The following is a 72,089-nucleotide window of genomic DNA, read 5'->3' as shown; positions in this document are numbered from 1 at the left end:
AGAATATATGCTGGACTGGATGAAGCACATGCTGGAATCAAGATTGGCAGGAGAAACATCAATAACCTCAGATATGCAGATGACATCACACTTATGTCAGAAAGCGAAGAAGAACTAAAGAGCCTCTTGTTGAACATGAAAGAGAGTGCAAAAGTTGGCTTAAAACTCAACATTCAGAAAACTAAGATCATGGCATCTGGTCCCATCACTTCATGGGAAATAAATGGGGAAACAATGGAAACAGTGACAGACTTTATTTTTGGGGGCTCCAAAATCACTGCAGATGGTGACTGCGGTCATGAAATTAAAAGACTCTTATTCCTTGGAAGAAAAGTTATGACCAACTTAGACAGCATATTAAAATGCAGAGACATTACTTGGCCAACAAAGGTCCATCTAGTCTAAGCTATGGTTTTTCCAGTAGTCATGTATGGATGTGAGAGTTGGGCCATAAAGAAAGCTGAGCACTGAAGAATTGATGCTTTTGAACTGTGGTGTTCAAAAGAAGACTCTTGAGAGTCCCTTGGACAGCAAGGAGATCAAACCAGTCCATCCTAAAAGAAATCAGTCCTGAATATTCATTGGAAGGACTGTTGCTAAAGCTGAAACTCTAATACTTTGGCCACCTGATGTGAAGAACTGATTCATTGGAAAAGACTCTGATGCTGGGAAAGATTGAAGGCAGGAGGAGAAGGGGAGGACAGAAGATTAGATGGTTGGATAGTATCACCGACTTAATGGACATGAGTTTGAACAAGCTCCAGGAGCTGGTGATGGACAGGGAGGCCCAGCATGCTGAAGTCCATGGGGTCACAAAGAGTCAGATATGACTGAGTGACTGAACTGAACTGACCACAGAATATGAGCCTTCCTACACACCTGAGGAAGACTGCTGATGACACTGCAAAAGTTGTTCCTTGGTGGAGGTCAGAAGGTCTTGTTATCATTGTCTGAGAAAGCTAGAAGCCACAGTGGGACAGAAATTGGGGCAATGTAGTAAAAACCACTCTTTAGACTTTACTAGAAACCACCATCCTGATTGGTCAGAAATGAAAGTGAGAACAGTTGCCCAAAAGGAATTTGAAACTGCTAGAAAGAGAATTATGAATGCTACTCTCACACTGGCTTTAGAAACGAGACCAAAATGTCTATGGGGCTTTTATCTCTATCCAGACTGCTACAATTATGATTATAGGATAAATCCACAGACCTACACAGGTAAATGCCCGAGTGATCAAATTTTCCGCAATGACCAACTTCAGTGGCTATGGGGAAAAAGCAGAGTCTTTATATTTCAGTATGTCAAGTTCACATGCTTTGAAATTTGTTCATTGTTGAGTTAGAGAAGCTATGAGAATTGCTGAAATGGCTAGATATGGCTATATTTCACCAGTTGTTATTTTTTTTCAGACCATTTTATTTGCATAGTATTGAAACTTTGTCACATGTAAGAAAAAATGCATTCACATGTTTTAGAAAATAAAATTTAGTAGAGTATAAATTTAGGAAAAACTGTTTTAGAATGCTTATTAAAGCTACCCCTTCAAATGTCAAGCCAATTCTGGAACAGTGTCAATGACAAATAGTTCTTTACCTAGTGTTTTTAGATGATGATTCCTACCAGCTTAACATTTAGAAGGATTTCCTGCAGAACAATTGTTGAGCATAAGCTAAATTATGTAACAGATAGATTAGCTTGAACCAGGGAAAAATTTCATTTAAAAAAAGCTCTTAATACCAAAGAGTAGCAGCAATTTTTCAAATAAAAAACACAAAAAATAGAGCTTAGGTAAATTATTAACCAACTATATAATCATATATTACATTTTAATTTTTTAATGCATTAGGTTACTTGAAAAATAACATATCCTGCTGATTTTATTGTTGAGAATCTACAGTGTGATCTAGTAGTGAGTATCAATGCCCTAAAAATTGTTTATATAAATGTAAGCCTTTGACTGTGTGGATCACAGCAAATTGTGGAAAATTCTTAGAGAGATGGAATACCAGACCACCTGACTTGACTCTTGAGAAACCTGTATGCAGGTCAAGAAGCAACAGTTAGAACTGGACATGGAACAACAGACTGGTTCCAAATAGGAAAAGCAGAACATCAAGGCTGTATATTGTCACCTTGCTTATTTAATTTATATGCAGAGTACATCATGAGAAACACCTGGGCTGGAGGAAGCACAAGCTGGAATCAAGATCGCCAGGAGAAATATCAATAACCTCAGATATGCAGATGACACCACCCTTATGGCAGAAAGTCAAAAGGAACTAAAGAGCCTCATGATGAAAGTGAAAGAGGAGAGTGAAAAAGTTGGCTTAAAGCTCAACATTCAGAAAACTAAGATCATGGCATCTGGTCCCATCACTTCATGGAAAATAGATGGGGAAACAGTGGAAAACAGTTTATTTTTGGGGGCTCCAAAATCACTGCAGATGGTGATTGCAGCCATGAAATTAAAAGATGCTTACTCCTTGGAAAGAAAGTTATGACCAACCTAGCCAGCATATTAAAAAGCAAAGACATTATTTTGCCAACAAAGGTCCATCTTGTCAAAACTATGGTTTTTCCAGTGGTCATGTATGGATGTGAGAGTTGGTCTATAAAGAAAGCTGAGAGCCGAAGAATTGATGCTTTTGAACTGTGGTGTTGGAGAAGATTCTTGAGACCCCCTTGGACTGCAAGGAGATACAACCAGTCCATCCTAAAGGAGATCAGTCCTGGGTGTTCTTTGGAAGGACTGATGTTGAAGTTGAAACTGCAATACTTTGGCCACCTGATGCGAAGAGCTGACTCATTTGAAAAGACCCTGATGCTGGGAAAGATTGAGGGCAGGAGGAGAAGGGGACAACGGAGGATGAGATGGTTGGATGGCTGCACCAATTCAACGGGCATGGGTTTGGGTGGACTCCGGGAGTTGGTGATGGACAAGGAGGCCTGGCGTGTTGCAGTCCATGGGGTTGCAAAGAGTCAGACACAACTGAGCGACTGAACTGAACTGGTGTGAAGGGTTGACTCGTTAGAAAAGCCCTTGATGCTGGGAAAGATTGAAGGCAGGAGGAGAAGGGAACAATAGAGGATGAGAAGGTTGGATGGCATCACCAACTTGATGGACATGAGTTTGAGCAAGCTCCAGGGGTTGGTGATGGACAGGTAGGACTGGTGTGCTGCAGTCCATGGGGTCACAAAGAGTCGGACACAACTGAGCAACTCAACTGAAGTGAACTGAATATTATTTTTTGACTTAACACAATGTGGGAAGCACAAAGATGTGGAAATGAGCTGTTTTGGAAGATAATGAATTTGCAGACACTTGAAAGTGTTCAAATTTTAGCTAGATTGTCATTTAAATAGGACGTTGTGGTAGGAATTCAATCATTTGATGGGGTGGGTAGGTGAGAAACTCCTTAAATTTCCATTCATACCTGTGAGCTCATTATTTTGCTGTTCTAGTACCTAACACAGAAGTGCTGCAGTCCACTGGGTTGCAAAGAGTTGGAAATGACTAAGCGACTGAACTAACACAAAAGTGGGGCCATTGAATAGACAATAGATAGGTCACCTTCGTGAACCACTTATATTTGAGATAACATTTAAATGCAGTATCAATTCTTCCTCAAATATTTTAGAATTAAATCTATTGATCCAAACACTGTTGATTAGATCTGACATTTCCATCCTTGAAGGATTACTCAGTATTACTCAAAATTTAGGATTACTCAGATTTAGGAGGAAAAGAAACAGTACCATGACAAAAAGTTGAGGGTGTCAGAGGTACCTAATCTGCCTCTCACTCAAACATGCATCTTTTCTTACTTTTTGTAGCACTTTTTGATAAGGCTTTCTGTATTTCAGAAGGAAAACCGCCATATGGGAACACTAATTCCTGGAAATTGTTGGGTATGTTGAGTCTATTCTGCCTCTAGCTAACTTCATACCACTACTAATTCTAATCCTAATTTCTGGTGCAACAGTGAATAAATCAAATCTTTATTTCAAAAATCAGTTCTCCAGGTATTTGATGATGTCAGTCATGCCTACCAAAGTTGTCTCAATGAGCTATTTCTCAACTAACAAATCTCTCAACTGATGTCATATTCTTAAATCCTTTTTGGAAAAAGACTAGATTATATTTATTCATTCAAAAAATATATTGAGTGCTTACAATGTGTTAGATACAATATATTATTAGTAACAATGAGTAGAAAATAATAATCCATGCAGTCAGATAGTTTGTTTTAAGATAATGGGATGAGCTACATCTTAATGAAAGTCTTATTTATAACTTTCCCATTTTTGGGTACTTTTTGATTTTTAAAGTAAATTAGGGGCTAAATATCACCTCTGAGCTCTACTTCAGAAAACCAAAATATAGAATTATCTGAGTAGTAGTATATTGAAATGCCTTAATGCTATCTTATTGCCTTCCGTGTATCACATATCAACAAACAGCATGGATCTTTCTCATTTACTGTCTAAATAACATTTATTATGTCATAATATCATTTCTATGTTCTCCATAATATAATTATGAAATCACTTTAAACTAACTCTGCTGGATATTTTCTTTCCAGTGTCTCAATTTGAATGAGAGACTTGATTTCATTTAATGAACAAAATGCTAGTTACTATAACAGAAGAATGATTTTCTTTCTCATTTCATTATATAGACAAATTGTGAAACACAGTGCTAGGTTACTGGAGACTTCATATAATGCAGAGGAGCTTTGCTGTAACATGGCCATTTTCTCATTCTGCCTTTTGAACACTTTTCCTTTGTACTGGATCTCTGATTCTCCATACCTTGCAGGGAAGGAAAGAATGCAGACTGTCCATCAATCATTCCTTCTCTCTTTCATCTCTCCCTATTTCCTGCTTCTTTGCCCTTGGTCTATAATCATGAACATGACCTCCTCTGTTTCTCATCCTGGTGAATTATAATCTACTTAGTCATCCCACTTGAGAGTCACTTGGATGCCTCCCTTCTCTCTCCATTATCCAGTGGGTAACTAAATCTTATCCATTAGATATCCATTAGATTTCCAAAGAACTGTTCAATCTGTCCTCTCTGCTTTACACAGACTGACCTTGTCTTTGTTGAGACCCTTATCATTTCTCCCCCAATGGTTTACGTAGTCTCTTAATTTGGGGTCCCTGCCTGCCATCTTGACTTCTCCTCCAATATATCTTTATGGGACAGTCAAATATCTATCAAGATTGCAAATGTGTGGTCTTGCAGTACCAAAATTTTCTTATAGTTAAGCCCTCATACTTTAAAATGGCTTAATAAAGAATAGCATAAAAGACACTGTATTTGGATTCTATTTACATACAACGATCCAGATGCCTTTACTTCTCCCCAACTCCTCTGTACTTTTTATCATAAGAGTTACTGGCACCTCACTGGATGGACCAGGCTTATCCCTGTGTATGAGTCTCCACTATTTTGCTTCATATTGGATATAAAACTCTTATGGGACTTTATAAGGGATTAGTCTATCATTTAAATGATTAATCCTCTTTGTATTTTGTTAAGGCTCTTTCTCCTGCTGCTGCTGCTGCTAAGTCACTTCAGTTGGGTCCGACTCTATGTGACCCCCATAGACGGCAGCCCACCAGGCTCCCCCATCCCTGGGATTCTCTAGGCAAGAACACTGAAGTGGGTTGCCATTTTCTCCTCCAATGCATGAAAGGAAAAGTGAAAGTGAAGTTGCTCAGTCATGTCTGACTCTTAGCGACCCCATGGACTGCAGCCTACCAGGCTCCTCTGTCCATGGGGTTTTCCAGGCGAGAGTACTGGAGTGGGTTGCCATTGCCTTCTCCACCTTTCTCCTGAGTCTTACCAAAATACAAAAGTCAGGTATTAGTAATACTAGGCTTTCCAGGTGGCGCTAGTGATAAAGAACGTTCCTGCCCTTGCAGGAGACTTAAGAGATGTGGGTTCAATCCCTGGATCAGGAATATCCCCTGGAGAGGGGTATGGCAACCCACTCTAGTATTCTTGCCTGGAGAATCCCATGGACAGAAGAGTCTGGCAGGCTACAGTCTACAGGGTTGCAAAGAGTTGGACACGACTGAAGATACTTAGCATGCAAACACATGGATAATAGAATCACATTTTGAAAGTGATCCTAATGAGATCTCTGTTTCCCCTATGGGGGAACTGCTTGTCTGTGCAAAATATTATTCAAGGACCATTGGGCTTATGCTGTTTATGTTAATATGCAGTCAAAGTCTATGTAACAATAATAGGGGATGTTTTTGAAAAACAGCTGAATCTTCCTCCTGTCTCCATATGCCTGAAAGTAGCGGTAAGAAATATATCCTAAATAAGAGCTTGAGGGTCACCATTTCTCTAGTCAATAAACTGAAGACAATAAAGAGCATGAAGGATGGATTTGTGTGTCACTGCTGTTACTGTCATGGTTGGCGTAGAGACTCTTGCCAGAAACATTCTTCAGATGTCTTGAGAGAGAAGAACAAGGCTCCGATGGCTAACTTTAAATTATCAGTTTTTCTCAGCATGACCTTATCTGTGATTCTGTTCATTATTTTTCACCCCCTATGGCATGTCAATTTTTCCTTGAAATACTGAAGAGTAGAAAGTGCTGATTTTTTTTAACTTCAATTTACTTCTAAAATATTTGTTACCTTTGAAGTTTAAAAAACAGGTAATCATTGGTTTCATGCATTGATAGAGCAAGTATTTATTGGACGCTTACCTCATGTAAGGCACTAAGGATAAGGATGTGAAGTACCAAAGTCTCTGTCCTTGGGGAGCTTAGCTTCTTTTAGGAAAATGAATGATACTAAATAAGCAAATACATTTATATCAAATGGTGCTAAGTGCTGTGGAGAATAACAAAGCAGGGTAAAAGGACTGGGGAGAGCACTGTATCCAGGGTCGTCAGACAGAGCTCCCTAATGAGAGGACCTGAAGTTAGGAGGACCGGATCACAAGATGTCTGAGAAGAGCATTCTCGGATTAGGGAAGAACAAATGCATGAGGCGTTATGTGAGAGCAGGTGTGGAGGGTTTCAAGTCCTCAAGAAGGCCAGTGTGACTGATGCAGGAGGAAGAGCGAGTCAGGTCACTAATTAACTCTATTTGAACTAGAGTCTGAGTGAAGGTAACTTAAAAAAAATAATTTAAGAGAAATTTCTGGAGGAAAATGAGTCAAGATATATCTATATATTATTTTTTTTTTTAAATAAGTATCAGCTCAGTTCAGTAGCTCAGTCGTGTCAAAGTCTTTGCGACCCCATGAATCACAGCACGCCAGGTCTCCCTGTCCATCACCAACTCCCGGAGTCCACCCAAACCCATGTCCATCAAGTCGGTGATGCCATCCAACCATCTCATCCTCTGTCGTCCCCTTCTCTCCTCCTGCCTTCAATCTTTCCCAGCATCATGGTCTTTTCAAATGAGTCAGCTCTTCGCATCAGGTGGCCAAAGTATTGCAGTTTCAGCTTCAGCATCAGTCCTTCCAAAGAACACCCAGGACTGATCTCCTTTAGGATGGACTGGTTGTATCTCCTTGCAGTCCAAGGGGGTCTCAAGAATCTTCTCCAACACCACAGTTCAAAAGCATCAATTCTTCGGCACTCAGCTTTCTTCACAGGCCAACTCTCACATCCACACGTGACCACTGGAAAAACCATAGCCTTGACTAGATGGAACTTTGTTGGCAAAGTAATATCTCTGCTTTTTAATATGTTGTCAAGGTTGGTCATAACTTTCCTTCCAAGGAGTAAGGATCTTTTAATTTCATGGCTGCAATCACCATCTGCAGTGATTTTGGAGCCCCCAAAAATTAAGTCAGCCACTGTTTCCCCATCTATTTTCCATGAAAGGATGGGACTGGATGCCACGATCTTAGTTTTCTGAATGTTGAGCTTTAAGACAACCTTTTCACTCTCCTCTTTCGCTTTCATCAAGAGGCTTTTTAGTTCCTCTTGACTTTCTGCCATAAGTGTGGTGTCATCTGCATATCTGAGGTTATTGATATTTCTCCTGGCGATCTTGATTCCAGCTTGTGCTTCCTCCAGCCCAGCGTTTCTCATGATGTACTCTGCATAGATGTTAAATAAGCAAGGTGACAATATACAGCCTTGATGTACTCCTTTTCCTATTTGGAACCAGCCTGTTGTTCCATGTCCAGTTCTAACTGTTGCTTCTTGACCTGCATACAGGTTTCTCAAGAGGCAGGTCAGGTGGTCTGGTATTCCCACCTTTTTCAGAATTTTCCACAGTTTATTGTGATCCACACAGTCAAAGGCTTTGGCATAGTCAATAAAGCAGAAATAGATGTTTTTCTGGAACTCTCTTGCTTTTTCTATGATCCAGCGGATGTTGGCAATTTGATCTCTGGTTCCTCTGCCTTTTCTAAAACCAGCTTGAACATCAGGAAGTTCACGGTTCACATATTGCTGAAGCCTGGCTTGGAGAATTTTGAGCATGACTTTACTAGCATGTGAGATGCGTGCAATTGTGCGGTAGTTTGAGCATTCTTTGGCATTGCCTTTCTTTGGGATTAGAATGAAAACTGACCTTTTCCAGTCCTGTGGCCACTGCTGAGTTGTCCAAATTTGCTGGCATATTGAGTGCAGCACTTTCACAGCATCATCTTTTAGGATTTGAAATAGCTCAACTGGAATTTCATCACCTCCACTAGCTTTGTTCATAGTGATGCTTCATAAGGCCCAATTGACTTCATATTCCAGGATGTCTGGCTCTAGGTAAGTGATCACACCATCGTGATTATCTGGGTCATGAAGATCTTTTTTGTACAGTTCTTCTGTGTATTCTTGCCACCTCTTCTTAATAGCTTCTGCTTCCGTTAGGTCCCTACCATTTCTGTCCTTTATTGAGCCCATCTTTGCATGAAATATTCCCTTGGTATCTCTAATTTTCTTGAAGAGATCTCTAGTCTTTCCTATTCTATTGTTTTCCTCTATTTCTATGCATTGATCGCTGAGGAAGGCTTTCTTATCTCTCTTTGCTCTTCTTTGGAACTCTGCATTCAAATGGGATTGTCTTTCCTTTTCTCTTTTGCTTTTCACTTCCCTCCATTTCAGAGCTATTTGTAAGGCCTCCTCAGACAGCCATTTTGCTTTTTTGCATTTCTTTTTTTGCGGATGGTCTTGATTCCTGTCTCCTGTACATTGGATAGAACATATAATATGATTAGATGTTGCGACAATGGTCTTGAGATTTCAGTTGTTAACCACAAATTGGGAAATTTGTAATAAGGCCATATGAGATATGGAACGCACAATAACATGAGAGCTAAGGAAGGCACCTGTTGTGTTGTAGCTGTTTCTACTCCAGCGATTGGGAATTCTACATGACAGAAGAGACCCCAGGTTATCAAATCATGGGTCAAGAAGGAATCTATACTGAATACTACAGGGCTCCATTTTGTTCCAAATAATTCATTTGGCAATCATCAGTGTCAGAAGGTAAGTCCTGTTAGACTCTCATAAGATGGAATTTAGGACTTCCCTGGTGGCTCAGACAGTAAAGCGTCTGTCTACACTGTGAGAGACCTGGGTTTTATATAGGAAATTCCTTGATGTGATACTTGTTGGTTTATTAAAGTATACTATATCTAGGCAATTGATTTTCTCTTAGTTTGAAATTCATGGCAAGCCATTTGAAAATTTCTCAATGCCCTTTGATCTGACCTAGCTGTAATTCAGATCATTTTCTTTCATAAAGACCCCAAAGAAATTATAATCTCAAATATTGTTTTCCTTCTTAATTTAGGGAATGTGTTAACTTGCCTGATTCTTTCCAAATATTAGACTTTTGTATGTATTTTATCCAGGCATATAGAACATAGATAGGTAGATCCCTTTCAGATTCAAACTTCATTTGTTTGTGTATTCATTAATTTTCAAGAGAAGTAAAAGTTAAAGGGGCAGTGAGTCATATTGGGGGCTATTTTTAAGTTCACCTATTTTGTTGGTATCCTGCTATCACAAAGCTGCAATTGAAGTAATTAGGTTCTTGTGCCCAAGCAAGAAATTTTTTTTTTTTTTACCACTGTTAATAAGTTGGTGCTAAGTCATGATAAGTGAAAAAGAATATCTCCTTCTATCCTTACAGTGAAAACTTTTTCAACAATTATATGAGTCTTGATATGCAGTGAATTCTAATAAGGCAGGCAAATGTATATATTAATATATATAATCACCATTTTGAAGATAAAGAAAATAAGAAATATGATATAGCGCTATTAGAGGTATAGCAAATTTTACCCACAAATCAGTGAATATGTAAAAGATGTCATACACATGACTGCTCTCCATTGTTTAGCGGTGCCTCCAAAATAGTCAAGGCGTAAGAAGAAGAATTAAGGTAGATAAAAGAAAAAGGGAAAGCATATGGAAAATACATAGAAAATATGACCTTCAATTCTATTAACCACAAATCATCATTTAAGTTTTTCTAAATTAAAAATGTTTTACTTCACTTTAATAGCAACCCAAAGAAACTGAAACCAAAGGATGGCATATTTCTAACAATCGATACTTCAAATTTTTTGTTTGTTAAAAATAATCTGCTCAAGTTAAAAATAGATTGTGGAAAACACTGAATTATTGTTATTTATTTTGACTTGTGTAACTTTGGGTTTACAGACAACTGTCTCACAAAAAGTTTTATCTAAATTATATTATCAGTTATATCTAATCCAAAAACAAACATTTCTATTTTTCTTAAAGATTAGAATTTAAATATCATTCCTATGGCATAATTCTCCAAGAGACATTAATAAAGGTTACAAATGTAAGCAAAATATCTTATAAATGCTACAAACCATTTTAGTAAATGAAACATACCTTCTAAGATGATAGATAATATCTGTTAGAAACCCTGAGAGCTCCCATCTCCTTCCTGAATTAAAGATACTTTGTCTGTTCTCTAATTCAGTGTTATTTCTTACCTTCAATTAATTGTTAAAATCACAGCACGCTTGATTGGAGACACACGAGATATTTGTTCTCTTCCAGTGTTGTAGTTGTTCTATGCCATGCATTTTTAAATCAGAAGGAGTATATGTCTTCATCTCAGAAGCACTATGTCATAATTGTACTTCCTGGTCTTTAGCATATTCGTGTCATTGTGTTTATTTGTATATGGGAGCTATTTTTCACAAAGCCTTCTAGTTTTCTCTTCTAATTTAGACTCTTGTATTCAGCACAGGATAATTTTCTTTCATAATTTTTCAAATGGTTCCCTTTCTTTCATTCTCTCTGTTCATATAAGAAATTGCTATCCGATAGGTCTTTGTCCTTCTAGATCTATGCTTGGTGTTGCTTTTCTTTCATGTATTCTAAGCCTTTGTCTTTTTTCGCTTTGTATCATAGATTTGCCCACTTTTTCTTCTAGAATACTACTTTAGTCTTCGCTATGTTCTGACACTCATGTTTTTAATCCCAAAGAATTCTTTTCTTGTGTGTGTAATGTGATCCTTGGCTATCCATTTATAGCTATGAAGAAACAGAGTGATTCTCTGTCATTAAGGATCTCCCCAGTCCCCGGTAACCTGCATTTGTTTGGACATATATTTACGCAACAGGACTCTTATGTTGAAAGGGAGAATGGGCTGTAGACTGTGAAAGGGGCTGGGGTATGCTGACAAGTAAGATTCCATCTGGAGCAAGTGAGCAGAAAACAGGCAGGTTGCTAGGAACCCTCACAATTATCAAAGCAAGGAGAAAATTACCTTGGAAGAGCAGTATAACTCCCTCAAGGACTGAGCAGCCGCTCCCTCTTGTCCCCTCCATGCCTGCGGGGAGATCAGCTGTACTCAGTTTAGCACTGCTCTTGTATTTGGCCCCACAGCCCCTCTGAACCCTCCCTGGGAAGATCTTTCTCTATGTTTAAATGTCCTGGGGTCACATGTCTCTTTTACTTATCCTTCTAGTACGCTGGGAAGCTGAGTGGTCTGACTGGTTTTGCTCTCCTGGAAGCAGTATTGTAGTTCGTTGCTCAGACAATTGGTCTTCCACGCACTTGTTTGTGGATCTGTTGTCTCTGTGCCTAAGGAGTGTCTCCCCAGTGGAAGTGGCATTCACACCTCTAAAGTAAATTTCTACTGTTAAAAATTCTCTGATTCAATTCCTTCTGTTTTCAATCTTTGACTTATGTCACCCCTTCTTATTTTCAGCTTTAACTGTACTTTTTCTAAGGACATCTACTCCAGATAACACAGTTAACCCATGTTCCCAGTTCATCTTGAACCACTGGTTCTGGTAAATTAGTGTTTTTACTCAGGATGATAACTAAGACCCCCCTAAGAGGTTGTCATTCCATTATCATCAAGGACGTTTGGAAATCTTTCCAGCTTACAGCTATTTTTACCTCTTCATTTTCCAACTAAAGTGTCAATCAGTTTTCTTTCACCCTCTTCAGTCAGTGAATTTAAACTGGGTACTTTCAGAAAGCAGTGGTCACTTATACCTATGTGCTTTTAAGAGAGTCTGACTTTGGTTATAAAGAGATATAATGCCAGCCTCCAGTTTACCTCGGAGGACTGAGTCACCTCTGTAATGACATGTTTCTCTGAATAGCCACAGGGCATCCTTTTGCCACTGAATCTCTGCTCTGCATCAGGTGACTAAAGGACTGGCAGCAAACAAAAGCAAAGGTAAAAATATAGTTTTTGTTTAGTTTGAAAAATTTTAGACTGTTTTTAGAAACATGCTCTCTCAGAGGAGTTTAGAAGAAAATGACTTTTGTTTCATTTCTTGGCATACCGTAATTTCTTTTACAGCCTAACTTACTTTTGTTTACTTTCCAAATTCAGTATCTTTCAGAACATGAACTTGCTATTCTGAACCTAACATTGTAAAAAATACATTTGTCACTGATACATAGAACTTAAACTCCAATTCATTTTTTATTTACTATAAATTTGTATTTGAGGATTATTTTCACATTAATAACTATTCAAAATTGTTTCATTTTTCTTCTACATGCACAATTTCTCTGAAAAGCATCTTTTTGCACTATGTTGGGTTATCATAACCTAGTACTTCACTTACAATAGCATCAGAATGTATTCTCTGAAGCAGGTTAGTAAACTAACTTATATAAGACATAGAACATATGGCTTTATGAGACAGCCACAGTGTTAATACTTTTTATAACAAGTAGCTGTGAAGAATTCCTCAAGCTAACTTTATACACCTAAATGTTTTTCTTTAGAGTATAAGCGTATTTCTTTATTTGATGAAGATTTCATTTTTGCATGATTGTTAATAAAAGTGTACTTTAAAAGATATATTACATAGTTATCATACTTACTATATTGGATAGTATTAGAGAACTGTTATTTGGAACATGTATTGCAGTTTTTAGGAAACATATGACATTTAAAATGGTTCAGAAGATGGCTATTTTGGAAGAATAAAAATAGGTTTTAAATTTTCTTTCCAAATACTAATAAAGGGACTGAATATTTAGAGATAAAAATCAACAGGCACTTCATATAAGAAAATCAGTAATTGAGAAGAGGATGTAAATGTACACATACATAAAGATAGATAGATTTAGATTTTCCAGGATGGAAAGAACAAGTTCCAAAACAATATGAGAAAGACAAATGAAGTTAAATATGACCTCTTTAACTCCTTCATTGCCAGCTCCTGAACAATGAACTTCTGTCTAGAACCATTAGTAAGATATTTATGTTACTAATAAATACTTATATTGTAAAAATACTTGAGAGTTTAATCATACAATTTATTTCAGCCTCATCTATAAGTTAGAATTCAGTCTGATGACAGAAAGTAGGTTCCTTGTTAAAAAAGAAAGTGAAGTCTCTCAGCCATGTCTGACTCTTTACGACCCCATGGACTGTAGCCTGCCAGACTCCTCCGTTCGTGGGATTCTCCAGGCAAGAGTACTGGAGTGGGCTGCCATTTCCTTTTCCAGGGGATCTTCCCAACCCAGGGATTGAACCTGGATCTCCTGCATTTCAGGCAGGCGTTTTACCCATATATTTTTAATGTTTAAATAGAATCAGGAGCAAAGAGTTGGAAAGATGTTAAGTGGAGAGTGTAAAAAATATTTAAAAAACAACAAGCTATAAAAAAACTTCATGTTCAGAGATTCAGGGTTAATGTCCTTTATAATGTTTTTGAGAATCATAATATATACCATATTTTCTTAGCAATAAACTTCCATGGGAACCTGATTCTTTTTTGTGAAAACCTTTAGCAAATTCAGGAATTAGATTTATAGTTATTATACTTACATAATCATCTATAATTACTAGTTTGTTGAACCTAGTCTCCTGAAGCACATTCCTTGAATTTTTCTTACCTATAATAGAATTGCAGATGCTATGAATTTCTAACAGGAACAATTTTCAGTAGTCTTTCTCACAGACTGAAGTTTTTCACCTAAGCATTGGTCCAATGTTCATAATAGATCCAAATCAATAAATTCTTGATCGAGTTCCCTCTCTTCAAGTTATTTAAAAAAAAAAACCACATTTCAATTTTCAAGGACCACCATTTCCTAGATGCATTATATTGGGTGGTTTAAGAATTGGCTGTTATCCTAGGCTGATATTACTCTGCCTTTGTCATAGGCATTCCAGAATAAACTTGTTGCAGCCTTAGTGCAACCCAGATCTTAAGACTGGAATATTTCCAAATTTCCTTATAGTATTAGGAAATTCTCTCAAGGTTACATTTGGAAACTAAAATGTATTTCAAAATATTTTCAAGTTATATGGTTTATGTTAAGCAGGTGTGTGCACGCTGTCACTACAGGCGTGTCCGACTCTTTGTGACCCAAAGGACTGTAGCCCACCAGGCTTCTCTGTCCATGGGATTCTGCAGGCAAGAATACTGGAGTGGATTGCCAATGCCTGCCTCAAGGGGATCTACCCCAACCAGGGATCAAACCCTCATCTCTCCTACATTGCAGGCAGATTCTTTACCTCTGAGCCACTGGGGAAGCCTCTATGGTTTATGTAATTGCATACAATTGATGGTCTTGAACAAATACACTTTTTAAGGAACTAAAAATTCATTGTATAAAAAAGCATTTACTTCACATTTATGGTTAGTATATACTACTATAATTAATGTATAAACTCAACTTTCTTTACTAATATTAAAGTGCAACACATTTCTATCATGTGAATGGGCAACCACAGTGGAGAATTAGTTCTATAATGATCTTTTACAAATTCATACAAATTAATGACTAATTAGTTACTACATTTGGTGTTTCAACAGTTTATTATAATTTTTTTTAAAAAAGCATAATTTCTGCAATTTCACAATTATAGATACTATTTCTTATTAAAATCTGATGGAGCTCAGGCTGACTGGCACATTCAGTTGCAATGTTAAGAACCTTATCTTTCATCCAGCAGGTGTACCTGAAGTGGAAGCCTGGAGCCTTAAAAGCAGATATATCTAGGTGGCTAAGCATGTATGATCCAAACCTGAAAAGTGAAGAATATGTGCCAACATAATTTCTCCAATGTTTACTTTTTTATGTGCCACAGTCCTTTCAGAAAGCTTAACTGTAATGGGTTTGACATTTTATAGGCAAGTTTACTGAATGTTGACTAGGATGTTAGCTGCAATGCCAAAGGGCACTGCAAATTCAGGTATGTGTTGACTGAGTATCAGGAAGTCAGGCCGTAGTGGAGATGTCCAGAGAGCAATTCAATTCAGAGGGATTGCCATCTTGGTTAGAAAATCTGTCCCGTGTGAAAATGTCAACCAGAAGGCTACCAAGTTGCAGAGAGGCATGGAGGAAGGGGTGATGGGCTAGATTCCATTCCATATTCACATATTTAAAAATTAGAGTTTATGTTCACAAGAATAAATTTCAAAAGCTGAGAAACAGAGGATAGATATCAGTACTATATTTAGATATATGAAGTGCTATCATTGTTTATCATCATACCCTTGTCCCTACCCTCCTGGAAATACAGTGATACGCTGTGAAGACGAATTAAAATGATATAAATAAAAATCAAATAGGTGAGACCGTGAAACTTTTCCTAGTGGACTGATGGTAACTGGTCCTGGAATCTAAGATTTTAACCTCTGCTCCATCTTGACTTCTGTTATATTGTACAGAGATTTCCTTATTTTGTGTTGTAAACACACCAGGGTAATTAGACAGAACTCAAGGAAAGAAATATGGTTTGGGAAAGGATTTATGGAAGAGAGGCATGCGGAAGAATAAAAAATAAAAATAATGCCATAAAAACTGAAGAGTTTTTTGAAAAAAGGAAGTCAATTTCTCTCAAAAAGGTACAATTGGACAAAACACAACAGAATTGAAGTGCTTAAAAAAACACAAGAAAAAAATGATCTGAAGTTGAATAGGTAAAATCCAATTTCCTGTGTTATTTAAAATTGGTTGGGTAAATCACCAAAGTTAAAGTATAGGCAAGGAAATAAAAAGAACGCCCCAAGCATCATTTTCGTCTCCAGTCTCTCTCTGAATACGTCTATCATTCTGACTACAGCTTTGCATTGTTTACAGTCAGGGAAGGCCTATTACTCTACAACACATTTTCTCACTTGTAATAAACGGTATAGTGGTACTGTGCATTGCCTTTTGTAGAAAGTAATAACACTCATCAATTTTTTCAGGTCTGTCTACTGTTAGTTTTCCTTTACCACAAATATTTAACCCAAAATTAGCTTTTAATATTCATGTGTCAGAATAGACTGGTAAGTTAAGTTACATGGCTGATACTATTTACTACAATTACAAAAAAAGCCCCTCTTATTTACTGAAAAGGGCTTTTTCTTGTCATATTGCAGAAAAACCTACCATTTTTTCAAATAACTTCATAAAAAATGATCTCTGTAGTAAAATCAACTCAAATGTTACCTTTTTTATTGTTATGCCTGATTCCTTATAGTCAGTATTAATGTACCACTTCTTTCTTTTCCAAAGATCTTTTTTTTTTTTTTTAAATTTGAGTAATGGTTTTGAATAGCTGCTAAATCAACATAGTACAAAATGCAAACAGAAGTTTCCTTCCCACCAAAATCTCATCCCACCTCTGCCCATTTCTCTCCTTCAGCCACAAGGTCTTTTTCCTGGAGGCAACCAATATAATTGAGTATTCTTCCAGAGATACTCCATAGTACACACATCACATATCTACATATACACATTACATATATTAAGTGTTAGTCATTCAGTAATTTGCGACCCCATGGATTGTAGCCCATCAGACTCCTCTGTCCATGGAATTCTCCAGGCAAGGATACTGAAGTAGGTAGCCATTCCCTTCTCCAGGGGATCAATTGCAGGCAGATTCTTTACCTTCAGACACCATGGCCTACACATACTTATATATACATGTATATATCATTTTCTCAGAAAAATAATGGCAGCACTATATGCATAGCTAGCTTTTAAAAAATGTTAAGTATATTGTAAGACATATACATAAAACAAATACATACCTTAAAGAATAATTATGAAACCTGGTGAATATCCTTATTGATAAAGAGAAGAAACCTCATTCTTTGTTTCAGCTGGATAGTATTTCATTGTGTGGAAAGCCATGGTTTATTTAACCAGTCCCTTGATGATGGACATTTTTCTCCAAATTGCAAATGATGGGCAAGGCTGCAGTGAATAACGAAGTGTGATTTCTAGGGGAAAGTTTTTGTGCATTTGTAATTCAGATAGAAATTTCCAGTCTCCTGTTTCTTCATTACAAACAGTTTGGAGCCAGTGCTTGCACATTTCACCTTGCTCAAATTTCCTACCTTGCTAAAATATGTGTGCTTGTACAGAGAAATGGGTGCTGCAAGCAAAACCAGGCCAACCCTAGATTCCAAGCCATTCCAAGACAAAGGCAGAAATCGAAATTAAGTCATGCATGTCTAAAACAAAACAATATGACCTGGCCACAACCTTTGTCCTTCCACATGCCTGTCCTGCCTCTCCAGTGTGTAGCCTGACATTCAGATCTGGTATCTGACATTCAGAACGTAGATCAAACTCCTATTTAAATATCATCGCAGTCCCTGGACCTGAGGTTTGGCCTCAGGCTCTTGTTCCTTGTTTCTGTTGCTTATTCTGCCTATATCCCAGCTCTTCTGGTCAATGACTTGCAAAATATTTTGGGGTAATTGGGTGTTTTAAGTTATAATCTTGACCATGGACATTGAAAACAATCTTAGTAACATTTCATAGGCCACTAAATTGCTTTATAGTTCAAAAACTTTGAGTAGAAAACTGGGGATTTAAATCAACCTAATGTTATTTTAAGGAGCTTAGTTAAAAATGGCTTGACAGAGGGAACATTTTATTCAAAATGTGGTCCTAAGATTTTGTGTGCTTTTCCAAGAAAGCTGTTGATCTTGACTGCAAGAAATTTCAAGTTCTGAAGCAGAAGTAACACTTTTTGACAATGACTAAGTGTATATGCTTATGTAAAGACAATTACTCTTTCAGGTTGTAAAATGTTCCTGCTTCATAAAAACCATGGCCTTTCACACTGAAGAGTGAATTTCCTGTTAGCACAAATAACATTGAAACAGGCATTTTTCATATACTTACAAAACTTAAGTTCATTTTTAGGAAGGGCAGCAGTTTTGTACAATCAGGAAAGTCCAGTAGTTCTAAAATTTGTGCAGATGGAAGAATACTTGTGTTCTTCAATCATGATATAAAGTTATAATAAAAGTCAGTAACTAGTGATGAATTGTGAAACTTATAGCAATCTTATCATATAGTAGATTATATTATAAACTTATATGCATCAAGTTGTTAAGAAAAATGTATGGGAAAATCTCTACCATTACAATATAAATTTTCTTCTGCTGGAACAATTAGGTCTAGCTTTTACAATACTGATATTTCATGAGAGAATAACTTAAGAACCATCAGGATAAGACAGTGATTAACAGACTAGGGCAATAATATCCTTCAGAGGAAAAAGGCTTTTTCTCTAATTAGCAGGTTAACAATTATTTCTACAGAGTTGATTTGAACTCAGCATCTCTGCTCTGTTTTCCATTCTGACAAACATTTAGCATATATATATTTATTATTGGCAACAAAATACCACTCAGAAAATACTTCCCTTAAAGGTTTGGAAGTAAAACACTGCATTTTAAAATTTCCAACAAAAATGGGAAACATGACCTTCAGGATATCTGTTTAAACCCTGTGGGTTTAGGGGCAGGCACTTGGAGTCTTAAAGATTTTGAAAACAAATACCAGTAGCATGAAAAGAAAAAAAAAAAAAAGAAATAGAAGAGTTGTAGATTAGGGAAATTAATTCCTTTCACTAATACATTAATATTGAGATGCATGTGTATGTTTTAGGGGAATACTTCCCAGAGTATTTCCTCTAATCTTACGGATTAGTATGAATCACCATGTTCTATGGAAGAAAAAACTACCCGGAGTGTATAACAGAAATTTAGAGTGGCAATCAAAATTAAAACTAGCAGGATTAATTTCTGGATGTATAATATTATTATTTTTCTGTGTTGGTGAGTGTTAAAAATACTGTGAAGTTCTTCCAAATAACTGGATCATGCCACTCTCATCTCTGTCCTGGATTGACAAGAGCTTCCTCCCAGGCTTCCTGCTTCTTTCCTGTGCCCTTTCCCTTTTGGGCTGGCCTTAGCACAGCTGCCTGAGGAATCCAGTTAAACCCAAGTCATTCTTCTCTCCAAACTCTGTAATTCCTTCCCATCTCATTTAGACTGATGGCCAGAGCCTCAACAAGGTCCTGCAAGACCCTTCTCTCTCTTTTTTTTTTAAATTTTATTTTATTTTTAAACTTTACAATATTGTATTAGTTTTGCCAAATATCAAAATGAATCCGCCACAGGTATACCTGTGTTCCCCATCCTGAACCCTCCTCCCTCCTCCCTCCCCATACCCTCCCTCTGGGTCGTCCCAGTACACCAGCCCCAAGCATCAAGTATCGTGCATCGAACCTGGACTGGTGACTCGTTTCATACATGATATTATATATGTTTCAATGCCATTCTCCCAAATCTCCCCTCCCTCTCCCTCTCCCACAGAGTCCATAAGACTGATCTATACATCAGTGTCTCTTTTGCTGTCTCGTACACAGGGTTATTATTACCATCTTTCTAAATTCCATATATATGCATTAGTATACTGTCGTGGTGTTTTTCTTTCTGGCTTACTTCACTCTGTATAATAGGTTTCAGTTTCATCCATCTCATTAGAACTGATTCAAATGTATTCTTTTTAATGGCTGAGTAATACTCCATTGTGTGTATGTACCACCGCTTTCTTATCCATTCATCTGCTGATGGGCATCTAGGCTGCTTCCATGTCCTGGCTATTATAAACAGTGCTGCGATGAACATTGGGGTACACGTGTCTCTTTCCCTTCTGGTTTTCTCAGTGTGTATGCCCAGCAGTGGGATTGCTGGATCATAAGGCAGTTCTATTTCCAGTTTTTTAAGGAATCTCCACACTGTTCTCCATAGTGGTTGTACTAGTTTGCATTCCCACCAACAGTGTAAGAGAGTTCCCTTTTCTCCACACCCTCTCCAGCATTTATTGCTTGTAGACTTTTGGATCGCAGCCATTCTGACTGGCGTGAAATGGTACCTCATAGTGGTTTTGATTTGCATTTCTCTGATAATGAGTGATGTCCGACATACATCACAGCAGGATCCTCTATGACCCACCTCCCAGAATATTGGAAATAAAAGCAAAAATAAACAAATGGGACCTAATTAATCTTAAAAGCTTCTGCACAACAAAGGAAACTATTAGCAAGGTGAAAAGGCAGCCTTCAGAATGGGAGAAAATAATAGCAAATGAAGCAACTGACAAACAACTAATCTCAAAAATATATAAGCAACTCCTACAGCTCAACTCCAGAAAAATAAATGACCCAATCAAAAAATGGGCCAAAGAACTAAATAGACATTTCTCCAAAGAAGACATACAGATGGCTAACAAACACATGAAAAGACCCTTCTCTTATCTCTCTGTCCCTTGTCTTTAGTCACTGGGATCTTTGAAGTCTCTGAAACACAGCAGGCATGTGCCTGCCTCAGGGCCTTTGTATCTGCTTTGCTCCCATACTTCCCCAGACATCCTCCAAGCTTACACTCTATCTTCTTTTCATATCACTTCTTTTCAGATTGCCGAGGCATTCCCATCTAAAAAGAATCCTTCCTTAATTCTTTTCTTTGCTATTAACGCTTTCCAATGGACTGTATATTTATTTGCTCACCTTGTTTATTGTCTGTCTCCCTTGCAAGGATTTAAGCTTTGTGAAGGCAGAGGGCTTTTGTCTGTTTTGCTCACTACTGTATTCCTAGTACTTAGAACGGGAACCTGGTATACAGAAGGTGCTTGATACAAGTTTCCTGAACACTAAATACTCTGCTTTCATGCAGGTGCCGGGGCCCCAGAGACCACCAGGAACACACCTGTCGTTCCGTGAGTTGGGTGATGACACGTGTAGCAAAGGAAGATGCACCAGTGGGAGCTGGAGTGTCTCAGTGAGAGTGGGTCAGACTGAGTTTAGGTTGAGTTGGGTGATTTGGTAGAGGGTCTGAGAAAACAGGGATTTGCTCTGGATTGGATGTGGTCAGGACACAGGGACACTTCTATGTTGAATAAAGAACAGAAGTCATTCATTTAGCAAGAGAGGGATGTTTGATGTTCTGAGGGTAGCCCCGGGTTCCTGGTTTTATCTCTGCTTAGACACGATGAAAAAGTGGCCTTGCTTAGTCTCATTTTATTATGGTGTGAGAGTAGACACGTTTGAAGTTTGCATTCTGTGAGATTGTTTATAACTAGAAGGAGAATAACAAGGCCTAGTTGTGAGTGTTGACAACTTCTGAAATCAGCGGTGGTTAGGGGAATGCTTTTTAAAAAATGTATCACAAGCAAGTAAACTTTGGGGGAGGAAGGCGTGAGAAAGGACATAGGGATACACAGAGCAGAGAGACTTCTCTTCAGACTCTTGCATCTGTACATGACAGGCCTTGGAAAAGCCCCTGATGCTAGGAAAGATGGAAGGCAGGAGGGGAAGGGGACGACAGAGGATGAGATGGTTGGATGGCATCACCAACTCGATGGACATGAGCTTAAGCAAGCTCCAGGAGCTGGTGATGGACAGGGAAGCCTGGAGTGCTGAAGTCCATGGGTTTGCAAAGAGCTGGACATGACTGAGTGACTGAACTGAACTGAACTGATAACGGGCCTTCTCCCCCAGGGGCGGCCCTCTCCCTCCTCACCATCCTTCACAGTCAGGACAGGGTAGGCTTACTGAGATGAAGGCTGAAGCCTGCTTGATAGTAAACATTCCCCACCTTCTTGTTGCTGGTGTCACACTCTCCTCTCAGTGGATGAAGAAGGTCAGAACTGTGAAGCGAAGGTCAAAGCAGTGGCAGCTAAGCCTTCATCACTGTGACTTCCTTCTACCAGAGGAGGTTCTGAGGAGAAAACTACTTCTCTTTACTCTGTGGCTTTCCTGTACATGTCACTTTGGGATCATTTATCCAGGGCCCTTCAAAGTGCCTTCATTGAAGCTTCCCAGTTGGAGGAAAGGAGTTTGTCCTTAATACATGCTCCAAAACAAACCTAAAAAGAGAAAACTGGTTGATAAAATTTAGGGGAAGAATCCAGGTTGAACTACTCTTGCATTCCCACTCCTAATGTCCTGCCAGTTCTTCCTAAAATGTCACCACTTAGAGATTTCTTTAAAGGAGTAAAACTTCCTGGACAGATTGTGAGAGGGAGGAAGGGAAAAAAACAAGGAAGGTGTTTCTGGTGACTCATGGTTAAGTGTGGATAATTCACATATTGCTATGCTCTGACGACTAGTCAAGATACAGGTAGAACTGGGCAGTTAGGATTCTGATGGCCTGAGTGGGGTGAGGGGAAGTGGTCTAGGGAGATTCTGAAGCAAAGGGCGGGCCTGGAAAGGTTCCCCTGTGAAGGAAGGAGGGTGGGAGAAGCACACAGATAATGATTGCACAGTGCAGGGAGGGAATAGGAAAAAGTGTCTGGAGGTGCCCAGTGAGGGAGTCTCCTCTCAGCAAGCCATGGTTATTAGGAGAGTGACTGAAGGACACCAGTGCCATGACCTGCCTGTGTGGGAAGACAAACAGCAAACAGAAGACACAGGCAGTGAATTTTCCTTATTTTTTTTTGCCTGTATTCCCTTCCACCTGCACATTTTATCAGGAGGTCTGCCAGCTGACTGCCATGGAATGTGCACCTCCCATTAACTGGAATAAAAAGATGAACAATGTTCATGAACAATGAACAAAGGATAGGAGACAAGAACCACTTGGTAACTTTGTAGTAAATGAATGAAGACCATAGTGTGACAGTGATGAGGCAGCTGAGCAAAGGGGAACAATAATCAGTGGAAGGTGATGTTTTGAATAAATGCAAAAGCCAGAAGCATTCTGGGAGAACAGATTTTTTTTTCTGTATACATATGTAAACTTCGCTAACATAACCTGAGAGAAAAAGTTTTTTTCTATTAATGTACTACCTTATGTGCATTCATTTTTTGTTATCCTGAGGCAAAATATAATAAAAAAAATTCAAAGATAAGGGGCAGTTTTGAAGACTACAATTCTTATTGTACTCATAAAATTACACTCCCTTGAAAATATTATTCTCTTCCAACCATAATTTATGCCTTCAGTATATTTCATGTTACTAAGTAATCTCACTCATTTGTGCAGTGAAGAGGAATACAGATATTTATTCAATGAATGGGTGAGCTCTTAAAAACTGATATTTTGTGCATGTTCATTAACTTGTGCTGTGCTGTGCTTAGCTGCTCAGTCGTGTCTGATTCTTGTGACCCTATGGACCGTATCCCGCCAGTCTCCTCTGTCCATGGGGATTCTCCAGGCAAGAATGCTGGGGTGGGTTGCCATGCCCTCCTCCAGGGGATCTTCCCAACTCAGGGATCAAACCCAGGTCTCTTGCATTGCAGGCGGATTCTTTACTGTCTGAACCACCAGGGAAGCTCATTCCTTAAGACTTCTTAAATATCTTTGAATAAAGTCTTACTTACAATTTTTGTTTACCTCAGTGTCCTAGGTCTGAGAAATCTTATGAGGTTTGGCTGGTGACACCTGGTGGTTAAAAATGATAATTACATACAACATGCAGCTCGTGGTGATCAGCTTTGCTGTGAGAAATACAAGCCACAGTTTCCTTAGAAAGCATTTCTGAGTTCCTGCTTGGAAGTAACCAAAACAAAGTCTCTCTGACCTGAGCAGAAAGGCACTGTTCCATGAGCACAGTGCTGCCACCTAATATTCACACCGTGGATATCAGATTCTGAATGTTCCAAGTGTCCACTCCTGGACACAGGAATTTCTGTTATCACTGGCACCATCTTTTCGCCCCTTTGATAATCCCAAGATCTCAATTCAAAGTCTAAAGTGGGATAAATATAAGTGACCTGGCCACAGTCACATATCAGCACCCTAGCTGCAAGGAAGGCCAGCAAAGCAACCAGACATTTGGCTTATTGAATGAAATGATGAGAGATATTATAAGATTAAATAAATATTTATTCAAGACCTAAGAACAGAACCTGAGATTTGATAGATTTTCCAAAATGGTAGTGAATACTATTTTACATCTTTATTTGATCATAAGATTTTTTAAAGATTTTTTTTTAAGGCAAGGACCACATCTTAGTCATTTTGTATTCTGGACACAGCATCTGATGCTCCCTGAATGTTTGTTGAATTGCATTGCTTGCCCTTGAATAGAAACTGGGTCACTGCAATCACTTTTGTGTCTCAATTTATTTATAGGGATCTTTAAGACCTTTAAATAAAATGCACTTGGATATCAATATAAAAACTATAATAACCAGCTAATGTGATTAAGTCTTTTTCCTCACAATTATCACTAACAGAAAATTAAATCTCTCCACAGGTCTTCCAGAGTGATATTAAAGTGGAAGATAAGATTTTTATCTCATCATGAAACCATTATCTGAAGGACAGCTGAGGTTTTATGTTGTTCAAGCAATACATCTCATATCATGGCTATTCATACTTTTCATTCTGAAGTCTATCTCTTCCCTGAAACCTGCCCGACTTCCAGTTTATCAGAGAAAGCCCTTTATAGCTGCCTGGAATGCTCCAACAGATCAGTGTTTGATAAAATATAATATAAGGCTGAATTTGAAAATGTTTCAGGTGATTGGAAGTCCACTGGCCAGGGCCAGGGGGCAAAACGTTACTATATTTTATGTCAACAGGTTGGGATACTATCCATGGTATACACCCCAGGGAGTTCCCATTAACGGAGGTCTCCCCCAGAACATAAGTTTGCAGGTACATCTGGAAAAAGCCGACCAAGATATCAGGTATTACATCCCTTCTGAAGATTTCAGTGGACTTGCTGTTATAGACTGGGAATACTGGCGACCCCAGTGGGCCAGGAACTGGAACACAAAAGACATCTACAGACAGAAGTCAAGAAAGCTTATTTCTGAGACGCAAGAGAATGCATCAGCTGCTGATATTGAATATTTAGCCAAAGCAACCTTTGAAGAAAGTGCAAAAGCTTTCATGAAGGAAACCATTGAACTGGGGATTAAGAGCAGACCCAAAGGCCTTTGGGGGTACTATTTATATCCCGATTGTCACAATTATAATGTTTATGGCCCAAACTATACTGGGTCCTGCCCGGAAGAAGAAGTTTTGAGGAACAATGAGCTCTCTTGGCTCTGGAACAGCAGTGCTGCTTTATATCCTTCTATTGGTGTCAGGAGATCTCTCGGAGACAGCGAGAATGTCCTGCGTTTCTCGCAATTTCGGGTGCATGAATCTATGAGGATCTCTATCATGACATCCCGTGATCATGCCCTACCTGTGTTTGTCTACACAAGGCTGGGCTACAGAGACCAGCCTTTACTTTTTCTTTCTAAGGTAAGACGCCTCTTGCCAAAGGTAAGATATCTTCTTATTTCTGAAAGAGACAGTGCTTTGTTAATTATGTTCTTTTAAGGATTCTAGTAGTCCATTAGGAGCATAATTCCTCCTTTGAGTAGTCATCCACTCAGATCCTCCATTTATACATACTGAATTTGGATTATCTTATTTATTATTAGTCTTTCAAGGAACAAAGTATGTAGGGAAGGGGGTTAAAGTACAATGTCAGTAACTACTTCTGCTCCCTGACTTTGATTGCTCTCTTGTAAAGATTATTGAAACGGTTGGGGGTGAACAGGTTGGAAAATCAGAGAGGATACTTTCAAATGGAATAGTTTGTTCATATGTATGGAAGCAGAATTGTAGGCATTTCTGCTGCTGGCATCACCATTAAAAATCTTAAGAGAATAAAAGTATTTTCTTTTTAATGTACAATAGCAGGTTTGATAAAAGGCATAAGGGAGCCACAACAATATGAATACACTTAGAAATAGCTAAGATAGTAAATTTATGTTTTTCTTCACAAATAAAATTAAAAATAATTTTTAAGGGTATAAGGGAATTATGAATCTGCTAAAAGTAGGTAGCTGTATAGATTTATTCTTGAGTCTATGACCACAACTCATGGAAAGTTGGTAAGAGTGGTATGAATTTCTGAATTCAATAATAAAGTCACTACTAGTAGATGGTTTTGTAACTCTAGGTTAAAACTTAGAAATAGAAGTTTTGCTCTATTTACTCTACTCAAGTCATATATGTAGCCAAAGACCTCACACAAACTATGTCACTTTTAAGATAGATGAAGCTAGCTAAACTTAAGTCGCTTCAGTCCTGTCCGACTCTTTTCAACCCTATGAACTATAGCCTGCCAGGCTTCTCTGTCCATGGGATTCTCTAGGCAAAAGAATAAATTTCTCCAGGCATAAACTTTTTATGATGAGGCGGTTTGAGCCTAGTTCACCTTCACGTTTGCAGAATAGAGGTGTCTTTAGATATTGCTGTAAACTAGGGGTGGATCATTTTTCTTTTTTCTCCACCATTACGAGTTTCAATTCACCAGCATGTATTAAACTGTAAAGATGTTCTGGTATTAAGCATCCAAAGGAAGAGATTCAGTAAACACCCTAGTGAGGGCTCTATCATGACCAGTAGGTATCTGTGGAGCAGAGAGAGAGTAGAGCTTACTTCTCAGAAAGCAAAATGACACAAATCATCAGGATTTGGTAAACACTATGCCTCTGACACTGTTGATGAGATGAGTAAGGAAAAAAATTCTCTCTTGTAAACTGATCGTCATACTACCTAGAATAATCAGCAACAAGTGATTGAGAATGATAGGAAAAGTTCTAGAATTGAAAGTTGAACAACACCTTCTTATCTATGAAACTTCTTTTGCTTTTCAATGTTTGCCTCAAGCAAGTTCCTTTCTTTAGTGATAACACATTAAGTTTTGGAAGAAATAATAAACTTTAAAGGACAAAGTGTTCATTTTAAAAGATTAGATTAAACAACTGCTACATTCTGTGCATTCTGCAAGCGGATGGTAAGCTCCTTCTTGAATAACTACAGCCTCAGAGACATACTGTTCTAAGGGAATAAGGAACAACAGTTAAAGTCTCACCCCAAAACAATTTTCTTTTTGAGTCCCATGGTATCACTCTGTAAACTTTCTGGATGGCAAGCCATTTCCTCATGTTTGAAACCATCAAACCACCACTTTATTTCATCTTCCATAAAAATCTGCCCATAAATTATTACAAATCTGATATTCACTTATACCAAATTGTAAATACTAGTAATGACTTCCATTTCTGACTTTCTGAAGATATCTGAATTTTAGAATGTGTGTGTGCATGTGTACACAAATATAATTAGGATTAGAAAAACAACTTATCAATAAGTGGCAAATCTTTTATCTCTCCAGACCTCAGCACCTCACTGCTTAATCTACAAAATGGCATGATATTACCTGCCTTACCTACCTAAGAGAAACATAATGAAAAGTGAGAAAATAAAAATGAAAATATAAAGCATTAGAAAAATATATATGGTGTAGCCGCTCACTTTCTAATAAGTATCAGAGCCTTGAACTTGAAAGAGGAATATGTAAAAATGAAATTTCAGTCAGTAGCCATTATATGGGGGTTGTAAAACCCCATTTCACACAACAGATTGCCTAAACCACATATATAAATGCAATGTTGATATCACTTGAGCTGTGCTTTAAAAAAAAAATAACAAAAGGGATTTTCTTGGTTATTGATTTAAAGGTGTTTTTCCCGGGAATTAATTCCCTCTGGTAACACACAAAGGAAGCTCATTAGTGATGCTCCAGCTCCCCACAGTGGGCTCCTTACTTACATGCACTGCGGTAAAACTCGAGGGACTAAAACCCAAGTGTAAAGAATAAATCCTCTGTGTGCCCCTGCTTTCTATTTCCAAAACCTTGATTTGAGCAGAGAATCGTGGGTGGGGCATGGCAGCCCTACAACATGCTGGGACCTGAAAGATGTGTTGCTATTACGATGCTGTTCAGTTACTTCTCCTTTCGTGTGACATCACTCATGTGGCCCGGCTCTCAGGTGGTCCCAATTTACTCCTAGAGGCATCTTACTTGTGACTTCAACCACTGAGTTGTCCTTGGTTTTCTGGTCCCCTAAACATGGCTGTTACGTGATTATTCAGCACCCTGCTCTCCACTAGGTGACAGTGAGCTAATTTGGTCACTGAGAGGGTATGGCCTAAATATCTACCAATGACTCCTTACCTCCAGTTAACATGCTAGAAGACTTTCCATTTTGAATCCTTCCCAATAAACTCTCTTTGATAATGACTCAATGACACATTGGAAAGAAACCAACATTTCCTCCTAATATCAGCCTCAAAATGGGTAGCTTTTACCACGAACATCTGTAGTTCCCTAGTTACTGCATATGGGTCAACAACATATAAAGAATAGTAAATTCTGTGTCTCTCCCCTCCCTCTGATGACAAAGCCTTAAACTAAAGGAATTCATGGACAATTTCTTGTTTCCAGTTCAGCATGCAAGAAGCTTGAAAGTTGCCACTTGGCCCTAATAAATAAAAGGCTAAACAAACTGAAAAAAAAATCAGCTCTTCTTAGAATAATAAGAGAAGTATGGACACACAGGGAAAATTGCTGCCTTCAAATTTGGAGAGACAGACAGGTAAATACAGAGAAACCCAGCTTACCAGATCAGAAACCCTTAAGCAGAAACCTCTGTGGGAACCACTGACAGAGTATGGAAAGCTGAACTGTAATTAGGAAACTGCTGGTGGCTCAGCAGCAACAAGACTGAGAGATTAAAAACTCCAGGGGCACCCAGCCATGGGGACTGGGGGAGCACACTTTCACCTGCAGGAGCTCACTAGGTCCTCCAGTGAATATTGGAAAAACCCTCCCCTCATGTATCTAATAGGTGAAGGAGAAAAGGAAGCATTTTGAGTATTCCAGAGCATTCTGTTCTTCTGCACAAGGTCCACCCCCAGGAGAAACTGTTTAACCACAGCCAAATTGCTGAGGTTTTACCAGAACCTAACTGATCTGCAGAAAAGGAAATACTCAACTCCATCTGATTTTAGATTTCCACTTGGAAGAAGGAACATACCCATCTCTAGCCCCATCTAGCCAGCCTGTCCCATCTAACAGGGAGTGGGGGCAAAAACTGAGAAGCAGTTGTGAAGTCCAGAGGCAAAACCTCACTAAGACTGAGATCTAATCATAGGACTGTAAAGTCTTTCATTATGCCCACACCTTACTGGCATATTACTAAAGGTCTACTTATAGCAGCTACTCTTGACTCAGAGGGTAAAGAATCCACCTGCAGTCAGGAGACCTGGATTTGATTCCTGGATTGAGAAGATCCCCTGGAGAAGGAAATGGCAACCCACTTGAGTATTCTTGCCTGGAGAACCCACATGGACAGAGGAGCCTGGCGGGCTACAGTCCATGGTGTCCCAAAGAATCAGACAAAACTGAATGATTAACACTTTCACTTTTACCTAGTATGAGCTATCTACTTATGGAGAAAAATCAAATCATATCTAGCTATCAAGGAAACAATTACAAGACACAGTAAAGGGCAAAAACACAACTTGCAGAGACAGAGCAAACACCAGAGCTTGACTCAGATACAGCGGGGATGTTGGAATTATCAGACCAGGAATTTAAAACAATTATGATTAATATGCTAAGGGCTCTAATGGATGAAGCAGAACGAATGCAAAAACAGACAACATAAGCTACATAAGAGAGATGGAAATTCCAAGAAAGAAGCAAAAAGAAATGCTAGCAATCAAAAACACTGTAACAGAAAGGAAGGATATCTTTGACGGCTTTATTATTAGACTAGACACAGCTGAAGAAAGAATCTCTGGCCTTGGAGATATCTCAGTAGAAGCCTCCAAAACTGAAAAAGCAGAGAGAGCAAAGACAGAAAAAAAAAAACAAAAAAAAACAAAAAAAACACAACAGAACAGAATATCTAAGAACTGTGAGAGAGCTAAGGTGTAACATACACATTATAGGAAATCATGGGAGACTGTTAGGGGATTTTGCCCCTCTAATCATGATATGTGACTATGACATCTCTATATTCAGGAAAGTTTCAAAGTGAGTGGAGGGAGAAGCTCTGCTCCTTTAGGTCTTTGTTAAAAGAAGCAATGGACCTGGACCCAGCAGAGTCCTCATTCTGGGCTCTGCATCACTTACTCCTCCTCTTTCCAGTATTTCTCAAATCATAGATAATTCTCAAAACCATTTCACTTACACTATCTCATTTGAATCTCACAAAAACTCCTCCCCTTCCTGTCATGTCATCTCTGATCTGCTCAGCAGACATTGTGGTCCTGGGAAATGGAAAGAGATGTGCACCTGAAAACAAACTAAACCAAAATTACCAGAAAATTGCCCAGGAAAAAAATTTTTTTTGAAAACTGAGATTGTAAAATCTTTCATTTGGTGGACTATAAAAGTGCAGGTAAGGAGACATCTCTCTCAGCTATTGATATTAATATAAAATGCCTAAGATAAAACACCATTTAAAAGTTCTGCTTTTAATTTCTACAGATTGCCCAATTATATTTCCAGCACATAACTGATGGAAATTAATCCTTGAAGTAGAAGGTTAATGCTTAGCATTCAGAAGAATGAGAGAATATATTATAACATAGCAAACTTATTTAGAAAATCAACTGCAGAAACTTAATTTAGGAAGCCAACTGTACACACTCAAGTTTTAATTTCCCTCTGAAATTACCTAGATTCATATTAATCTTTAAACACTAAAACAGTAATCCTTTAGGATTACAAAACAAAAACTCTCTCTGCTGAAATTTTGTTTTAATCTATCTTAACCATATTGAGAAAAATCCCAGTGGCCTTACCTTGACTGGATGAATCATAAATAAATCCATTAATCAGGTACAAATAATTAAATACAAATAATTTCAGGGACCAAATATAAGCGCCAGATCAAATCAGATCCTGCGGATCTATAACACTGTGTTCCTTTGCCTAGACAGGGAATCTAAATGACACAAAACCCCTCCAATAGAAAAGAAAAAAGAAAGAAAAAAAAAAAAAAAAAAACCAACTCTCCCCACCCTCCACCCCAGGCCACTGCAGAAGCAAAGTTTTCAGGAGAGTTGCAAACTGAAAAGGGAACTTGGCTGAGATGACTGCAAGGCATTCCTCACATTTAGAGAAGGAAAACTTTGGATTCTGTTGCCAGGTCATAGACTTATTGTTGATTTGTGTGTGTATGGCCCTGGTCAACTTTGATGGAAAGTACTAGTTGCTCAGTTGTATTCAAGTCTTTGAGACCCCATGTGCTGTAGCTCTCCAGGTTCCTCTGTTCATGTAACTTGATTAAACAACTTTTAATGGCTATTTACATTTACATGTAATGGATTGTTTGTTTTGGATTTACATGTCTTAAAAATAATATCCTGTTTGGCAAAATATGTTTTAAAAACATATGTTTAATATGTTTTCTGTATGATTATAGAGTATAATTTCTGAGCCCTGGTTCATTTATTTATAACATTTGCATTACTCTAAGAAGCTGGAGAATAGGGTCATCCTATTTTATTGAATTTAGCTTCCAATCCTAATTCCTGGCATGTTGTTTTATATTTAAATGAATAATGAACTCTATTGTCTTCAATCTAGCAAGATCTAATCAGTACTATTGGAGAAAGTGCTGCCTTGGGAGCTGCGGGCATTGTTATTTGGGGAGACATGAATTTGACTTCATCTAAGGTAAGATAGTACCTTAGGGGTGTAGTTACTATTATTTAAATTCTTGCTCTGTCCTCCAATAAAACTTTAATCAGATCTCTCAGGTCTCCCATAGTAAACCTGTTTTATGATTAAAGTCCAATTTAGCACTTGATATATAGAAGGTGCAATAAAGGGGAAATTTTGCTAAGATATTAATCATAATACTGACCATTGTTGAATACTTACTATATGGAAAGTTATGACCAACCTCGATTGCGTATTCAAAGCAGAGATATTACTTTCCCAACAAAGGTCCATCTAGTCAAGGCTATGGTTTTTCCAGTAGTCATGTATGGATGTGAGAGTTGGACTGTGAAGAAAGCTGAGTGCCAAAGAATTGATTCTTTTGAACTGTGGTGTTGGAGAAGACTCTTGAGAGTCCCTTGGACTGCAAGGAGATCCAACCAGTCCATTCTAAAGGAGACCCGTCCCGGGTGTTCATTGGAAGGACTGATGCTGAGGCTGAAAGTCCAATACTTTGGCCACCTCATGCGAAGAGCAGACTCATTGGAAAAGACCCTGATGTTGGGAGGGATTGGCGGCAGGAGGAGAAGGGGACAACAGAGGATGAGATGGCTGGATGGCATCACCGACTCGATGCACATGAGTTTGGGTGAACTCCAGGAGTTGGTGATGGACAGGGAGGCCTGGCATGATGCAATTCATGGGGTTGCAAAGAGTGGGACACGACTGAGCAACTGAACTGAACTGAACTGAGGATTGTACTAAGTGCTTTTTTGTTTTGGATTTGCTCACTAATCATAAAACCCTAATGAGGTAGGGACTAGCATCCTCATTTATAGATGAGGAAATGGAAGGAAATCTAACTATAAGAGCTACTTAGGCTTGCTAACGGTGAAGCTGCCACTAACCACAAATGGTACAACTCTGGAGCCCTTACGTTTAGCCATTATATAAAATGTGTGATAGCGTATTTTGAAAAATGGAATCAGATAGTAATTTTTAACATCTACACTGAACCTATTTTTCTTCTTTGGAGAAATTAGCTGAAAATTAATAGTATTTAAAGTAAGGTGTATGTTTTTTTTCAAATTTCTTCCAGCTCAAATACTATCTTCTCTGTCTCTCTAGTTTTCTCCAGTCCACAGTAATTGCAATCTCTTCTGTATTTCCAAATGCTGTCTGTTCATATCTCTATAGTGTAATACATTTTGCTTTGAATTATACTATTTGTTTCCTCAATGATTTTGTTAAAATGAATTTTTGCAAGTTCATGGTGATTTGATATTTTTTTAATTTCACATGCTCAAGTTGTTGCTCCTAAGATGCTGCTCATGAAACTATTTGTGACAATATAAAGTTTAAGTCTCCTCTGTCCACCTATGAGAATTAGGTAGACACTGAGAGGATCAGTATCTGACTCTCCAGCTGTGATATTTCCCCTCCAGTCTATGCAGTTCCTGAAAAGATGGTCATCAGGAAGCTGGGTACACAACCAGGTGGCCTCCATTTGGAACACACAATAGGAAGAATGCACAAATGACCCGGTCAGCCTTCTAGGCATCCCTGTCTTTGAATTGTGCAGAGGTGGCTTGATCCCAGGGCGTTAGATATTACAGCATAACTAACAGGAAAATCTGGAAGGCTCAGGTTGACAGTCAACAATAATTTGGTAGAACAGGAGGATTCAGGTTCTAACACAACGCTGAAGGGTACACACACCTGAAAGGTGGCTAGAAGACAGAACTCTGGCATGATTTCTAAATTTTGGCTTCTTCCTCTTTTTTTCACACTGATTAACTTGGGATCTAGGAGGAAGAAGAAACAAGGATGTAAATTGTAAGAAGGCATGGTCACGTATGCTGATGCTGGGGCCCATTTCCAAGCTCAGTTAGTCTACCGTAACCTGATGTCCATCTCCTGTCATGACCATCTCTCACGTTTTCAGGTCTGGGTCCCCTGTGTTACAGCACCTGAGCCTAAGACTTCACAGGCAGGAACCAAGCCATTAAGTTTCAATCCAGTTCAAAGAGCTGCCTTGTGGGTCTAGATGCACCCACCCTACCAGTACTAGAAAAAACACTAAATCCCATTTGTTTCTACATTTCTAGGGCAACTGTACAAAGGTGAAGCAGTTTGTGAGTTCTGATTTAGGGAGCTACATAGTCAATGTGACCAGAGCCGCTGAGGTGTGCAGCCTTCATGTCTGCAGGAATAATGGGAGATGCATAAGGAAGGTATGGAAAATGCCTGATTATCTTCATCTGAACCCTGCGAATTACCACATAGAGGCCTCTGAGGATGGAGAATTTACTGTGAAAGGCAGAGCATCTGATACAGACCTGGCAGTGCTGGCGGAGAGATTCTCCTGTCATTGTTATCAGGGATACCAAGGGGCTGACTGCAGGGAAATGAAGACGGCTGATGGCTGCTCTGGGCCTTCCTCTTTTTCGGGCTCACTACTCACACTGTGTCTGCTGGTTTCCACAGGTTGTCAGAGCCATCAGTGGTGAGATAATTGAGCTTAAAGGGAATTGTTTGGCCTCTAGAGTCATCACTTAGGGAAGAGATGAAACTTGTGACAGTTTTTTTCTCACATGAAATCCATTGAGAGGCACTATAAGTAGACATGTGTGTCACTTGATATAAACAGGAAACATTGCATTCTTTGGCTCCAATTTGGCTAAGAAGCCAGACCCAGGAGTAAAACCAATGCACTCTTCTTCCTTACTGGAATGTTTAAGCTATATTTAACCTAGAACTAATATATTTTAGTCTTCACATGAATATAGATACATAAAAGTGTACACATAAATACTAAATTATTGAGTTCAAAGACTGGTTTTCCAGCTAGCAATTTACTTAAGTATATATTACTAAGCAATTGTCTGCTTTAACAAATGGGGTCACCTCAGGGTGTGACCTGGTCATCTGGTCCATTGAAGAGGATCAAATGCAGAATTCCCATTCAAGCCTATGTTTAAACTTCTTCCGGCTTCTTCTCCTTGCCCGGGCCCAGTGAATGCAGAACCAGTGACTGATGTAACTTCTTAGAAGGGCACGGGAACTGAGGCAAGGGGAGCTGTAGTCAACTCCCTGTGAAGACATCTATTCCATTGTGGTGCCTCTCTCACCCACCATGACTCCCTCCCTCATAGACGCTGGTCATGTAGATACAGTGGAAGACTTCAGGATAGTATTCATGCTTGCCTAGGCTGACATTGCTCTAGATGTAGAAACTGGAGCCATGCTAGTAACCCAAAATCATTAATAAAAAATACTTTAGTAAACAACATTTAAAGGACCCAGAAGTGCAGTTGTGAAGGGATCCTACTAAGAAATATTCAATATTTTGGCCCCCATATGTAAGTTTAGAGTAGTGATTTTCGAATCAGTTTAATTTTGATTTGAATCACTGTTTCACTATCCTTCTGGCCTTGTAACTCTGGGCAGGTTACTCATAGTCCTTTTTCATCTGAAATTTGTTAATATAATTCCTAACTCAGTGAATTGTTCTGAAGAATAAGTGGGATAACACATCCCATGCATACTACAGCTATTAATACATGTTGCTGATCTTCAGTTATCTTTCTTGATCACCAAAGTAATGGAAACACATCGGAAAAAGCAGAGTCTTGGGCAATTTTGTCTTTCTGATGTTATGTTCTATATATAATCACTTATGCATGTGTTCTCTTGAAAGGCCTGTTTCAGTTGATAGGATTTCCTTTTAGGAGATGATCTACTTGGAAGGTAAACTCAAGAAGGTATGATGCTATTATGGAAGGCGTGAGAGTTGATTCACTGTTCGCCTCTGCCTCTGTTGTCTTTCTGTGAAAGATGATACAGGTGTGCCCTTTTCAACTCTGTGTCCCTGCTTGTCAGGGGTTACTGACATTGTGACACTGTGAAGGTCTAATTTCTAAATGTAAAATACAATCAAATCAAAATAAAAAATTTTATAATACCACTAAAGACAGGTAGCATCATGTAGGTTAACTTTAAAAAATTTTTCATTTTGTAATTTTCATATCAAAGACATGAAACCTTATAGAAAATTTGTAACTAAAAGAAATGATGGAAATCACCAATAATCACTATAATATATACTGGTAACTTTTGGTATATTTCCTTCTAACCTTTCTTCTAAAAATGCTTTTTTAAACATGATTGTAAATAAAAATACATGCATACCTTTGCATCTTGTGTTTTTCATTTATCTATACATTACAGTTTTCATGCTAATTCATAGTCTTAATAAATATTATTTAAATTATTTTAAGGTCATATCTGGATATAGCAATTTTCCTTAAATTTTGATTTTTAAATATCAAACATTTACTATTTATTCCTTTCATCACTTCATGGCAAATAGATGGGGAAACAATGGAAACAGTGACAGACTTTATTTTCTTGGGCTCCAAAATCACTGCAGATGGTGACTGCAGCCATAACATTAAAAGATGCTTGCTGCTCCTTGGAAGAAAAGTTATGACAAACCTAGACAGCATATTAAAAAGCAGAGACATTACTTTGTCAACAAAGGTCCGTCTAGTCAAAGCTGTGATTTTTTCAGTAGTCATGCATGGATGTGAGAGTTGGATTATAAAGAAAGCTGAGCACTGAAGAATTGATGTTTTTGAACTGTGGTTTTTGGAAAAGACTCCTGAGAGTCCCCTGGACTGTCAATCCTAAAGGAAATCAATCCTGAATATTCAATGGAAAGACTGAAGCTGAAGCTCCAATACTTTGGCCACCTGATGCAAAGAACAGACTCATTAGAAAAGACTCTGATGCTGGGAAAGATTGAAGGCAGGAGGAGAAGAGGATGACAGAGGATGAGATGGTTGGATGGCATTACTGACTCAATGGACATGAGTCTGAGCAATCTCTGGGAATTGGTGAAGGACAGGGAGCCCTGGCGTGCTGCAGTCCACGGGGTTGCAGAGTCGGACAGGACTGAGCAACTATACAATAACATCAACCCCTCATTAGAGAAGACAATTTCTGTATCATCTTTCTAATTCATTCATTCACTCACCTATTAATTAATTTGGACATTAATCAACATATTAAACATTACTTCTCATCAGGCTTTGAAATATATCCTGAACAAAACAAAAGGCCTTGCCTTCATAGAGCTCATAGTCTTTCTGGGAAGACAGACTTTCAATGCACAAAAAAGCAGTTTGCATCAGATGTTAGATCTATGGGAAAAATAGAACAGAGCTGGGGAGGGTGGATATTCATATGTTGGGTGGCTTTGAGCAGATAATGTTTGAATGATAGAGAGTTGGCTGTGGGGATATTTGGGGGAGGGTATTGCAGGCAAATGTATCAGAAATGCACATTTGGGAGTGGGCCTGGTATGTTCAGGCAGAGCCTAGAGTGCACTGTGGTGGGATACTTCCCTTTACCATCAGTTTCCCCTATCATTTTCTGGTCTGTAGCATTCATTACCATCTGACATAGTACAGGTTATACATATTTGCTTATTTTCTGTCTTCTCTTACTAGAATGTAAACTAGGAAAATGAGGATTACATTTTGTTCACTGCCAGAACACTACTTGGTACAGTACCTGGCACACAGTAGGTGCCCAATAAGTACTTGAGTGAATGAATAAATGAGTGTTTCAGAAACCTGAATCAGTGGAAGTTATGTTACAGATTTTTAAAAAAAATTCTGCACATTGATAGTTACCGCAAATCATTCTCCAGCGTTGTTCTCTTCTTATCCTACTGCATGAGCCTCTGAAATCACATAGTTCAACTCCCCTGTGAAGAGCTGAGGCCTGAAGAGAATAAATCACTCAGCAAAGTCAAAGAGCCAGTTTGCAAAAGAGAGCAATATGAAATCTGAGTTGCCACATTTTCTCTTCACCATAATTCTTATTGCAACACAATCCAAATATACCCATTCAGCTTTTGACCATCAACTTAATATGTGTTTATTAATTTGGGCTGTGACTACTGATTATGTTGTCAGTCTCCAGATCTCCCAGCTGCAGATGGTCTGTTTAATTTGGCTCAATGCTCCTGGACAGGAAGTCCACCTTTAAAAGCTGCTTAATGATGGCCACAGCTTCTTGGGACTGTCCTAACTTCCCTTTATGGAAACAGCAAGGTGTTCAGGCTCTCTGATCTTCAGTGTTCTCCTTGACAGAAGGAAGATGATAATGGTATCCTTTCCCCTTTTATATAGTTTTGATCATATCAAGTAGATAAAATACTTAGCATAATACCTGGCACATAGAAATCCCCTACCAAATGTATTGCCAAGCACTTTCAACAGTACAGTGGGATAGCATTCAGCTTAAAAAGGAATGAGGAAGCTCTCTATCTGCTAATGTCAAAGAAGTCTAAAATACAAGTGTTTTGTTTAGGTTTTATTTTGACTTCTCTCTGATCATATTGAGGGAGACTCAATCTTACCCATGTCCAATTACATTTTAGAAAGAATTCCCAGAGATAGTTAAACTAATCTGAAGTTTCTTAAGCATCTTTTGGGGATGCAACTCTAAAATACACAAATATAAAAGCCATAAGTGACTGGCCAACTAAGTTCAAGGACATAATAATCTCATTAAGAAAAGAGAACCAGAAGAAAACATTACCAAGCCATGTACATCAAATATAAAGTGATATATAGAGCTATCAATTTTTAAGCTATTTGCTTATTCTAAATGTTGAGCAGCAGCTCTATTGTTATTATAACTTAAAATTACAGAATAAAATCTAATACTGGGAAAATAGTTTGTCAAAGTGAATGCTCATATTAATATTATCCCTTTCGTTTCTATCAGAGGACTAAATATATAAAAAGTTACTTCTTCCTTTGTCTTTATTACTAATCTTAAGAACTTGGAAAATGTTTGATGTTACTGAATGTTCGTTTATGAACTTGACACTTTGTTCCTCTCTGCGAGCCCAAGAACCATCAATTTTTCATTTCAAATACCACTTTTATTGTGCAAACTTAGAACAGGGTACTCTGTTCTGTGTCTGGAAAGTAGAAGTCTTAGGTCATTATTGAGACTAGTTACTGCATTTTAAAATATACTTATTTATTTATTCCCCTGGGTCAGGTCTTAGCTGTGACACATCGGATCTTCGCTGCAGAATGCTGGATCTTTCATTGCACTGAAACTTCTCTCTACTTGTGTTGGCATGGGCTCCATGTGGGCTCAGTAGTCGCAATGCACAGACCTAGTTGCCCTGCAGCGTGTGGGATCCCAGTTCCCCAACCAGAGATCAAACTCATGTCCCCTGCACTGGAACGCGAATTCTTAACCACTGGATCACCAGGGAAGACCTCCTCCACTGATTACATTTTGTTCTATTCAGATACTGAAAGAAAATAACTTAAAATTGTTTTGTCAAGACAAAATATATATATAGCAGATGTATTTCTGGTCTTCTAATGATTGCACTGTGTTTGTACAACTAACCATAATTGGGTGCTACAATTTTTCACCTAGAAGCATTTGTCAATTTTAATTTGCCTATATTCTAGCAATCCATATTTCCCCCTCGATTTAAGAAATCTGCTCTCATTCCCTTTTTAAGTGAAGTAAGCCAGAAAGAAAAACACTAATACAGTATACTAATGCATATATATGGAATTTAGAAAGATGCTAACAATAACCCTGTGTACGAGACAGCAAAAGAGACACTGATGTATAGAACAGTCTTATGGACTCTGTTGCAGAGGGAGAGGGTGGGGAGATTTGGGAGAATGGCATTGAAACACGTATAATATCATGTATGAAACGAGTCACCAGTCCAGGTTCGATGCACGATACTGGATGCTTGGGGCTAGTGCACTGGGATGACCCAGAGGGATGGTATGGGGAGGGAGGAGGGAGGAGTGTTCAGGATGGGGAACACATGGATACCTGTGGCAGATTCATTTTGATATTTGGCAAAACTAATACAATTATGTAAAGTTTAAAAATAAAATTTAAAAAAATATTAGTTTATTTTTCCCTCTGGAGGAAGATGGTTCAAGGCTCTGCTTTACAAAGAAGAGAGGGACAAGAGTTGTCAGACTCACTGCTTCTCAAGATGCTGAATGACTTCATAGCTATCACATCTTAAATTCTTGCTGAGCTCAGTCATGGTAGTTTATTTATTTGTGTGTTCGGCTACTTTTGTATGTTCAGTTGCTTCAGTTGTGTCCGACTCTGTGCAACCATATGGACTGTAGCCTGCCAGGCTCTTCCGTCCATGGGATTCTCCAAGACGAGAATACTGGAGTGGGTTGCCATGCCCTCTTCCAGGGGATCTTCCTGACCCAGGGATCAAACCCATGGCAACTCCTGGCATTTTCTTCATTGCAGATGGATTCTTTATTGCTGAGTCATCCAGGAAGCCCAACCTTTGATTATGAGTTTGTATTTTGTTAAACTTAGTGTGTGGGAATTCTAAGTGTCAAAATTTGGGTTGCTTTCCTTCAGAAAGAGTTTTTAAAGTTAAAATGTTTTAATGGAGATATAACTCACGTATTACATCAATTTAAAGTGCATGATTTAATGGTTTTTAGTTTATTCACAAAGTTATGCTTTCATCACCCCATCATATTTTGGAACATTGGACTGATGCTGAAGCTGAAGCTTCAATACTTTGGCCACCTGATGTGAAGAACTGACTCACTGGAAAAGACCCTGATTGGGAAAGATTGAAGGCAGGAGGAGAACGGGACGACAGAAGATGAGATGGTTTGATGGCATCACCAACTCGATGGACATGAGTTTGAGCAAGCGCCAGGAGTTGGTAATGGGACAGGGAAGCCTGGTGTGCTGCAGTCCATGGGATCACAAAGAGTCGGACACGACTGAGTGACTGAACTGATCCTGATATCACTCCCAGCAAAAAATTCCAAGCCCATTAGCAGTCACTATCTATTGTACCCAATCCCCAGCCTCCTTAGGGAATCACTTATCTGCATAAACACACGTGGGCATATGTGGGAGTGACATTTGAGAGAGGCCACCAGGCCTAATTGGGTAATATGTTCTGCTATACAGCTGTGTTCTGCTATACAGCTGTTTGTCACTAAAAGAGCTGTAAGTCTTTTAATGCTCTCTACTTAATACCTTACAGATCAAAATTTTCTCCACAAGGAAACGAAGACATTTACTTAGTGGACCCTACACATCCTTCGGAAAGAAAATAATCTGTGATACTAATTAAAGTCAGTATCAGGGACTATTTTCTAGTTACTCCAAAAATATAGCAAGGATGTCCTTTATGAGTGATAGTTCAGGACCAAATTCCATGTACCTTAACCGAGACCAAGCATCTTCTTTTCAATCCAGTACCTCTTCTCGTAAACTCTCAAGATCAACATCTACAGTGACTTATTTGGCCTTCAACTTATTGAGAACTGATTTTCCCAATAACTTTGTCACCATCAGGCCTGACTGTGGAAATCCAAAAAGAGGTGAAGAAGAGGAGAAACTTCATTAGACATGATTAATCATTAGTGGCTAAAGCGGAATGGACTAAACTGTCCCGACTGGGTAGATTCCTTCTGTCATCTCATTTAATAATTAATCACAAGTAAATACTAAGATATAACCACACTGAAATTAAACGTGGGCTTGAACTTCTCTAATTCTATCCTTTCATTGACTCTTGACCCACCCAATGCTAACAGACACTCGGCAGATTCCCCCAAGGTCCCTACTATTGCCTGTTGTGTATCCCCTCCCCCAGATTCACTGTGCTTCCCTCCTCCCTCTCTCCCACTCTGTGGTTTTGCTTCCTGCAGCCCTTACATGTATCCCTGATATAGTCAGGCTAATGTTGCCTCCTGCAGGACTTTACATGAAGCTGCACCCTTTCTTAGCTTCATGCCCTTCCTTCTGTGGCTTTTATTCTCCAAGAGGTTTTTTCCCTGAAAAACCTTCCCTCACAAATCACTTGCACGTGAAACTTCATCCTTGGGTCTGCTACGGGGAATACCAGCTGAATCTCGTTTACTCTCCAAATATTTAGGAAAACAAACAAACATAAAAAAAGAAGCTAGCCTTTTGCATGGAAACAATACCATAGACAAGCCAAAACAAATTGGAAAAACACATTTGGGACATGTGACAAAACACTCATTTCCCTGATATATAAGAGCTCTTGAAAGTGAAAGTTACTCAGTCCTGTACGACTCTTTGTGACCCCATGGACTGTGTAGTCCATGGAATTCTCCAGGCCAGAACACTGGAGTGACTGAGTAGCCTTTCCCTTCTCCAGGGGATCTTCCCAACCCAGGGATTGAACCCAGGATTCCCACATTGCAGGTGGATTCTTTACCAGCTGAGCCACAAGGGAAGCCCAGGAGTACTGGCGTGGGTAGCCTATTCCTTCTCCAGGGAATCTTTCTGACCCAGGAATCGAACCTGAATTGCAGGCGATAAGAGCTCTTAAGCAAATCAATTCAAAACATCTCAAACCTAACATGGGAAAAGGAGATGGACCAGAAATTAAAGCAAAGAAAAGATGCATAGCCCAATTTCTCAAAATAAAATACATTATTATTAAATGAGATACCATTTTTACATTACTCAGATTGGCAGAGGCTCTGCAAAGCATCATAATACAGTGTAGTTTGGGTATGGGGAATAAGCACTAATTTTTGGAGGAACTGTTAACTGGTACAATGTCTTTAGGAGTCAGCTTTATATAGATAAGAATTGTCTTTTCAACTCTGACTGCCCTTTCTCATTTTTCTCTTTGAATTCTGTAACAGCATTTGCTGCATTCTGAATGTTTGTGCCCATTAATCTTCATATGCTGACCTCCTAATGCCTTTTGTGATGATATTAGGATGTGGGCCTTTTGGAGGTGTTTAGATCATGAAGGATGGGTGCCTTTATAAAGAAGGCTCAAAGAGTTTGCAAGACTCCTTCCTCCAAGTGAGGACTGCAACCCATAAGAGGGCCCTCATCTGATCATGCTGGAACCTTGATCTGGGGCCTCCCAACCTGCAGAACTGTGAGAAATAAACTTGTGTTGTTCATGAGCTACCCAGTCTGTGGTACTTTGTTACAGCAGATCAGATGGATTAAGTAAGCATTTATCAGTCTGAAAATACTTGTTTACTGTTTTTCTTATTGTTTGTTTCTTCCTATTAGAATGCAAACTCCAGAAAAATAGATCCTGGTCTATGTGGTATCCTCCATGTCTGTGCTTGGATGTGATGAATGCCCCACTTTAAATAGTTGAACCGTTAAGTAGTTGGCACTTGTACTGTGGTTTGAAATGCCCCAGTGATTCTAGAACACTTCCTCTATAGCCCCCTGCAATGTCTGAAATTCTCATTTAGGCAGTCAATGAACACACAGAGAGAGCCTATTAAACTATTCCTTCACGAAAATATAAACAGAAGTAAATTAGCTAAGGAACTGGAGCAAGAAAAGAGTAAACTTTAACTGAGGCTGTGGACAAGTTGAGATCAGAATCATGCAGTAGATTTTAATTGATTGCAAACAAGTAGATGACAGATCTTGGAGGGAGGGTGGGGAGCCTCACTTGGGTTGTGGAGATTATCCAACCCAAGTAGGACAAAAGATGTCTTAAGATAGTACAGAAGAGAAACCAGATTCCAAACCAAAGCAGATGGAAGACTACAGTGTCCATCAGGATGCTCTGAACAGGGAAGTGAAGGCGAGGGCACAGAGGAAAACTGAATGCATTGGGACAATTCAAGCAGAGAAGCAGCAGATTAGAGCAAGAGCCTAGAGAGAACAGCAAGGCTGAGAGTAGAATCCATTTTCTGGGTGAAGGGGAAGCATTTGAAGTGCCAGTGATTTTAGACTGAAATAAAGGAGACTCCCCAGTTTTACCACAAGAAGGAATATGGAAGGGGCAGGGTTGAGGTATGGAGCAGTCTCTGTCCTTCCTTGTAGGACCCTCTGTCATGGTCCAGATGCTGCCAGGGCTACACTTGACTGCAGACCAATGCTACAGGAGACAGAGGGCTCTGGACACAGCCTAGGTTCAGCCAAACCGCTGGTTTGGCATTTTGGTTCCAGTCACAGCTCTCCAGGCACTTTCTGAGTTGTCTTCCTCAGATTAAAAAAAATTTTATTCTAAGGGAGCGTTCCTTGGTGGTCCAGTGATTGGGATTTGGTGCTTTCACTGCCATGGCCCCAGGTTCAATCCCTGGTCAGGGAACTGAGATCCCACAAGCTGAGTGGTGTGGCCAACATTTTAAAAATGATAAAAATTTTATTCTATGTCTTTGAAGATAGCCAGAAATGTCTCAGACATCACCCCAACCAGTCTTTTGATGAAATGAATCTCTTGAGTTGAAGAACCCACAGGGCCTCATGCAACTGGTTTCTTTTCTTCACCTGACCTTCTGTGCTACGGCTCTCCAGGACTTTCCCAATGGACTAAGAATGGTTCTGAAATCTGAATCCAAGGGATTCAACTGAAATTTGCTCAGCCTGAGGTAAAAAGAAATCGAGTGACATCTGTTGAGTGACAACCAACTTCATAAGGTTGTTATTAGTATTAAAGGTATTAATATGTGTAGAGTGTCTGAAAGAGAAGGAAGGAAGAAAGAGGGAGGGAATAAAAAAAGAAGAAAAGTTAAAATATTAATGACGCTTCAACTCCTCTCAGGTTTGGGGCTAAGACCAGACTTGAGCTAGTATACTTTTCCCTTTCCCTTGTGGTGCTTTATACCCCAAAGGTATGTAGGCTCGGTAGTGATGACCCAAACTTGCCCATTCTCCATGGCATTTTTTTCTGAGAAAGTTATAGAACAAGGCTTCTGGGATTTGGTGCTTTCACTGCCATGGTCCCAGGTTCAATCCCTGGTCAGGGAACTGAGATCCCACAAAGTGAGTGGTGTGGCCAAAATTTTTTAAATGATAAAAATTTTATTTTATGTCTTTGAAGATAGAACAAGGCTTCAATATATAACTTTAATTAGTCACTATTGGCAGAGTTAGAAGGTTACAACATTAACCAGGAAATGAAAGACCTCCACAAAGATTAATAATTCAACTCACTTCTACTTTAGGTAAAGTTTTGGTCTCTTAGTTTAAAGGACTTCGCGTTCTAACTTCCTGGGTCCCAGGATGTGGAAAGTTAGTAAATATGAATATAGCATTTCCATTTTCTGGATCAAGACTGAGTAAACTAACTTAAAACGTAAGACATAATTGCCACACTAACACTCCTGATCATTTGGAGTAAATGCATACACACACACACACACACAAACACACAGACAGACACAAATAGCTGAGTGAAAAAAATTAATAAAAGGACTAACAATTCTGTAAAAGTTATCTAAACCAAAACCAGGCAGATAATAGTTTAGGGGCAAGAGAACTGCACTAGGGTCTAACTAAATGCATACCTTTGAAGATATTTAGATAGTTTTAGTTCCTTTTTCAAGTGAGGTTAATTCTAATAGCCATATGATGGCTAAATATACAAACAGAAAGATGTCCATCATCTACATACTTAGATAATTAAAGTATTCAAGCACCCATTCAGGAAAATGTCCTGTGTTTGTCTCATATTTTCATCTCTATAGTAGTAGCTCATATAATAGAGAGCATTGGGCAGAGCTTGAACATTAGAATTAGCTAGAACTGGGTTTTCTAGTTTTAGGATGGGTGGGCCAGTTATTTAATCTTTTTCTAATGCTTATTTCTTCACTTGGGAAATGAGGATAATTCCTATACCAGGGCATTACTAAAATATTTAAATACCATAATTAACCGTTTACTGGGAGTCCTTAGATAATTTCATGACTGATTGTTGATTGAGTTTTAGAGATTTGGTTGAAATTGCTTCCCTGTGAAAACACTCTCTTTAATTTTGATGAAACTCTTGCTATTCTCATGTTAACACTTAAAATTTAATATTTCACACTTGATTGATAGCAGTTTAGGCCATCAATAAATACTACTTATATCTTGGGTTTTTTTAAACTATTATAAGTTAAGCATTAAAATCAAGTAAGCCATAAAAATGAATAGAAACAGTTTTGTCCAAACTATAAACATTCATTAAGGAGCTAAAGTATTAAATAGATGCAACCTTGGGAGACCTACTGCCTTATGATTAAGTTGACAAGTAAGCACATGCCTTTGAAATTTCTTTTTAAGTCTTTGAAGTTATCTTATTATCCATCTATTCTGGCTTTTTGTTGTTGTTGCAAGAACCATAGGTCTTATGAAGCTCTTATCTCCATCCCTCAAACTCAGTTGATCCATCCCCCAATCTCAAACTAGGTTCAAACTCTTCAAAAATTCTAATCCTTCTTTAGAATGGTAGGCGGAACAGCCTACCATCCTAATGAATATTTCTGGATATGTCTATGGCTGATTTCCCCGTCTTCTCAGAGTTCTGTCTTCCCTGTGCCTTTTCCCAGTTGGTGAACCTCAAGGACACTCCTATCCTGTCATAAAGTGGCCAGATTCTTAGTTGCCTGTCACAATAGCTCTGTGTTCCTAATTCTCTGGTCTCAGGTGGGAATCATAGGGGGCTCCTGTTTATCTCTGTTCTTGGTGAGGAGACAGACAGAATTGACTGCTGTGCTCATCCGCAAGGGTAAATGTGCTCAGCTCTTTATGGAGTAGTGGAGACGGGCAGAGATGACAAGGTCTATTCACGCACCTTTGTAATGCCACTAGAAGGCTGACATCGTAGTTGGTTTTTCAATAGCACCTGTTACATGTTTTGATATATATGTGATGTGCTAGGTGTACTATTTATTTTTATAACATCAATAATAATGGTTATTAATGATGACTCTTATTGTGTAGATGTAATAAACCTGCTAACAGCCAAAGTAGGTTTGATGTTGAGAAATACTCCTGTTAATTATTGCTGCTTTGGTTTTTGGTAACTACTTCCTTCTTTTCTGTGAAATAGAAGACTGTTTGGCCATACTAATATTTAAAAACCTAACATTGTAAAAAGATCTGGAATCTATACTAATTGTTTGTTCTGCTACTATTTGTTTTAAAATGTTACTTACTTATATGCCACTTGCTTGTCCCATAATCCAATTTAAAAGACTGAAGTCATATTTGACAGGTCAGAAAAACATTCCAGTCAGACTTAGTAGACTTGTCCACCAGTTGCAAAGAGGCAAACAAATGAAAAAGGGAGGAAGACATATTAATGCCACATACAGCACACACTAAGGCTTGAGTTAGTCTGATGTGCTGATAAAGCACACGGAGACCTCAGAATCCATGGAGACCTCATGTAGGCTCCCTCTCAGGGCACATAGCACAGTGATAAACTGAGGCACAGTGCCACCATTAGATCTGGCTTCTCTGTACTATGACTGTGCTTAGTATTTCATTTCCACCAGGACAACTGCCTGTGGGTCACACATTTACATTAAAAACTTGGGGGGAGGGGGCAGTGGTTTCCTAGGGAAGTTTTAATGTCAGCAGGTCTGAGAATCAGTAAATGGTCTTTGGGTTTCCATTTCTTTCATGTTCTTCTTTCCTTTCATATACAAGAGGGTGTAGACAAGGGATTATTTCATTAATAATGACAACAGGAACAGCTTCCATTTATTTGGTATGTACTATGTGTCTGGTGAATAGTGGAAAAGGAACTTTATCCTCTTAGGTTCTGTAACTGGGGCCTGTAATTCAACTGGTAAAAAAACCAGATGAAGAGAAGAAAAGCATATAAACTTTATTGAATATTTTTACATGTACATGGAAGCTTCCATAGCAAAAAGGGAGACCCAAAGGAGAAGTTACGATCAAGAGTTTACAGATCTTTTCAATAGAGAATGATAAATTATGAAGGAGTGACAAGACAAAGAGAAAGAGCTTTGATGAGCAGTAACTGTGACTAGGAAATATCTGAGGGAAACTACTGGAAGATAAGGGTCATTTTCATAGGTTTGTGCAGATCCATTTTGGCATCAACTACCTTCCTCTGGTGGTAAGATGTTCCCCGCATCCTGGTACAGAGTACACATTTTACATGGGAAATCTTCAGGAAGAAAGGGGGAAGTTAGAGAGACTGTTTGTATTTGCTGTTGCTGCATCACCTTCAGCTCAAAATAATCACAATAATATGGGAAAGTGGCACATTTAGGGGTAGCATGCTCTGAACCCTTCACGGGCTTTGTGTTAAGTGGTCAGTGCACTTTACCTAATGAAAATTTCCCAACAGACCCAGAAAAGTGCTGCTATTAATACCCACATTTTTGTAGTTGGAAAAAAAATTAAAGACAAGAAAAACTAAAGTGTAGTGAAGTTAAATAGTTTGGGCAAAGTCACATTGCTCCCAAGTTGAGAAGCCAGATTCCAGGCCTGCTGGTCCTCACATAGAAAACCAAGTTGCTTAGTCCAGTAGTTTATTCATTTACAGACATGAAGGAGCCCTGAGACAGCTCAGAATTCTGTTGTGGTTGCTGAAGAGGTTAAAGAGCATTAATAACTTACCCAAGACCACATAATTAGAAAACAGCTGACTGAGGATGCAGTATCCAGGTGTGTCAGACTGAAAGCTTTTGAGTATCAAAGTGGTTTGATCCATTCCACAGTAAAAAATACAGCTTACACTGTGACCCAGTGCACACATGTATAATATATATAGAAAAGGCTTGTAAATTCATACTCATGCTTACTGTGTGGGGGTGTAGTACTTTCTGAGTTTCCTATTCTGTCCCATTGTATTCTATCTTATTGTATTCCACTCTATTATTGTCTATTTCACTTATTTTCTTTAAATGCTCATTCCAACCAATTAAATCAATTCCGAGGTCCACTGTTAGTTTGCGACCTACAATTTGTAAGGGAAATTTTAGGGATAAGCCTACTCAACATCACTTTCTTAGATAATCATGCTCACAGTTACCCTGCATTTGTGCCTAAAATGCACAGACTACTTAGGTGATTTAGTTTCTGCTCTGAAATGCTCTCTGTGAGTAGATTTTGACCAGCGACGATCTCAGTGCAGAGATTAGCTGTGCTCTTATGCAAGCACTGAGTGAGCTCTCCTATTCCCTTACTTCACTTGGAATACGCTCTAGGTTCATTCACCTCATTAGAACTGACTCAAATTCATTCTTTGTAAGGCTGAGTAATATTTCACTGTATATACATATCTTCTTTATCCATTCATCTGTCGACGGACACCTAGAGTGCTTCCATGCCCTAGCTATTGTAAACAGTACTGCTGTGAACATTGGGATACACGTGTCTTTTTCAATTATGGTTTTCTCAGGCTTATATGCCAAGTAGCGGGATTTCTGTGTCATCAGTTCAGTTCAGTCATTTCTGACTCTTTGCGACCCCATGAACTGCAGCACGCCAGGCTTCCCTGTCCATCACCAACTCCTGGCACTTGCTTAACTCATGTCCATCTGTCAGTGATGCCATCCAACCATCTCATCCACTGCCTTCCCCTTCTCCTCCTGCCTTCAATCTTTCCCAGCATCAGGGTCTTTTCCAATGAGTCAGTTCTTCACATCAGGTGGCCAAAGTATTGGAGCTTCAGCTTCAACATCAGTCCTTCCAATGAACACCCAGGACTGATTTGGTTTAGGACTGACTGGTTTGATCTCCTTGCAGTCCAAGAGACTCTCAAGAGTCTTTTCCAACACCACAATTCAAAAATATCAATTCTTTAGCACTCAACTTTCTTATGGCCCAACTCTCACATCCATACATGACTACTGGAAAAAGCATAGGTTTGACTAGACAGACTTTTGTTCGCAAAATAATATCTTTGCTTTTTAATATGCTGTCTAGGTTTCTCATAGTTTTTCTTCCAAGGGGCAAGTGTCTTTTAATTTCATGGCTGCAATCACCATCTTCAGTGATTTTGGAGCCAAGAAAATAAAGTCTGTCACTATTTCCATTATTTCCCCATCGATTTGCCATGAAGTGATAGTACTGGATGCTATGATCTTAGTTTTCTGAAAGTTGAGTTTTAAGCCAGCTTTTTCACTCTCCTCTTTCACTTTCATCAAGTTAGTTCCTCTCTCTGCTTTCTGCCATAAGGGTGGTGTCATCTGCATATCTGAGGTTATTGATATTTCTCCCAGCAATCTTGATTCCAGCTTGTGCTTCATCCAGCCTGGCATTTTGCATGATGTACTCTGCATAAAAGTTAAATAAGCAAGATGACAATATACAGTCTTGACCTACTCCTTTCCCAAGTAGATTTTTAAGGAATCTCCATACTGTTTTCCATAGTGGCTATAGATAAACTGAATATTATCCAATAGATAACTTGCCTCTGGGAGAATGTGCTGTGTTGTGCTTGGTTGCTCAGTCGTGTCTGACTCTAGGTGACTCCCCTGGCCTATAGCCCACCAGGCTCCTCTGTCCACAGGGATTCTCCAGGTTTGGAGATTACTGGAGTGGATTGCCATGCCTTCCTCCAGGGGATCTTCCCAACCCAAGGATCGAACCCAGGTCTCCTGCATTGCAGGCTAATTCTTTACTGACTGAGCCACCAGGGAAGCCAGGGAGAATGGTAGGACAATAAAACTGATGCAGTGAAACTTAGGCAAAGGAAAAAAATAATTTGATAAAATGATTAACAGATAGATAGATTCATTTATTCACCCACTCAATTAAGTACTTAGGGACCTCCTACTACATGACAGGCACACTACTGGAAACTGGAACATAACAGTGAATTTACAGTCTGTCAGGGAGGGAGATATTTCAAATTTGAACAGGAATTGTGGCTGGTGTACTAAGAAATAAGTACATTTTTTCTGACCACTTTGGTACGCTTAAAATAGCCTTGTCAGATCTGTTGATATTTGGAAAGGCTGCATAGTGGGAACAGTCTTATAGAGTTATATCCCTAGGCTTGTAATAGAGATTTTTAAAATCTAAGAAAGATTAACATGAAAGGTACATAGCAGGATCTCACTGGAATAAGACATATAGAATTTCCATATAGAATTAATTCTGTCTGTGAGAACCTGTAACTCCCCAAACTTCTCCTTCAAAGGAACAGGAACTTTCAGGTACACTGAAAAATTTGAGTTTTATTTTTGCTTGCATCTTGGCTGAAAAGCTGGCCTAGACTGGATGGTCACACGTGCCTGCTGAGAAATCATCTAGCTGCTTGAGACTTCAGCCAATGGTTTTGCTTTCACAAAAGCAAAGCATGGTTACGCATTCTTATGGTAGACTGAAGAGAGTGGCTTTTTAGGGTGATAATGTTAAATCACTTCAAATTCTGACATTTTTGAACCAGTCCTCTATTCTAAGAAAAAAATTCAGTCTGCATCCTGGGTCTTCCATGTAGAAGCCTGATATCTCTGTAGGCTTCAGATATCTTAAACAGATATGATGAAAACATCTGTTTGTTGTATTGTCTTCTGAAGCTGAGCTCATCTTTAACAGTATTTATCTTCACCCTGAGTAAATGTGCTCACATACATTTAATGCCATTGGGTCCCTCTTGTCTCTAGAGAAAGGAAATTTATGAATAGACAGGTGTTTTCTGTTTATGTTAGACTATAGCGACCATTTGGACCTCTGCTATAATCCCATATGTAGAAGATTTAGTAACTGGGACTTTGATGATTCAGAGAAATAAAACCCAAAAGTCATCTGACTCGTCAAGGGAGGAGAAACAATGCTTATGGCTAATAGGAGGCCAAGTGCAAACTCATGGCCCATGTTATATCTATTTTACTGTTGTGAATTTCATTGTGCAAAGCACTGGTAAGATTGGAGGTTTTCATTATTCTTCCTGAATTTGAACTTGACTGGTATTGTCCAGAAGGGGAAACTATTCCTTGCTACCCCTCTTGAGTTTTTGTGCATGGACAGGTAATAAAATTGACACAAGATAGATTAACAGGAGAAAAATTAATTTCATGTACACCAGAGATCATAAAATGATGCTTATTGATCAAAAGTGGGCAGCTTTTATATCTTTTATGTAAAGAATAAATTTGTGAGCATTGGATAGGACAAAGTTTAGGTTTGGAGCCGTAATAAATAAGAAAATTAAAGAAAGTTTGCTGCTGCTGCTGCTAAGTCGCTTCAGTCGTGTCCGACTCTGTGCGACCCCATAGACGGCAGCCCACCAGGCTCCCCCGTCCCTGGGATTCTCCAGGCAAGAACACTGGAGTGGGTTGCCATTTCCTTCTCCAATGCATAAAAAGTGAAAAGTGAAAGTGAGGTTGCTCAGTCATGTCCGACTCTTAGCGACCCCATGGACTGCCGCCCACCAGGCTCCTCCGCCCATGGGATTCTCCAGGCAAGAGTATTGCAGTGGGGTGCCATTGCCTTCTCCGAAGGAAAGTTTAGATGTGTGTAATAAATTATTAGAGAAGGAACAGGGTTTGTGTATATGAGCTTCTCAACCCTGAAATGAATTATCTCTGGTGATAAAGATATCTCTACTAGCAGCCTTCAGAGGGGAGATTTATCTCCTGTATTCAGGGAGACAAAGAAGGATCAAAGGGTTCACATATGCGCTGCTTTTCAAGTAACATTAATTAGAAATAATCAATATGCAGCTTTGGCATCTTTGGGGGCAGGCTGTGTGCCCTGAACTCCAACCTGCTAAGCCCCCTTTGTCCATCAGTACCAGGCAGCTGAGGCACTGGAACCACAGAAGAACCAGCCCTGGTCCCAGCTTTACGTGATGGAATGTTGGTGGGATGACTGCAAGTCAGGCCTCATGGCGCTCAGCCTGCAGTCTGACAGGAGCACCCCTGGGGAAGCTACTGTACTTCTAATTAGCCTCTAGGATTTAGAGACTCTTCATGGCTTTATTCCACTGTTCAATTACTTCATTTCAGTCATATCTGAGTGTATCAGGAAGTCATGCTTGGCTATAGAAGACATACTTGTTTTCTGAGTAATGTTTGAATTCTGGCTATGGATGCTACAGTTCTTTTTTAGTCTATTTGAACATCTTCATTTTAAAGTGTCACCACAAGCCATGATTTTGAGTTTACTGGAATTTCAGATACATTAAAGTCATTTATTTCATTAACTGGTTAACTCACTCTGCATCTACAAACAGGGGGCCGACAAAGATTCTCCACTGGACCCTACGTGTCAGGCTCGCTAAGGTCTCTTTTTGTCATTGCCTCAAATGCTGGGCTTCTTCTGTAGCCTTCCTTGTAGAGTCCAATTCTAGCAGGAACCTTCTGAAGGCAGTTTACCACGAATGCCCCATCCTCCTTCTCTGACCCCTGGACCTGTAGCAGCTTCCTCATCTGCCACCGTCCCCCACATGACCTCTGACCACCTGGCTTGCATTCAGCAAGAATCCTGTCAGGTGTCTTTAGCCAGACTCTCCCCTCACCCCTGATGTTTCCTTTAGTAATTTTGTAGCCACTGACCACCCTCAGCCCTCTGTTCCTCGGTTATAAATTCTCAGAGTCCTTGCTGTATTCAAAAATGGAGCCCAGTTGTATGCTGAGGTCTCTTTTCCCCTATTGCAGTAGTTTGTCTTCACAAAATTTGTTTTTACTGCTTTAATTACTGTCTTGTTCTGGTTTTTATTTAATAGTTCTGTGGCTTCTGGATGATACATTTTGGTTCTTGTTTAAACATCTTCACTTTAAAGTGTCACCATAAGCCATGATTTTCAGCTTATTGAAATTCAAAGTATGTCATTCATTCCTTTAATAACTAATCCCTGTGTGTATCTATTGTGTATCAACTAGTGGCTTAGAAAGTTGACAATAACCTAATCCTACAGTTAAAGGTATATTATGTACTTCTTTTACAAGGCCTCTGGATTTTGCAAAGGTATTCTGGACACAGAAAGTCCTTATAAGCACATTCATATTCTTTCCAAAGGGATTTTTGTTTAAGAATAAGATGAAACTGCTTTCTTATTTTCAATTAAACATTGTCCTAGGTATTGACCTACCAAGCATTTTCCAAAGCTGAAATATTTATATCTTTTACAAAGTAACAATATAACTTTGCTTACAGTTTTAATGTTTAGAATTTTCATGTTTAACGATACTGTGGTTTTCTAGCTTCTTAGCTATATTACTCCCTGATTTTATCGTGGCACAATAGGACAAACTTTTATTGCATAAAGTGAGCATGTATAGATTACATCTCTGTGTTCCACTACAGCCATTAAATAGAGTTTCAGAACTCCTCTTGAGGAACTTTGTTATTTACTTGGCTCTTTTTTTTCTCCTCTCCCTTCCCATTTTAAGGAGCAGAATTCAGAAAATTAATATTTTCCTTTAGCTAACAGATATCAAGTATAGCTTTACATTTTGAAAATGTGAAATCTAATTATTTTTACCAATTTTGTAAGGAGAGATTACCTTTGCAGTGAATGCTGTACTTCCTTGAAATGGGTGCCTTGAGTCCATTCTTCATCTATATTACACTACAGAAATTTGTCACTATTTAACAAAACACATCAAAATTACTGCAAATGAGAATTTGTTCTATCATTGCATTCTTAAACTCATTTCAAATGCTAATAGAAAAATTCATAGCATTCTTATGTTAATTTACCATCATTGCTAACCCTCTTGGTTAGGAGGCACTTGAGTTTCCAGGATTCACACACACATATTCAAACATACACACACATGTATAGGCACACACAGAAAAGCCCCTTTCCCCCCATCATACAATAACATCTCAAAAGATTTAAGTCTTTAACTGACTGGGCAAAGATCTGCCTTTTCTCACCCAGTAGGTTAAACACTGCAGAGCTAATAGATTGAAACAGTTTCTAACCTACTGACTTCTTAGAGGAAAACTTTTAAAGGTGCTTCAAAAATAAGTTGTCTTTTAAAATTGTATTGTATAAGTTTATAGGGAAAATGAGGTATGACTTTTGGTGAAAAAAATTAGAAGTTCCGTAATGTGCTGTTTTTAAGACCAACACTCTGGGTTTGGAAGTTGTTTGGCACTTACCTGTGCTTGCTAGGAGCTTCCCAGGTGGCGCTAGAGGTGAAGAACCTGCCTGCCAATGCAGGAGACATAAGAGATGTTTGATCCCTGGGTTGGGAAGATCCCCTGGAGAACGAAATGGTAACCCACTCCAGTATTCTTGTCTGAAGAATCCCATGGACAGAGGAGCCTGGTGGACTACAGTCCATAGCATTACAAAGAGTTGGACATGACTGAAGCAACTTATCTTACAGGGGATACACAGATTAAAAATTAGCAATTTCTTTAGCCTTGAGGGTCTCCAGTCTGTGTAAATTTAATCTGTGGGAGATACGGACAAACCTGAGACAAAGTAGGAGAAGGAATGAATAATAAAGAATACTGGTGATGATAATGATAAAGGGAGAAGGGAAAGGAGTCGATGGAATGCAGCCACAAATGTCATTAACTTCTCTTATTGAATCAAGTTTTATTACCTATTTCCAGCCACATTACTTATAAAACATCATGACTTATTCTTATTAACAAGAATTGCTTATGACAATGAAGATCCCAGCTAGTCCAAATATGCTCTTTGCTACTTATAAAGCTCTGGACTTAGGCTAGTTCCTTTAACTGGGTCTCAGAAGTGAATGTTGAGAACCTCGAAGTTTCTGCTGTAAATGTAATCCATTTAATTCTCTGACTATAGTCAGAAACCTCTGATCTGTGATTTCTCAATCTTGCCTTTGTATTTTAGACCTAAAAATGCTCCTGTTTATTTTCTCTCACCTATGAATTAACACAGCAGTCTCCCAACTATCTGTTTGGAAAATTAAATTCCTGTAGATCTCTTCCTAGGGCTTCCCTGGTGGGTCAACAGTAAAGAATCTACCTGCAATTCAGGAGATGTGCGTTTGATCCCTGGGTCGGGAAGATTGCCTGGAGAAGGGAATGGCTACCCACTCCAGTATTCTTGCCTGGAGAATTCCATGGACGGAGGAGTCTAGCGGGCTACAGTCTGAGGGGTAGCAAAGAGTGATGCAACTGAGCACACACACACAGAGCGATTCCCACTGAAACTCAAACCTGCAATCAGTTTCAAGCTCAAGTGAGTCTTCCTGGCCTCATGGGCTTTTGCCTCTGGTCATTGCCTTGGCTCACACAGACACCAAACATCTTGCTATGTATGAAACAGTGACATTTGAGGTTAGGTTGATGATCATCAGGTGGGCCAAAGGATGGAGTTTTACTTAAACTCTGAAGACTTCAAGAAGGTTTTATTCCACAGAAATGCAGTTTCTGGTTCTGGCTCTGTCACTGGTTTGTTATAATTAGGTCAGTTTGAGTAAAAGAGTTACATTATGATGCATATAAACATGCTAATTTTTAATCTTGAAGATGAAACTGGCTTGAGAAAAGAAACTTGTAGAAACTACAATCCTTTTTACCTTTGGTGATTAGAACGAGTTTTCCAGGGTTGCTGAAACAAACTGCAATTAACTTAGTGGCTTAAAACTACAGACATTTATGATTTAGTTCTGAAGGCCAGAAGTTCTAAATCAGGGTGTCAGCAGGGCTGTGTTCCCTTTCAAGACACCAGAAAAGAGTCTTTTTTGTCTTTACCTAGCTCCTGTTGGCTCAGGGCACCTTGGCATGCCTTGGTTTGAAGCTGTGTTACTTCAGTCTCCATCTTCATAGTCACATGGCCTTCTTCCCTACATCTTTGTGTCCTTTACTCTTCTTCTATGGGTACCAGTCACTGAATTTAGGGCCTCCCCCAATCCAAGACGATATCATCTTATATCTTTAACTATTTATATTTGCAAAGACTCTATTTCCAAATAAGGTCATATTCTTATGAGGTTTGAGGTAGAATTGCATTTGTGGGGGGCACACTGTTCAACCCATTAGAGTAACTATCCTCCTTTAAATGTCATAGCTTTGTTACTTTTTAAAATTTAAATTCACAATTAAGGATAGAAGTGTCCATTCTTTTTTTGACAATTTCTGTAAGTAGAGATCTTCCCATTAGGCTCATTCTTCCCCAAGCTTTTTTTATATAAAATGATCATGTGGAAATTAGGTATGAACCTTATTTCAACAAGTTTAACCTAATCCTTTCTTTATTCCATGTAGTTGTCTCACCAGCTGCCATTCAGGTGTTTGTATTGGTAGTTTAGAGGAGTGTTTCCTCCAATGCTACTTAAGGTGAAGATTTTCTAACTCCTAAGTAAGAAAGTTTATAAGGGCTTAAACTATGAAAAATTTTAGTTCTTTTATATGTTTTAAACATTAGCAGGGAAAATCCATTTTCTTCAAAGCATGAGACTGTAATGGTTCTTAAGATTTTATTTTATTCTGCCTGTGGTGGTCTCTTTAGAGCAACTGCTTTTCAGCAATGGGAATAAATGGATATTTATGGTAAGACCACATGTTCCTGGGAAAAACGTTAAATTCTCTTTATACAGTTACATAGCAGTATGCTAGTAATCCAATTCAACATTCTAGTTTCCTCCTAGAATTACAGAACATTTAAACACGTCTTCTTGCAGGTAATTTTTACAAATACCAAATGTTAAATAATACATAGTTTAATTTCTTATCCTTGACTCAGAATGTTTTATTGTACCACAAAATGTGCCCTAACACTTCACATTGTGACAATCAAAATGATATAATACAATGTCAACTATAGAAGACTATAAAAGGCCAAAGTTCATGTATTCCTTTCCATGAGGTAGGCCAGAACCAATCCTTTTACTGGAAGATATAAAGTCATAAAATATTTTATTAACTTTAAACACAAATGTACATTACTTTGATATAGTATGGAGCACAAAAAATAGCACTTCAACGTACCCCTCAAAAGGCGATTTTATTTGATTCAATAGTTTCGAGCAAACTTTTGACTTATTTCCTCTGGCAGAAGTGACTTTTACCTCTTCTACCTGCCTTCCTTAAGAAAGGGAAAAAAAAATAATGGTGAAATCTCACCATTCCATGAGAGGTTTTTTCCCACTTTTTGGCAGAACACTGAAAAATGTTCTTTCAAGAAATAACAAACTGAGAGGTTCAACTTGGAATTTATTTTTATTTAACAGTTTGTTGCTAAGGCATTGTTTGGTACAGCATTCTGCACAGCTAGGAAGGCACAAGGTAAAAGAGCCACCTTCATTTCTCTGTAGGTTCAACAGTGATTTGGAAACATGAGACAAGCATTAGTCACTATACAATCTGTATCACACATAAGAGAAAATAATTTCATTAATTCAAACACAGGAGTCCTTCATCTTCAAACACTGAATTAAACTCCCTGCACTTAAAGTCAAGAACTTGACTGTGAAGCTTACAATCTCTGACATGGAAATGTAGTGTAATGACATATTCTACATTTACTTTTTTTTTTCAGTTACAGATGAAGCAACTTGCAAAACATTCCTAAATACGAAGGAAGAAGAATATTTAAATGTAAATCATCATTATTCATTTTTATCCATCAAAGTGGCTTCATTCTGTGTTCATATCTTGCATCAAATATTAGGTACACCAAAGCGTGTAGGAGAAAAAAGTGCCTTTCATAGTCATCGCTCTTTGTGATGAGAATGCTGAGGCGCCACCATATCTCCTTTCGGAGCTTTGCTGGGTCTAGCGGAACACCCCAGGCAGTGTTCACCTTCCTTCTGCTTCCGTGTTGTTTGGCTCTGGACTTCAGAGCACCCCCTCTTATTTCAAACACTTCTTTCCTCTGGGCCTGGAATGCCCCAGTTGAACGTTGTGTTAACAGAAGATTTCAACTACCTCCAGATCTGAGACTCTTCTCTGTAAAAGGAAGCCCCCAGAAAAGTGCTACCGGACAATTTATTACATTATTTTATGCTGATAGACTTGGCTACTATCCTCATATAGATGAAAAAACAGGCAAAACCGTATTCGGAGGAATTCCCCAGTTGGGAAACTTAAAAAGTCATTTGGAGAAAGCAAAAAATGACATTGCCTATTACATACCAAATGACAGCGTGGGCTTGGCGGTCATTGACTGGGAAAACTGGAGGCCTACCTGGGCAAGAAACTGGAAACCTAAAGATGTTTACAGGGATGAGTCAGTTGAGTTGGTTCTGCAAAAAAATCCGCAACTCAGTTTCCCAGAGGCTTCCAAGATTGCAAAAGTGGATTTTGAGACAGCAGGAAAGAGTTTCATGCAAGAGACTTTAAAACTGGGAAAATTACTTCGGCCAAATCACTTATGGGGTTATTATCTTTTTCCTGATTGTTACAATCATAATCATAACCAACCTACTTACAATGGAAATTGCCCTGATGTAGAAAAAAGGAGAAATGATGATCTCGAGTGGTTGTGGAAGGAAAGCACTGCCCTTTTCCCTTCTGTTTATTTGAATATCAGGTTAAAATCTACTCAAAATGCTGCCTTGTATGTTCGTAATCGTGTCCAGGAAGCCATTCGGTTGTCTAAAATAGCGAATGTCGAAAGTCCACTTCCGGTTTTTGTATATGCCCGTCCAGTTTTTACTGATGGGTCTTCAACATATCTTTCTCAGGTAAGTAAATAAAGCAAGGTAAGAAAGCTATGGAATACTGTCCACAAATGGTGTTTAGTGGAATGGAACACCATTTTTGAAGGGAGTAAAACTTAGCTTTTAATAATCTTTAGGAATATGCACTCAGGTAGATCTGCATCCTTATATGAATGTAAAATAAGAATATATTTCATTTTTAATGTAATCATACAATATTTTAGCAACCATAGACAATTGGGTAGTATAAACAATGTATTAATTTAGCTCCTTTTATGGGCCTACTCTCTTGTCAATAAAAGTAATTAAAATAGTAGCAGAAAATTCATGTTTTTGTTATAGTAGGACAGTGGTGGCATAAAAGATAGAAATGAATAGTGGAGAAATACTTACATAATTATTGTTGGGTTAGCATTCTTGGCTTTGGCGTTACTGTCCTGTGTATAACACTTCATTGTATTCCTCCCTGTTAACTCTCCCTATCACCTTTGCCAGGGTGACCTTGTGAATTCGGTTGGTGAGATCGTTTCTCTAGGTGCCTCTGGGATTATAATGTGGGGCAGTCTCAATCTAAGCTTATCTATGGTAAGTTGAAATGATGAAAATAGATGTGGAAACAGATGAAAACATTTCTACTTTGAATGTTTATGAGAATTGTTGTGGGATTGAGTAATAAACATGATCTTTGGCACAAAGTAGTTGGTGCTCAATTAATAGTGGTTAAATCAAACTATCAATTGTATGGTTGTGTTATAAGGCAGCTTTCCAGTGAGGAAACAGAAATTTGTTGAGATTAATTGAAATTCTCTATGCTACCTGGCTAAGAAGTAGCAAAAACAGGACTATATTCTTGTTTTTTTTTTTACTTACTCTATTGTGCCGTGTTGCTTCTCAAAAGAAGAGCTCAACTAGTCAACATTCATTCACTCATTCTTTCATTCACCCAATTACTGTTTTATTAAGCACTTACTTATTTACTAAGTTGATGACAGTTTACTGTGGGGGGTCAGCAACTGGGATGGTGTGGGCAGTTGGCAGTTAGTCTTTGAAAATGTATTAGATTGTTCAAAGCTTCCCTAAGGGAGAGGAAAAGGAACACTTTATTTTCCACAGGTTGTATTTAATAGTGTCTATTTTAAGCAAAACTTGTTTTATCAGGAAGGAAGGCTTATTTAGCTCTACATAGTATGAACTGTATTCATTTTTTCCTAATGCATTTTCTTTACTTCAAAAAGCCTTAAACCATTCTATCATGACCTACTCCTTTTATCTCTTTCTTTCTCTTTTCTCTCTTTCCTTCTCCATATCAGGTCTTTATCCTTTACCTCTTCAGTTTTCTTGACTCAAAACATGAATAGAGCTGTCACATGGACACTGCTGAGTTGGAGCTGAACTTTCCTTCTCTGATCGATGTGGAAATACTAGTAACCTAGGTGCCATGGAGTGTGTCTTATGAAGCTCTTGGTCCAGAGGTTTCATCCTAGGACTTACAAAGAACAGAATTTACACTCTAAGACCAAAAGAGATCTTTTGTATCTTGTCCTTCAGATACACTAGCTGTATTTCTCCTTCATTTGTAAAGGTATTTAGCTTTTTGAAATTCGTTTCAAGATTATCTGAGCCCTCCTACCTATTTGGTAGATTCTATTATCTCTGGTTTGATCACCAGTAAAGGGAAATAATATAGACTATAAGTTCAGATAATGGGATATGTCCCTTTTGTAATATCTTTTATATGTCAGAAAATTATTTAAGAATTATAATTCTCGTAGGAATATTCCTGATTTTTATCAGTTGTTTTCTCAAATGTATAAACTCTCTTCTCAAGGATCCCATTAGTTCTTTGATGGAACCATTTATAAATTCCCCATTTATAATTTTTTTTTAATTGAGAACTTCACACTTACTCTGATAAGGAATGAATCATGCCTTCTCCAATTAGTAGGGTGACATTAGCAGTATGACATGGCATAGAATTCAACTGCTACACTTTTTTTTTTAATTGCACTTCAATCTTAGATTCGCATTCTTCTACCATGACTCTCAAATCACCTTCAGTATTCACATAGAGACAGTCCTTCAACTTTAATATGAAGACTTCCTAGTTAATGACACTGATTTGAACTTGTTCCCTGTAGACCTTTCCCAATTTACAATCATTTTGAATGTTAATTCTATCATTACTTTGCCTTTTTCCTATGTCATCAATACTGTCATGGATTGTTTGTGTTTTCTCTGATCCACTGACAACTTAAAAAACTGGTAATTCCAAGTTTACTTGCAATGATTGGAATTGACTTAAAACAATGGTTATCAAATGTAGGCAAATCATTCCTTCCATTTCATCTTACTAGACCCAACTGTGAGACAGAGTCAGCTTCTACTGGCTTTAGTTCATGAGACCTCATTGTTAAATATTCAGAAATTTTGTGAACTGTTTGTTAAAAATTAAATTACAAAAACTTAGAATAAGTATGCAAAAACAAAAGTATGCTAAGTATGCTAAAAACAAAAGCAATAAATACTAAAAATGTATCAATTATTTACTTGTCCTATTATCCATACTTTTGATTTATTTATATCAATCATATATGTGTAAGTGGAAATGGTATTATGCAATGGTGTGTTTCTTCCTACCATAATCCTGTCCTATGTAATGGTGATGTCATGTTGGTAGCTTAAAATTGGCCATGGTAGGAGTATTTACAGCATGGATTTTGATGAATACTATAAACTAGACTTTATGTCTTAGAGAAAGACTTTAAGCCTACAAAGACTGCATCTTGTGTAGGCTACTGACTCTCAAACATTCTCATCCTTTCACTCCTCTTCCTGCCTAGTTCTTGTCTCTGTAGACAACTCTAATGTCATCTGTGCTAAGTCACTTCAGTGGTGTTCAGCTCTTTGCGACCCTATGGACTGTAGTCCATCAGGCCCCACTGTCCATGGGATTTCTAGGCAAGAATACTGGAATGGGTTGCCATCTCCTTCTCCAGGGGATCTTCCTGATCCAGGGATTGAACCCTTGTCTCTTATGTCTCTTGCTTTTGCACATAGGTTCTTTACCACTAGTGCCACCTAGGCAGCCCAGATCAATGTCTTTGATCTTGGTATAAATTCTCATATACCCTTGGCACTGGTGATACTGTGTTGAAGAATACTGACAAAGTCCCTGCCTTCATGAAGCTCATACAGTTGGAGGGATAAAAATAATTGTTCTTGTTGTTTAGTCGCTAAGTTGTGTCTGACTCTTTTGAAACCCCATGGACTGTAGGCCACAGGATCCTCTGTCCATGGGATTTCCCAGGCAAGAATACTGGAGTGGGCTGCCATATTCTACTCCAGGGGATCTTCTCTACCCAGGGATTGAACCCACGTCTCCTGCATTGGCAGGCAGATTCTTTACCACTGTGCTACCAGGTAAGCCCAATAGAGGCAACACAAAACAATAAAAATATTTTATGTGGTAAGTTCTATGCAGAAAATTTAAATAGAGAGATGTAAGAAAATGAACAGGAAAGGTGTCTAAGAAGGGTCTGGTCTAATGAAAACTGCAATCTGAAAGACAAGATGGAGTCAGTAATGTTTAAAATGAGATGGAAGAGCATTCTGGGCAGAGGAAACAGTAAGTGCAGCTTGAAATGAACCTGCCATGCTTGTGAAACAACTAGTGTGTCTAAGGCCAAGTGGGTGAGGGTACAAGAGATGGGTGAGGTTACACCTCAGCAGGCTGTAGACAAGTTGAATTATATTCTTAACACCATGTAAAGCTATTAGAGGATTAAGAAGAGGTTTTCTATTGCTGCCATAAAAACTACAACAAACAGTGGTTTAAACAGCAGAAAATTATTATCTTACAATTCAGTAGTTCAAAAGTCCAACATGGACCTTAATGCACTAAAATCAAGATGTCAGCAGGACTGCGTTCCTGTCTAGGGAAAGACCCTCATTTGCTCATTTGGGTTGTTGACAGAATTCACTTTCTTGTGTTTATAGCATAAAGATCTCTATTTCCTGTCTGGCTATGGTTAAAGTGATTTCGTTTCTCATGAGGTCACTATATTCTTTAGCTTTTGGCCTTTTCCTCTACATTCAAAGCCAGCAATGCTGGGTTGAGTCTCCCTTACCTTTGTGTTTGTCCTCTTTCTCCCAGCTCATTTTTAAAATCCAAATAGAAAACGTTTCTACATTTTTACAGACTCGTGGTTAGATTGAGTCCATCAGATGGTTCAGAATATTCTCCCCATCTCCTCCTGTCCAAGTACTAACCAGGCCCGACCCTGCTTAGCTTCCAAGATCAGATGAGATCAGGTATATTCAGGGTGGTTTGGCCTTAGACTTTCCCAATCTCAAGATCCACAGCCTTAATCAAATCTAGAGGGTCCCTTTTGCCATGTAAAGTAACACAGTCACAGGTTCCAAGGGACTGGAGTATGAACATCCTTGGAAGGATCTTATTCTGCCTACCATTGATGGCATCATTTCAAGAAGGTAACAAGAAATAGATTCAAGTGGAAGCTGCCAAGGTTCCTCAACTTGCCTGCCAACCTACCACAAATAAACACTTCCTTTGATCTTAATGAAGGATGAGCACAGCCAACTCATTCAATGGAATTGTTGATCATGAAAGAAAGCAACTACCTTCTATGTTTTGAAAAGGATGGATTCCTACTTTTAAGAAGTATCCATTTCAAGATGAATCATTTTAGTGACTCATCACTCATACTCTGCCAAATAAGTATATCTGCAAAACAGCTGTCATAGTTCAACCATACTTGAATTATATATAACATTTAATATATAGTCGGATGAACCTGTTTAGGTGTTTTGAGCTAGCAATTTTTTTCTTTTTTTAAATATTTAATTTTTTTTACAAGGTTGTGTTGGTTTCTGTCATACGACAATGCAAATCAGCCATAATTATATATAGATCCCTTCCCTCAGCCTTCCTCCCCTCCCCACATCCCATCCCTCCAGGTATCAGAGTGTCAGATCGGGCTCCTTGACCTACACAGCAACTTCTCACCCCTTCTAGTGAGGTGGATGAACGTAGAGCCTGTTATACAGACTGAAGAAAGTAAAAGAGAAAAAAACAAATATATTAACGCATATGTATGGAATCTAAAATGGTATTGATGAACCTCTTTGCAGCGAAGGAATGGAGATGCAGATGTGGAGAATGGACTTGTGCACGCAGTGGGGGAGGGAGAGAGTGGGATGAAGGGAGAAGGCAGCACCAACATACACACTCTCAGGTGTTAAGATGGGATAGCTGGTGAGCTAGCAATTCAGAAACCACTCTTTCCAGTGCTTAAAAGTGTCTGAGCAATGTGATACTTCTTATCTTTATTTGTACTTCATATTAGCTACACATTGAGGTAAAAAATGATATGCTGGACCCTGTGCTTAGCCCTTTTATGTACTGTATCTTTTCATCTTCACAACAACCCTATGAGGTAGGTTCTATAATTATCTTTAGATGATGAAGCTGAAGCATAGTCAGGTTAATTAATTTTCCCAAGGTCACCCAGAAAGGAAACCAAGACTTAGAAAGCTTACGGGATTCCCAAGCTCACATAGCTAGCCATTGATAGAACTGTGACTCCAATCTGGGCAGATGGGCTCCAGACTCCATGCTCTAAGCCCTCCACCCCCACTCCACTCCACTGTACCATTCCGCCCCTTCCATCCCTGTTAGTGTAGGAATTATTGAGGAGACTATGGCTAGGATGTATTAAACCTCAATGGGTCAGTGATTTAGTGACATGAAATGGCATGTGAAACTTACTTACAAATGTCACACACACAAAAATAGCTGGAATGGTCTTGATAAAGCAAAAAAGATGAAATATTTCCTACCTCTTACTGATATTTTGGTACTTCCTTTAAAATTGCTTTATGTAGTGAATTAATTCATATATGAACTAATTTACTTAGATCTTAATAATCTGATCTTATAATTTTACAGCAATCTTGCATGAACCTAGGCACTTACTTGAACACTACACTGAATCCTTACATAATCAACGTCACCCTAGCCGCCAAAATGTGCAGCCAAGTGCTTTGCCACGATGAAGGAGTGTGTACAAGGAAACACTGGAATTCAAGCGACTATCTTCACCTGAACCCAATGAATTTTGCTATTCAAACTGGGGAAGGTGGAAAATACATAGTACCTGGGACAGTCACACTTGAAGACCTGCAAAAGTTTTCTGATACATTTTATTGCAGTTGTTATGCCAACATCCACTGTAAGAAGAGAGTTGATATAAAAAATGTTCATAGTGTTAACGTATGTATGGCAGAAGACATTTGTATAGACAGCCCTGTGAAGTTACAACCCAGTGATCATTCCTCCAGCCAGAAGGAGGCATCTACTACCACCTTCAGCAGTATCTCACCCTCCACTACAACTGCCACAGTATCTCCATGTACTCCTGAGAAACACTCCCCTGAGTGCCTCAAAGTCAGGTGTTCGGAAGTCATCCCCAACGTCACCCAAAAGGCGTGTCAAAGTGTTAAATTGAAGAACATTTCCTATCAGTCACCTATTCAAAATATTAAAAATCAAACAACCTATTAAAATTAAATTCAGTCCTTAAGTTTCCTGTCTACATGCTTTGTGCTTTTATATTTTGTACATTTTTATATTTAATATTTAGCCAGATGATTTTTTTTTAGGCAAGTAATGATACCTATATAAACTTTTACATTTGAAATGTGAATCAAAACTCATGGCCAAGACAGTATTTTAAATTTTTGAGCAAAGATTGTTTTTCATGATTAAATTGAACCTGGAGTTATTATTAATTGATAAAGAATTGTGACCAGTGCCTTTAACTTTCAAACTCATAGTTGGGGCAGTGTTAATAAATCCACTCATACCACATTTTGCTTTTGAAACTCAAAGTAGACACTTGATAAAGAAGATAGATAGAATTTGCTATGGAAGATATCCAATTTTGTATTTTCTAATTGCCATGTGAAAGTTGCTCAGTTGTGTCTGACTCTGCAACCCTTCATAACTATACAGTCCCTGGAATTCTCCAGGCCAGAATACTGGAGTGGGTAGCCCTTCCCTTCTCCAGGGGATCTTCCCAATCCAGGGATTGAACCCAGGTCTCCCGCTTTGCAGGTGGATTCTTTACCAGCTGAGCCACCAGGGAAGCCCAATTGCCATGAGTGTATTGCAAATATTTTACATACTGTGAATGTATATATACTAAGAGGTACCTGTTATATTCTTGATTCTACCAAAGACTGATTATAAGGCCTAGAATACTTAGAGGCCTAATTTTCTTCTGAGAAAAGTAAAGATGTGAATAATACCAATTTACTGCAAATAAAATATCTTTACAAGTAGTTTGTAGTATGTAATAAAATTGTCAAGAAAATATTAATTCCAATATCTTATCTTTTAAAATGTAATATCCTAAGTGTACTAGTCTGTCTGAAACATGGAATCATGTTTTTTATTTTACCTTGATAATGTGTTCGTTCTGTTTTATAAAAAGATAATCTTTAAAAAGTGATTACCCTGTCAACTTCTGTACATGGTTTAATATGTCTTTAGAATTCTTATATAAATTATTATAATTTTCTTTTCATCCTTGATTGTCAAATTTGACAATCTTGTATATCTTATTAAAATGTCTTATTTCATTTAAGCATCTGCATCTTTCATAGAGCATTTATTGAGTGTTTATTCTCTGCTAGGCATAAAATTAAGAGTCCCAGATTCAAGGTGAAATAGTATACTTCTTGCCATCAATGAGTTTGCTGTATATTTGAAGATAGACATTGAAAGTGGAAAATTACAACACAGATATAGCTCAGTATGCTCTGGCATACAAACAAGAATCTGAGGGTGTCAGAGAAGAAAGATTTCAGAGACATCATGAGATGATGTGTCCTTTGCATTGTAGGTTGAACAGCAGTTAGCTCATGTGAGTACATGAGAAAAATGGAATTTCAGTAGAAGAGAATACTGAATGTGGTTATTACGATGGTATTCAGTAGATGTAGATGGTAGTCACCTGGTGAGGGCTGCTGTAAACATACTAAGATGTCTGGACTTTACAAGGAAGATGCTCCCAAACTTCTTGACCTACCTCATTTTTTCCCCATGCACATATATCATACTGCTGCTGCTGCTGCTAAGTCGCTTCAGTCATGTCCGACTCTGTGCGACCCCATAGACGGCAGCCCGCCAGACTCAGCCATCCCTGGGATTCTCCAGGCAAGAACACTGGAGTGGGTTGCCATTTCCTTCTCCAATGCATGAAAGTGAAAAGTGAAAGTGAAGTCGCTCAGTCGTGTCCAACTCTTAGCGACCCCATGGACTGCAGCCTACCAGGCTCCTCCGTCCATGGGATTTTCCAAGCAAGAGTACTGGAGTGGGGTGCTATTGCCTTCTCTGACATATATCATAGCATGACATATTTCTCCATTTTTACTTCCCATCACCTTCCTATAAGGGAAATATCTTGCTGCTGTAATTCACAGTGTAATGAATAGCATCTGAAACTCAGTCATCATTGTTTCATCACTAAATCATGTTGGACTCTTTTGTGACCTCATCGACTGTAGCCCACCAAGCTCCTCTGTCTGTGGGATTTCCCAGGCAAGAATATTGGAGTGGGTTGCCATCTCCTTCTCCAGGACTTAGTAGATGCCCACAAAATATTTGTTGAACAAATCAAAGCCAATGGGGAGCCACTAAAGAATTTTAAGTGTGGGAGTTGTCATAGTCACTTGAATCATCTTGAACTGATGCTGCCCTTTTCCTTAGTTCTGTCCTTCAGTTTTTTCTCCAATTATGATTCTACTGTGAAAGTCATGTTTTCACAAGTAAGCCACAAAAAGAGACAATTTGATAATGCTCTGAAAAGGACGCTATATATGGACTAGGTTCCTTAGAATACATAAATGATTGTCAGGTGACAGAATGGAGATAGCAAGATGAATTGAAAAAGGTATGAATTTTGGAGATAGACAGTTACAAGGGCAAATACCAACTTTCAACACTGTCTAGCTATATGAACCTGATGTTAACTTGGATCAGTTCCTATTATATTTTGTTGTTGTTCAGTTGCTCAGTCATGTCCAGCTCTGAGACGCCATGGACTGCAGCATGTCAGGCTTCTCTGTCCTTCACTCTCTCCCGAGTTTGCTCAAACTCATGTTCATTGAGTCAGTGATGCCATCCAACCATCTCATCCTCTGTTGTCCCCTTCTCCTCCTGCCTTTAATCTTTGCAAGCATCAGGGTCTTTTCCAATGACTTGGTCCTTTGCATCAAGTGGCTGAAATACTGAAGCTTCAGCTTCATCATCAGTCCTTCCAATGACTATTCAGGATTGATTTCCTGTAGGATTGACTGGTTTGATCTCCTTGCTGTCCTAAAGATTCTAAAGAGTCTTCTCCAATAACACAGTTCGAAAGCATCAATTCTTCGGTGCTTAGCCTTCTTTATGGTCCCAACTCTCACATCTATACATGACTACTGGAAAAACCATAGTTTTAACCATACAGACTTTTGTTGGCAAAGTGATGTCTCTGTTTTTTAATATGCTCTCTAGGTTTTAATGGCAATAATTATACCTTTTAGAGGTTCTTGAGATTATTGAATAGCACATGAAAAGCATTTGGCCTTAGAAATAACACAGTAAATGTCTGTGGGAGGGGTGGATATGTTTTCAATGAGTATGGAAGACGCTTATGTTACTATTGTTGGGGGAAGGTCCAAACAGTAAACTTCCATCATGGCAGACTTAGCCATGAAGCCCATGAGAAAAGAGACCATTAAACAGACAAAGAGACTTGGCAGGAATATTCTATGTAACTTTGTATATGGTTAGGTTCATAGAGGCAAAGTTGTATTTCCCTTTAGATCCAGGATTTTTGCAGGAATCATCCTTGTATCTGAGATACAAAGAGAATAGTAGAACAGTAGCCCTGCTCTTCATGAACTTGCACAATGATAGAAATGCTAGGTGTGTAAACAGAACTTGTCCACAGAATGTGGCATAATTCTGAAGTACAAAAAAAGTGCTACGAGAACACAGATTCATCTAATTAACAGAGTACAAAGGAATTGTGTAATTTCATTTCAAAAGATAGGGAATTAATTTGTTAGATATACATGGCATCTCTGAACTTTCAGCTAACATACAAAACCTGTCTCCTTTCCAGCAGAGGGCTCGGTCCCAAAGTTATACAGAGAATATATGCTTTTATTTCTGCAAGTGAATTTGAAAGGAGAATAATATATAGTAGACCTCTGGATTTACTGCATAGATATAATTCAATATTGTGGGAAGTAAACAGACATTCACTAATGCAATGAATTAAGGGTATTAAGTAGTAATGAGATGTAGTGTTAAAAACCTCTAAGAGTGAACTTTGGATAAATATACTCATTTAGGAAAATTAGTTGTTGGCTTATGCTAACACAAAAATGACTAACAGGAAAATGATAGCCCACAGGAGTAGATATGATAAAAGGGAGAGTAGAAGGCCACGGAACAAGAAGTATTTTCAAAATTCTGAGCTTTATTTGGTAACGTAGAGGCAATAAAAGAAATTTCTCAATTTTTAAAAATAAATTTGCAAATTTATTGGTCTTTAAAGAGAAAGGCTACCCACTCCAGTATTCTGGCCTGGAGAATTCCATGGGCTGTGAAGTCCATAGTGGGGCAAAGAGTCTGACATGACTCAGCGACTTTCACTTTCACTTTAGAAGGTGCATAACCCAGCACTGAGGAGGAGGACAGTTAGGCACATACTACTGTCGTGTGACTAGATGTTTGAGGATGGTGAGGACATTTATTTGACATGTATCTTCACACTGCACTGCTCTAGGGATTCTGACCTGTATTCTCTCCGCCCCACTCTCAGATAAGCTTAGTGAAGGCACAACCACATGCTGAGATCCTATGACACAGCACAATTCCTGGCACAGAATAGGTGCTCAATAAAAAGTTGAAAAAATGTTGCAATGATTACTGAATATAATTACTATGGATTGAGAGCCAATTTGATATGTTTCTAATTTAGTTGGTTAGCTACCATGTGATGAATGCATTTTTTTCTTTGCTAGAAAGGTATTTATTTTGAAACATTTCATTTAAAATTATTTTTTACTTCATTTAAAAATAGTTTTTCAACTTTGGAAATGCTCCTTACCACTCTCCTCTTTCTTTGGGCACATGCTGAAAATGATCTCACTCCTAAATTCCTGTTTAATAAAAACAGATTAATAATTTTTTTTTTTTTACTTTCTGCATACTTGGATGTTCCGACATCTTAAAACACGTTTCTTGCAGGGAAGGGACTGTCTCTTCCAAAGCTAGTCAATCTTGAGAGGTAGCAAAAAACATGCTATTTGATATGAAAACTAACCAATCCAGAGTCCTACCTCCTCTCTGCAGCCTGCACAGAAAAGTGAAAGTCACTTAGTACTGTCCAACTCTTCGGGACCGCATGCACTATACAGTCCATGGAATTCTCCAGGCCAGAATACTGGAGTGGGAAGCCTTTCCCTTCTCCAGAGGATCTTTCCAACCCAGGGATCAAACCCAGGTCTCCCTCATTGCAGGCAGATTCTTTACCAGCTGAGCCACAAGGGAAGCCCAAGAGTACTTGGGCTGGGTAGCCTTGCCCTTCTTCAGAGGATCTTCCTGACCAGGAATGAAGCGGGGTCTCTTGCAATGCAGGCAGATTCTTTACCTACTGAGCTATCAGGGAAGCCTCAGGAGGCAATACTCCTCTGCCTTCATTATCCCAGGGCCAGGTACCAGGCAACTAGAGAGCACCTCGATAGCCCTGATGCAGTTCAGAACATACTTCCCTAAATATGTCACTTTTACATACTGAAAATTTTCAGCTGAAGGAGTTTTGAGAAAACAGCAGGAGCAGGAAGATCACTTTAAGAACCTCCCCACCTCACCCTTCTTCCCCAAAACAGACACTAGAATCCTCATGTGAAAGTTGTCCCCTGTGGACCTGGAGGAAAGCAGCAGCTTTTTCACTGAAGACAAAGGGATGCCAAGAAGAACCTAACCAACAGCCCTTGCTGTTTCCCCTGGCTTCCTACAATTACCTTATACTCCTTAACCTATATTTCTCTCCCACTGCCCTTCTTAATGCAGCCTAGAATAAAAACACACAGGTTTAACTTTCTTGGGGCCTTCATATTTTAATGAAGGCTCTGATGTCCTATAAAACTTATATTAAATAAATTTGTATGCTTTTCTTCTGGTAATCTGCCTTTGTCAGTTTAATTTTCAGACCCAATCAAGGACCATAAGAGGGTCAAATAGAATGTTTTCCTCCCTGCAGCCCAAAGCCAGCTGTTGTTATTCAAATGAGCCTGTACTGAACTGTTCACCCTGGTATAAGTTCTCCCCTGATCCTGCTTCTGTGTTTTGTCCAAAATCTGATGTTTTTCATGTGGTCCTCTATGTAGCCACTCAGTCACCTTTATAAATGAAG

General features: G+C 38.7%; 2 protein-coding genes and 1 long non-coding RNA gene across 3 annotated transcripts; 2 read left to right on the top strand and 1 right to left on the bottom strand.

The window, feature by feature from the left end:
• The first annotated feature begins 23,988 nt into the window (after nt 1-23,988).
• HYAL4 (hyaluronidase 4) lies at nt 23,989-36,498 on the top strand. The gene is made up of 3 exons (XM_027539107.1): nt 23,989-25,953; nt 32,150-32,239; nt 34,333-36,498. The coding sequence occupies exons 1-3, from the start codon at nt 25,000-25,002 to the stop codon at nt 34,732-34,734; spliced, it is 1,446 nt and encodes a 481-aa protein (XP_027394908.1). The 5' UTR covers nt 23,989-24,999; the 3' UTR covers nt 34,735-36,498.
• On the bottom strand, nt 32,917-49,318 carry LOC113891264. The gene is made up of 3 exons (XR_003510706.1): nt 47,224-49,318; nt 37,924-38,014; nt 32,917-34,029 (listed from the first exon to the last, which is right to left on the bottom strand). It is a non-coding gene; the product is annotated as an uncharacterized LOC113891264 (long non-coding RNA).
• A 9,064-nt stretch (nt 49,319-58,382) lies between these two features.
• Nucleotides 58,383-66,440, top strand: LOC113891262 (hyaluronidase PH-20-like). The gene is made up of 3 exons (XM_027539106.1): nt 58,383-59,619; nt 60,091-60,180; nt 65,564-66,440. The coding sequence occupies exons 1-3, from the start codon at nt 58,660-58,662 to the stop codon at nt 66,176-66,178; spliced, it is 1,665 nt and encodes a 554-aa protein (XP_027394907.1). The 5' UTR covers nt 58,383-58,659; the 3' UTR covers nt 66,179-66,440.
• The last annotated feature ends 5,649 nt before the right edge of the window (nt 66,441-72,089 follow it).

This window comes from Bos indicus x Bos taurus, chromosome 4 (assembly GCF_003369695.1).
Source record: "Bos indicus x Bos taurus breed Angus x Brahman F1 hybrid chromosome 4, Bos_hybrid_MaternalHap_v2.0, whole genome shotgun sequence".
NCBI classification, from domain to species: domain Eukaryota; kingdom Metazoa; phylum Chordata; class Mammalia; order Artiodactyla; family Bovidae; genus Bos; species Bos indicus x Bos taurus.
Note: the sequence above shows the minus strand (reverse complement) of the source record. Positions and strands in the feature narration are given on the sequence as shown.

Coding starts and splice junctions, on each gene's coding strand:
- HYAL4 (XM_027539107.1), top strand. CDS start 25,000: ATGAAACCATTATCTGAAGGACAGCTGAGGTTTTATGTTGTTCAAGCA. Junction 25,954..32,149: donor CTTTACTTTTTCTTTCTAAG/GTAAGACGCCTC, acceptor TCTTCAATCTAG/CAAGATCTAATCAGTACTAT. Junction 32,240..34,332: donor TGAATTTGACTTCATCTAAG/GTAAGATAGTAC, acceptor CTACATTTCTAG/GGCAACTGTACAAAGGTGAA.
- LOC113891262 (XM_027539106.1), top strand. CDS start 58,660: ATGAGAATGCTGAGGCGCCACCATATCTCCTTTCGGAGCTTTGCTGGG. Junction 59,620..60,090: donor CTTCAACATATCTTTCTCAG/GTAAGTAAATAA, acceptor CACCTTTGCCAG/GGTGACCTTGTGAATTCGGT. Junction 60,181..65,563: donor TCAATCTAAGCTTATCTATG/GTAAGTTGAAAT, acceptor ATAATTTTACAG/CAATCTTGCATGAACCTAGG.